Below are 72,089 nucleotides of genomic sequence, written 5' to 3'. Positions count from 1 at the left end.
AATCTTGACCTGGCAGGAGTGGAAATTATCCAGGCTGTTTTGTGTGGGTAGTGAATACAGCCTGGTCATTACCTGGCAGCCAGATTCTCTGCTGTCAAACAGATGCCTCTCCTGAGAGTGAGAATGTGTGCTCGACACAGAGGCTATTTGGCCTCTCTTAGCAAGTGCTATTGAAGGTCTTCCCTTGAATAGTAGAACTCAAAGGCTCTTCCAGCACCTCTAGAAAAAACCTTTGTCCTTGATTGGCCACTATTTGAAACTCATTGCCTAAACTGTGTGTATGGCTTTCTTCTGGCTCAGACTTGCTATTTCCCAGTGTGTATACATGAGTGAATGATTAATTTTAAGTGCCTGTAGAACGTACAATGGTGAGTACATAAATTCAAGGCTGAATGAGTTTGCAAAGAGTGTTTTAAACATTATCCTAGTTATTTCAAATCTGTAGTTGATTCGTGATGTGAGTACAGAATACAAAATGATGATTCACAGATGGATCCACTGAGCACTCTTAACTGCATATTCAGGTGCATGTGAATGATGCTACAAGGAGAATCAGGATTCAAGATGAGAGCTAGCATAAAAGGAGAGAGCAGGATGTGAAAAATTGTGCCAGATTTGCTCATTAGAAACTACCAAGAACTTGCAGTTGCACAAGGATGGGACAGAGCTCACCTGCTATATTTGATGAGGGTGCCAAGATTTTTCACCACTGGTACCGTAATGTCTCCTAAATTAAAAACAAAAATAAAAACCTTTACATGGGAAAGGGGATTATGCAGATGTATAGCTTGTTCATTCATTAATTCAGCAAGTATACAATGATAACCTACTCTGGTCAAGATGATTAATTAGATAAAATATTACTCTTCAGGTAATGAAATTATTCCATGTAAATGAGCTAGTTACAAAGAACAGCCTTAGAAGCTTTAGAGCAAATTCCTTGTGCTTAAGAATCGCTATATGACAGTGGGTCCCAGTCAAACGGGCTTTAGATACCTAGAACTTTTTAAAAGGTATCATATGATTAAGTTAGTTCCACTAGGGTAATCTCCTTAATGTAAGGTCAACTGATTAGTAACCTTATGATTACATAGTCAGATAGAGTTTCTTCTTCTCGGGAGGATCAGCATTTTTCTTCTATTCAGGCCTTTAACTGAATGGGAGAAGCACACCCATATTAGAGCAATCTGTATTATTCAGTCTATATTCTGATGTTATTCTCATCCAAAAACACCATCATGTACACATCCAAAATAATGTTTGATCAAGTATCTGAGTACCTTATGGGCCAGTCAAGTTGACACATAAAATCAACTATTATAGTTGGGTCATTTTTTTTAATCCACCCTGACAATCTCTGTCTTTTATTTGGGGTGTGTAAACCATAATACATTGATGGTAGTTATATGTGTGGGTTCAGGTTACCATTTTTTTTTTCTGTTCCTTCTTTTTCATTTTATCTGTTTCCTTCCCCTTCCCTGTTTCTTTGGACTATTAGATCTCTTCCCCCTCATCTAGTATTCCATTTTAACATATCTATTGTTTTTGGACTATATGTCTTTCATGAGTTTTTTAGTAATTGTTCTAGGGGTTATAATACACATTCTTAACTTTAACAGTCTACTTAGAAATAACTTTTTACTACTCCAAGTGGAAGGCAGAAAACTTACCAACTCAGATGTCCCTTTACCTTCCCTTCTTTATATTACATTGGTTTATGTATTACATCTACATACATTAAAAACACCTTCAGAAAATGTTATAATTTTTTCTTTCAAGTGTGAAAAATATTTAAAGAACTGAAGAGATAGTTAACATTTCCACTTCTTTTACTTTATTTCGAATGTTTTAAGACTACTTCCAAAAATTTCCCCTTCTTTGTGAATATTTTCTTCTCAATTATTTTAGAGCTGGTCTTCAGACAATGAATTCCCCTAGTTTCCTCCATATTAGAATGTGTTTATTTCAGCTTTATTCTTGTAAGGTATTTTCATTGGATAAGATTGCTAGGTTGACAACTCTTTTTTTTTTTTTTTAAAGATTTTATTTATTTATTTGACAGAGAAAGACGTAGTGAGAGCAGGAACACAAGCAGGGGGAGTGAGAGAGGGAGAAGCAGGCTTCTCACAGAGCAGGGAGCCCGATGTGGGACTCAATCCCAGGATCCTGGGATCATGACCTGAGCCGAAGGCAGACGCTTAACGACTGAGCCACCCAGGCGCCCAAGGTTGACAGTTCTTTTTAGCATTTTTTAAATGTTGCATTTTGTTCTGACCACCATTGTTTTAGAGGGATACCCACAATCATTCAAATTATTGTTCTGTTATATATAATACATCTTTTTTCTCTAGTTAATTTCAAGAAATTTTTTGTGGTTTTCAACAGTTTGATTATGATATGTCTGGACCTAAATTTCTTTATGTTTATCATATTTGGGGTTAATGAGCTTATTAAAACCATAGGTTTACATTTTTTACCAAACTTGAGAAGTTTAAGCCATTATTTTTTTTTTATTTTATTTTTCTTACCTGACTTTTTTTTCTTCTTCTGGGACTCCAAAATCTTTGCGTATCATTTCACAAGTCCCTGGGATTATTTCCATTTACTTTTCAGTATATTTCCTCTTTATATTTGGAATGGATAATTTCTAATCATCTATCTTCCAATTTAGTGATCCATTCTTTTTTCATCTCTATTCTGCTATTGAACCCATCCAATGAGTTTTGTTATTTTCAATACTTTAATTTTTAGTTCCAACATTTCTATTTGGTCCTTGTTTTTATTTTCCTTTGCTTTGCTGATAACATCTATCTTTATATTCATTTCAAGAGTGTTTGCCCTTACTTCTTGTATCATTTTTCATAATAGCTGCTTTAAAGTTCTTGTCAGATAATCTGGCTTCTATACCAACTGGGTATTGGTGTCTCCTATTAAGATTTTCCTGGTTCTTGCTATGCTGACAAATTTTGGATCGTGTTCTGAACACTTTGCTATGTTATGATAGTCTGAGTCTTGGTTAAATCCTTAGGAGAATGTTGGTATTTGGTTTAGAAGGCAATTGACTCACTTGGATTCAGGCCAAATTCTAACTAGGCTTTTGAGGGTTGTGGTTTTAGTGTCAGTTCCATTTTCAAAGCTTTTGAAATGCTATTTATATCTGGCCTGTGTTTGCTACACCCAGTTGCCAGTCTAAGATTGGTGGTAGTCTGTGTCTTATTTCAGTTCCCAGATCTTTTAGTATAACGTTTAGGATCAGATCCATGTATATAAAGCTCAGGAGTAAGCCCAGAGTTTATAAACAACTTTAGTGGACATCTCTCCAAATTTCTCTCTTTTCATTGATATCCCCAGTACTTTCTGGCCAGAAAGCTGGAGATTTGGTTGTCCTTCTCTCTTGTGTACCTTACATTACCACACCCTCATCCTGGGTCAAGGAACAGGAGGACAAAGGAAAAGGAAATGGGTTTGTCCAACCCACATGGGACCACAGATTCTGACATAGGAAGGTTTCATCCCTCAGAGTTGTAGAGTTGTAGGTCTCCCGCTATGACACTACTGCTGATAGGATACCCCTAAACTAGAGGGTTTCCTTTTGAGCTTCCTCTATCCATGTTAATGCCCACTTCCAAATTTCAGGATGAGTTGAGTCTAGGCCTGGGGTTACTAGAGAAAACAAAAAGGTAAACTCACTGCCAATTTGGTTATACTTCAAATTCTTATCTTCTCCAATTGCTTTGCTGTTTGCTCTTCATAGTTCTCAGATAGCTGCTCAATGCATTCTCTCCAGGATTTATAGCTGCATTCAGTGACAAAGAATAAAGTGTGCTTACTGTGTCTTATACAGCATAAAAAAACCCATGGTTAATTTCTGAACAAACTTCATGAGCATGTCATAAATAATAAAATAATAAATATAGTAATGAAGTGTGCCATACCGCAATTCTGTTTAAGCCATGGCATTTTGTTCTGAATTTTAATATAAGATCCTTGCTTAATATAAGATCCTTTAATATAAATATGACATTTATATAAATATAAATTACATCCAGTTGCAACTCATTCATTCAATATAAGACATTTATAGAACAGCTACTTCAAGCAAGGCAATTTACTAGTCACTACAGGTATAATACTATTTCACCTGGTGTTGGAGGCAAACCTGTTGTGTGGCATTGTATAAACAAAGGTACAATAGATATTCTATTGTTATTATGATGATTGCTTTACTTGAAAGATCCAGCCATATTCCTCATCTAATTTTAGCCTTGTATTCTTAACTCAGCAGGCAGTCATGTTTACAATATTTAGGAAAAATTACTATTTTGACAGATTAATCAGCTATTTCTTCAAAACCCTAGGTAAGGCCTATTTTTTCATCCAACTGTTGAAAAGTATCCACATTGTGCCTCTCTGATCTATGGCTCTATTTTGGTATCCAATTATATAATTCATCTGCTTTCTTAAGGAGTAGCTAAATCACTCTTTTGCCCTATCACTAAAGATTATTTTCCTGAACTTTTGTGAATATTATTAACTGATTTATTTCCTATTTTTTGGTGAGAAACATTAGCAAATTCTACATGTGAGCAGGCCTTAATAACCAAGCCTACAATACCCAGAACTGTAGATAAACAGAAACCTTAAGAAGACTTCTTATTGGAAGCAACAGATTTTATTTCTTAGCATGATTAAGGATTAGGATTACTTTTTGGTTTACTGAGTGGAAAGGGTTCATTTTATCAGAAAATCAATGAATAGAAAGTAACTGATGAACTGGTGAACTATAGTAATATTCAATAACCTGGAGTCATTGCTAGGTTTGACATCATTAAAGAAAAGTTCTGCCTAGAGGAGGTGCATTAGAGTATTTTTTTTAAGATTTATTTATTTATTTGATTTTTTTATTATGTTCAATTAGCCAACATATAATACCTCATTAGTTTTTGATGTAGTGTTCAACGATTCATTAGTTGCGTATAACACCCAGTGCTCATCACCACATGTGCCCCCTTAATGCCCATCACCCTGTTTCTCCATCCCCCCGCCCCCTCCCTTCTGTAACCTTCAGTTTGTTTCCCGGAGTCCAGAGTCTTTCATGGTTTGTCTCCCTCTCTGATTTCTTCCCATTCAGTTTTCGCTCCCTTTCCCTGTGGTCCTCCGCACTATTCCCTATGTTCCACGTATGAATGAAATCATATTTATTTGAGAGAGAGAGAGAGCATGCAGGGGGAAGGGCAGAGGGAGAGGGAGAGAGAAACCCAAGTAGAGTCCATGCTGCCAAGTGTGGAGCCCAACACAGGGCCCGATCTCAGGACCCTGAGATCACGACCCTGAGATCACGACTCTTAAGATCGCAACCTGACCCGAAACCAAGAGTCCGACACCCAACTGACTGTACCACCCAGGTGAACCATATCAGAGTATATTAAAACAAAAGCCTGTTTGTGCTTTAGAAATCAAATATACATGTCTGTAACTAAGAAGTTCATTAAAGCAGCAAACGTTACTCACTGTAAAATGAGAAGGTAAAACGTCCCTCACCTCTGCTCCTCAGGAGAAAAAAAAAATGACTAGAATAAGAGGGATTCAGAATAAAATTCTGGTTCTAACTCATTCTGTTTTGGAATCCTGAGCAAGTCACTTAGCTTCTCTAAATCTTGGTGTATTCATCTTTAAAATGGAATTACAATGTAACTTCATATAGTTGTGACAAGGATAAAATAATATAAGGAGACTTAATGCCTGGCACACAGTATGCATAAATGACTGCTATTATTATCACTAAAGGAGTTATTTAGTAGAGTTCAGCATTTTATCAGAAAGGGAAAATAGATCTTTAAGTAGCAAAGACATCTCTGGTGATTATATCTAAGCTACTTAACCTGGCAATGTGATTTTTTTTTCTCTCATCCTTGTGGAGTATGTGTGGGTTTGAGGCTTCCATAATATTCTCAATTATAAGTAATACCAATACAGTGAAATTTGTTTCTATCCATTCCTACTGTTCCCTCCAATGCCTGTTTATTCACTTTCCCCCACTCATGTATTTGACATTAATTGAGCCTACCAAATGCCAGGCACCATGCTAGACACAGTGAATAAAAAGATAATTAAGACTCAGTCCATTTCTGAAGGGCACCCAATCTTTAGCAGAAAGATAAACATTGACATCAAAATTTCAGTGGTGTTTTGGAGACATACCTCTTCATAACAGCCAACTGCTGAAATTTCAGGAATTTTTCAATTTGTTAAAAACACTGTCATTACTAAAAAAATTATATAAATGTATAATTATATTAAAATACAGATAATATTAAAAACTCATCACTATCATTTTGCTACATTTTACTATTATCTATGCATTTGAGTTTACTTACATCTATTATTTCTATATTTCCTGCTGGAAATCTTACATAATGTTATGTTACTATACATCTTTTCCCAATTCCATGCTTCGTGATTACCATGCTGGCCATTTGAAATCAGGCCTGGTAGAGTATTTACACCATGGGAATTGACAAACATTACAAATTAGGACTCTTTACCCTAGAACTACTTTTGCTTAACAGTGCCAGCATAACAATTCTTTTTTTTTTCAATTCTTCTAATTATAACACACTGTGATATGTATCATCAGAGAGATGTATAAGATGCTATAGGAATACAAATGAAGTGATCAGTGAACTACTGACTGAAGAAATTAAAGAAAGCTTTGTGGAGAAGGAATATTTGCACTGATGATATTTAGAAGAATTTGGCTTTTTAACAACCCCAGGGACTGGAGAAGGTCTTTTGAAAACTGTGACAGACTGTATTATTGCTCCCTACTATTCACTCCATCTTCCTGTTCTGCATCACTACTCGGTGCTTTTGAACTTGGCCTTGTGAACCAATTTAGTAAGTGGCATGTTGGTGGACACAAAGCCGTGGTTGATCAGAAGCCTTAAGAATGCTTGCATGTGCTTGCCAGTTCTCTTGCTCTTAACCTTTGCCTGGAGAATGTAATGATTCATATAAATGCAGTTCCTTCATCCTGGGTGCTAGAATGAGAAGACATATAAAGCAGAGATGCAGACAACTCTCACTAATTTCAGCTGACTATAAATAGCATCAGCTGGCATGTTAACATGAATAAGAAATTAAATCATTGTTGTTGTAAGTTGTTGATATTAGAGAGTCATTTATTACCACAGCATAATATATTGAAAGCTGACTCTTACTTATAAGGTGGGATTTAACATTAGCACTTTCCTGCTTACTTATCATTGCCAGGGAAACTTTCTCGTAAGCAAAATGAATCTGTGATACACCCGCAATGCTTTCAGAACATGTTTAGATCTTCTTCCACAGAACTTCTGCTGATGGCACAAAGTACCAGGCAGACTTTGGTATAGTCACTTCTGAGAGCAGGACACTACAGAAAATAGATGGGGAGGATTCTAAAATCACACTACCTATATTACAGTTTTTGCTCAAAGCCAACACTGCATAAAACTCAAGCATGCATATATCATCAGAGTTAAAACAAGAAGGAACCTACATTATCACATCATGCAGCTCCTTTGTTTCACAGTTAGTGAAGCAAGACTCAAGGAAGTTGAATGGTTTTTGTAAAAAGTGAGCTAAGAAGCTGCCCTACAGTTCATGTTCCTTAATTTCCAATGTAGTTTTCTATCTTCTACATCATCATCATCAATAGCTAAAACTTATTACGTATTTGCTATGAACAATACTCTGATTTAATTGCTTTATACATATAAATTCATTTAACCCATTTAACTTGTTTAATAAAAATGAAAAAACCAAGAGGTAAGCATTATTAATATTTAATTTTAACTAATAGAAATCTTAAAGAACTCACCCATGATCACACAACTTTAAAGTATCATTAAGATTCATAGCCTCACATTTTATCACTGGGGCCAATTTGCCTCACTCATACTACTCCATGAAGTACTAAGAGATCTGAACTATAAACAGGACATTCTTTTCTTTCTGAGAGCCAACATGTCATTTTTTTCTTACAAAGGTCACAGTGTTGCTTTAATCTGAATAAAGTATTTTATTTTGAGAGATGCATCACTTCTCAAATTACTATCTGCTCTAATCAAAACTACCTCCTCAGAAGACAGCTTTTTTTTTTTTTTTTGGTAGGGAGGGGTATTTTCTTTTTGGTTTGTGGCTTTGACTTAATTAATTAATTTTTATTTATTTATTTTTTTAAAGATTTCATATATTTATTTGACAGAGAGATCACAAGTAGGCAGACAGGCAGGCAGACGGAGAGGGAGAAGCAGGCTCCCTGCTGAGCAGAGAGCCCGATGCAGGGCTTGATCCCAGGACCCTGAGACCATGACCTGAGCTGAAGGCAGGCGCTTAACTGACTGAGCCACCCAGGCACCCCTGTGGCTTTGACTTAAAATGTTCTCTTCAACCATACTAGAAAGTAATGACTGATAACTTGGTAAAAGTCCATTATAGAATTATAATATGTGTTAGAGAAGGTATCAATGTTTTTTAGAGTTACCACCTTTGAGTCCATCTCAGCAAAGAAATGTATAAATGTGCCCAATAGATAAAAATGTTTATTTTCTCATTTTATTGGTTAAGTCAACCAAAATCTCTCTCCTTTCACATTCAGAATTTTTAAAAACTGTGAGGATCAGTTTACAATAACTTTTGACATTAACCAGATACGAGTTGAGAATATTTTGACATTGGAGAATACTCATGAAATTAGCCTAAGGCTTATTGGGTTTTTCTTTTGCTTTCAGAGGAAGCTCCCTGGGAGCAGAGGGAAAATGGTCTCATTCTTTAGGTTTCTTGATTGCTTTATTTTTCCAATTCACTTTGCATCTGAAGACATGATTTTATGAAAGAATTCCACAATTTAGAAGTTAATCCTTAGGGTTACTAAATTACCTGATGGAATTATTCTCCTATTCTCCATGTTTCCTCTATTCCCCCAGTCCTTCCCCAAAGCTTCCCACCTTTGGAACAAACAGCCAAGGGTGTGCAGCAGTCTAGGAACTTGGTAGAAAGGCGTCCTGGTGCATCCCATCTATTTTAAAGCACTGTTAAGTAGATCAATCCATACTGTCATCAAAATTACAGATATTTCTCTAAGCAAAAATCGAAGCCACTGTTGTTTTTTATTTGTCTTTGGAAACACTGGAGCACAGAGAATGTAGGGAAATTGCTCCAAGACATTGAGAAAAGTATGACTGATTATTGGAGTATTAATAGTGTACACTAGGTACACTAGGTATTAGAACCTAGTGTACATTTTTTATCAAGAGACTAAAGCCTCTCGTTAACTAATCTTTTCACTTTAGCTCTTCTTAGCATTTCCTTTGCTTCCTCACCCATGAAACATTCTGATCCCCCATATCACCGACATTTATATAGGGTAAAATCTCATGATTATTTGGTGTTCAGTGAAGTGAAGAAAGAATAAGAACAGAGCTTCACTGAGTTTTCCTGAACTGCTTTTACTTTTAGATGAAAGTCCTTTTTAAATAGGATTTATCTCTATCTGAGATTGGCCACCTGATGAATAGAAGTTAGTTGAGAGTTTACTTATATTAGTACTAGAATTCATTCACTGAGCTTTCTTTAATACAAAAAAGGCACAGAATCAGGAATTATGCTAAAGAAAGAGGATGTCATAAATGGTGGAGCAACTTGTTTTGATGATTAAATTTAATTCTAGGCCTTTGGTTTAGCAAACTGCTTTTAATATCTCTGCTTTAGAATTTGGTCTAGTAGAATATGCTAGTTTCTTTTATCTCTTTATAAGCTTACATTTTTCTCAATCATTCATATATGTGTGTGTGTGTATGTGTGTGTGTGTGTATATATATATATACACTTTATTTTTTATTCAATTGTTACTTTAGCAGTGTCTGCAATTAAGAACCAGCTCACTAAATGAACTGTAATTATTGCAAATTGTGGTAAGCACCAGTAATTAAAATGTTGCAGTAATGCTAGCCAGCTTTGCTAGATGCCCTTTGAGAGTAGCATAAAATGATATTATGTCTTTAACTGGTATTTGTATTACAGATGAGAAAACCTGGAAATTCAGGCCTTCACAATCCTTTGGCTGTCTTTAGGGCATAATGTAAAGTGGGGATTAGCAGTTATCTAGTGAATTCAAACTGGGAAGATAGTCAATTTGGTTAATTCCACAGCGAAAGTGGCTTTTTCTTTAAAATGTGCAATCTTTAGGGCATAAACATACATGGCTTCCCCATGAGGGGAAAATGAACAATAAACTCTAATCTCTTCTTTGTGTTTGCAAGATGCTAATAGTGAGCCTTCTGGGTACAAAAGCAAGACGGAACTCCTTCAATACTCACCCATCTTTTGAGGATCCTCACCCAGCTGCTACCCCCAGTGAACTCTCCAGCTGTGCAGTCATTTGGCAGAGTGCACTGTTATGCATAACTTAAGCTATTTGTGTGTGACTCCAATACAACTGGTGAAGATAGGCTGTCCACAAGGAAACCCCTTAACTTACTGCAAGTGAAAAACAATGGATTCAGTGGTTGTATAGTCATGAAAATGACCCAGATTTCAGTTTTAGCATTGACTGAATCCATTCATTAACATATTTGGTTATTTGCCGCTTTTCCACCTTTGCTCAAGGTGATCCCAGAAAATGCCATCTGATTAGCCAAAGGTTGTGAATTAGAGAAAGACAAGGTAATACGTTTGTGAAAACAGTGCTAATGAATAAGTACTGCATTTCATAAGATTTAAGTACAATAAATCTCCATAAGGTCCTCAGAGGATGTAGAGATTTGGAGTTGGGGATAATGTCACGTTACAAAGTGAAAGACATTTGCCACCTAGTGATCCTGAAAATCATCCAGTATCTGAAAATATTCCAATTACCAAATCCAATGCACAGGTCTTCTCATCCTGGTCATGATAGGGTATTGGATATTGGAATAATTCTCCTACCATAAACAACTGTGAATCTAGGGAAAAAATAAAAATCAGCTGATTTTAGGCTTTGTACAACAGACACAACAGCAGTTTGATCTTTGAGGAAAGGTACACAGACAGAGTCAGTTTTACACTCACCCCAGCGTTGTGCCTGGGGGCATTTCTCAAATTGCAGCATAGGAAACTAGGGTCCAAACGGAGAACACTGGTTTCTCCAGGCGGAGAAAAGAGAAACCAGATTTATGGCTGCTGAGGTGACCAGAATTTGAAAAACTGGGATATTAGACAACAGGGAGCAGCATCAAGAGGAAGCCCCTGACATCTGCATAAGGGTACCTTTCCATCTTTGGCCAAATAATAAGCTGGGCATACATAGGGTAAAACTCCATGGGACCTGGACAATCACAGTTACTGAGGGACTATGAGAGGACCAAGACTGTAGAGGGTATTCAGTGCTGGAAGACTTTGGAATTCCAACCAGCCACATCTCTCTGAAAAACCCAGTCATTCAGCTGAAACCACAGAAAGGCCATACCATAAGCGTAGGACAAGCCTAGCCCTAAAGGAAGGGTTACTCTAGAACCATTTTAACAAAGCATAAAACTAAGCCTCAACAAAATCAAATTGAGCTACCAGCAAATTAACTGCCGGCTAGAACAAATCTCGGCACTTTTTAAAGGCAGCATAATTTAGACAAATACACTATTCATAATGCCCAAAATTCGATAAAAAATTACTGGATATACAAGAAGACTTTCAAAATGTGACACAGAACCAGGAGAATTACAGTGGACAGAAACAAACCCAGGTGTGACAGGGGTGTTGGAGTTAGCACACAGGGACTTTAAAATAGTTGTTATAAATATATTGATGGGTTCAAATAAAAAGATAATGTGCAGAAAGATAGAAATATATTTTCAACAGGGAAACATAAACAATGAAAAAAATGGAAATTTTAAAACTGAAAATAATATAATTGAATTAAACATTCCAATGCATAAGCTTAATAGAAGATTGGACACTTAAGTTAATAAAAACTGTCCACATTGAAGCACAGAGAGAAAATCATTGACTTGTGGCGCAATATCAAATGGCCTTATATGCATGTGATAATACAGGAGACAGGAAATGGCAAAAGAAATCTATGGAGAAAAAATGTCTCAACAGTGGTCTCCACTTTGTGGGAGGAATTTACTGGGAAAGGACACGAGGAAGCTTTTGGGGAAGATGAAAATGTCCCTTATTTTGAAAAGGGTGTGAGTCACAGAGTTGTATTTGTCAAATCTCATTGAGCTATATTCTATTCACTGTTTATAAATTGTACTTAAGTAAAAAGGGGGAAAATCCACTGGACAAATGGCTGGTTAGTATCAACCAGATCCAAGCACCAAAATACTGGCAATCACCTTATCATCACTGAAATCTTGTTTACCTTTTACTCTCAGTGTGACAAATTGTTAGTGTCATCTCTTCTCTCTCTACTTTTTTTTATAGACTCTTTCAGTGTTCCTTTTCTTAACCCCCCTGTTAAATATTCACATTTCTAAGTTTCTGTCCTTGGCCTTCTTTTATTTACGTTTCATACATTCTTTTGGTACCCAATATATGATTAGTACAGTACAGGTGTTCAGTGCTTGATAGGTAGATGGATGGATGCATAGTCGGATGGATGGATCAATGAATAAATGGATAACTAGACAAGTAATGAGTCCTCTCCTATTTACTTTCATTCAGTTCATGTGTCAAGCACTATTCCAGGTGATGAGGGTACAGTTATGAACAAAGCAGAAAAACAAAATTCTGTTTTCTAGTGTTCACATTTTATTTATAGTGAAGTCTTGGTTCAACTTCCAATTCAGGTTCACATCATTTCCCAGATAGGAGCACACCTACCTCTGATTTGTACCTTGTAAGTCAATGGCCAGAGTAAAATTATTAAGATCTGTATCTGATTTGTTACTCCTATATATTTTTTAATATTTAATGTACATAAATTTATATGCACCTTTGTCATGTTCAACCATATCTGTACCTTAATACACTATGCTCTAGTCATATAAAATTATTTTTTATTTATCTCTTTCACTGTGTATCTTTGCATAAGGGATTCCTTCAGCCTAGAATATCCTTCCTCTTCTCAACTACACCTTTAGTGTCTCCTTGCAGAATTCTTATTCATTCTTCAAAGACCTCTTAACATTTTCTTGACTTCCTAGACAGAGGTAAAATTTTCTTTTCAAGGTTTCTTTTTAATACTCCCCTTAATTATTGTGTATAGATTTGTCTGTGAGCTAGGTGTCGGTACAGGTTACTCAGCCATAAACAGACTATACTGTGGACATAATAAAAGGATACAGTAGAAGAATTAGAGGTATAATACCAAATAAAGCACGGGTGGTCCAAAAGATTCTACTCAGGAGGGAGCAGAGGGAAAAGTAGGATGTTCAAATACAAAAGTGGAACCCAGTGTTCAGGAGTAAAAATTGCCGTAGACATTAGCCAGCTACCAAGTACAACAGACTGGACTCCCATCTATACCCAAATCCCAGGGGCACACGTATCTTCTAGGGGCTTCATATAAAAAGGGCTGTAAGCCAACAGCTGGCTGATTAAAATTTATGCAAGGATAGTTAATGGCCAGGAGCACTGGACATGGGGAACACTTTTGCCCTCAAACACAAAAGAAACAAATTTTAATCCACAGTAGACTAGAATAATACTGTTGCCACTCTATTGGCTATGTGATACGGGCAGCTGCTATGGGCGAGATACCTTCTCCAAAAAGGAGTTTGTTATACTAGTTGTTAGATTGTTTCCCTTTTGAGGCAGTAAGGCCCTGGGGGTTATATTAAGTTCTTCTCTATATCTACTATCATGTGCGGCCCATTGTAGGCACTGAAAGTTCTCTTTTAATAATAAATTAACAGTTTTCAGTGAGTGGAGCAGTATTCACACAAAGCTTTCTTTAGTCCTTAGACATTCATTCTTTGTTTGGGATTGTGATGGGTTTTGTTGCCATGAGAACATTTTGCCATGAGAACATTGTCAAGACAGTAATCTAAAGATGTCACATCCAAATATCAAGCAAATAGATCAGTTCAAAATCAATTAATACTCTTTATATTATATAGATAAATGATACTTCTTTATTCTTTATTTTTCATTTCATAACTGATTATCTCAAGATCATTTATAACTATCCTGGTATATGAAGCTGTTCTCTGCCCTTGATAAGAATGGATTTCCTAGATATTTCACGGCATTTTGCCCATGTTGTTTTGTGGAACACTGCTTCAAGAAGATGTTAACAGATGCACTATGTGAGGATATAGATTTTAGAAGTGCAGCCATCCTGATCTCTGTCTAGAAGATTCACAATGCACATTAATATGCTAAAGACTCCAAGAAGTCCAGGGGGCAGAAGGTGATTTTTTTTTATTCTATTATGTTATGTTAATCACCATACATTACATCATTAGTTTTTGATGTAGTGTTCCATGATTCATTGTTTGCGTATAACACCCAGTGCTCCATGCAATACGTGCCCTCTTTAATACCCATCACCAGGCTAACCCATCCCCCCACCCCCTCCCCTCTAGAACCCTCAGTTTGTTTTTCAGAGTCCATAGTCTCTCATGGTTCGTCTACCCCTCCAATTTCCCCGCCTTCATTTTTCCCTTCCTACTATCTTCTTTTTTTTTTTTTAACATATAATGTATTATTTATTTCAGAGGTACAGGTCTGTAATTCAACAGTCTTACACAATTCACAGCGCTCACCATAGCACATACCCTCCTCAATGTCTATCACCCAGCCACCCCATCCCTCCCAACCCCCACCACTCCAGCAACCCTCAGTTTGTTTCCTGAGATTAAGAATTCCTCCTATCAGTGACATCATATGACACATGTCTTTCTCTGATTGACTTATTTCGCTCAGCATAACACCCTCCAGTTCCATCCACATCATTGCAAATGGCAAGATTTCATTCCTTTTGATGGCTGCATAATATTCCATTGTATATATATACCACATCTTCTTTATCCATTCATGTCTCAATAGACATCTTGGCTCTTTCCATAATTTGGCTATTGTGGACATTGCTGCTATAAACATATGGGTGCACGTACCCCTTCAGATCACGACATTTGTATCTTTGGGGTAAATACCCAGTAGTGCAATTGCTGGGTCATACGGTAACTCTATTTCCCCCAATTTTTTGTGCCCCAGTGTGATCCAGATTTCATTCTCTCTCCTCCACTGGCACACACAGATACCCAAAGAGGTTATGACAAAACACTTTCTTCATGACAAATAAGGAACATTTGGAGCAGTGCTTCCTGAGAGTAACAGTTTAAGAGATTTCTTCTGAAGAATAATAATTATCTTCTTTAGAAAGACACGGAACCAAATATAATGAAATTGTGACAGCATTTGGAGTCAGAAGTCATAGGTTTCAGTCACCTAAACCAGTTATGACTTTGTCATCTGGGAAAGTTCTTGAACCTCTTTGAAGATTACAAAGACTATCCTTCAGGTATAAGATGCTCAACAAATACTGGTTTTATTTTTCTTATTTTATAATCCCCTCCCACGTTCTGATCATGGACCAAGTACCAGACTGTGGGCCCAGCTGGAGTTGACCATCCCTTAAACAAGGGATGGGCCTCCCTGGTAGCACCTGTGCTTCTGGAGAGCCAGGTGGGGTACAGTGATATTGAGACTAGGCAGGAGATAGGTGGGGAAGTGGTTAGTCCACCCACACATTCTCACATGTTGTAAAATGCAGCTGGTGATTATTCTCTCAAGAGAAGTCTACTAGCATGCGTACCAATGAAAATAAGTCCTCAGGTCTAGTTTGGCACGTGTGCCTTAATTACTAACCCCTACTTTAGGGAGGTCAACAAGGAAGTTCTCTTTTTTTGTGTGAAACAATCATAAAATCAACCAGAAGAATTAAGGTTAATACTTTTCAAATATAGTACCTGGAAATTTCTTTAGGCTATAACTACAACATCATCTGTAAGCTTTTTCTGTATTAAATTATCCAGTGCTAGTTACAAATCAAAATTTTGAGCGAGTACTAAAACTTTAAATATGGTTTTTCACAAATTTTAAACAGATGCAGCTTTAACCTAAGAGCCTTTTGTATCCATTTCCTCATTCTGTCTATCCTAAGAAATAACTAGCGTCGACATTTTGATGAAAGGGGTGTCCTGACTAAAATGGAGCTTCATCTCTCTGAGACTACCAACGCACTGTACCCTCTCTCCCCAAACCATCCCACCTCCCATGCCTCATCCTCAACCCATGACAAAATGTGAGCAAAAGTACATGCCATGTAGGCTGTGTCTTTTTTAGAAAAAAGGCCCTTTTGTCAATTTTCCTCACACATCAAATATACCTTCACAAGGATGACAGCAAATTGAGCAATATAGGCTAAAAGGTGCAAAAGACTGAAAATTAAATGTTTAAAAAATAAAACTCTGTTTTTCTCTTGGAAATCGAGAATAATGACATGGGATCCAGAACTTAGATATTTCTAGGGAATAATTCTATGGTCAAACCCAGTGTCAGATAAATTGTGACTCCAGATGGAAAGGATGCCTGGGTAGGGCACACAGCAAGTTTTGTAAAAGAAAAGACAACCCGGAACAAATACTGTTACTCATCCTTCCTTTCTTTCTTCCTTCCTTCCTTCCTCTCTCTCCTTTTTCTCTTTCTTTCTTTCTTTCTTTCTTTCTTTCTTTCTTTCTTTCTTTCTTTCTTTCTTTCTTTCTCTTTTCTTTTCTTTTCTTTTCTTTTCTTTTCTTTCTTTTCTTTCTTTTCTTTCTTTCTTTCTTTCTTTCTTTCTTTCTTTCTTTCTTTCTTTTCTTTTTCTGTCTTTCTGTCTTTCTGTCTTTCTCTCTCTCTCTCTCTCTCTCTCTCTTTTGTAATGAGCATATGAAGTAGTTCCAGATGGTGAGCAAGTGGCCAGACTCAAACAAGTTGCTAAGCTTGCTGGCATAAGAGAACCTGCTTAGTGGTGACACAGAAGTACTGAATCCCCACAGTCCTGCTTCTTGGTGAAAACTGGAGAGAACAAACTAACAATAGAGAAATGAGTACTGTAATTTATCTTGGAGGCCATTTAGGTTGTTTATCCCAAACTACATTTTGATTCCAGTTACAGTTTAATTATGAGTATTTGTTCTCTAACAGAGACTAAACAAAGGGTAACTATTTTCTTTTATCTTTTTCTTTGTTATGAAAATTTCAGTTTCATGTTTGCCTCTCCTCTCTCCTTAAATAGTGTCTCATGCTATGTAAACGTATTCAGCTCAATTTCTTCCCATTCGGATGAAGTATCTAAAATTAACAATAAGAGCAGGAGTTTTTACATATAAGAAATGTGTGACCTAATAATGCCTGATACATTTCTTTGAGCTTTTATTGCACATATCTGATGAGTCGCTTCAGTTGTAAAGGAGACACCATCAAGACTCTGGGCATCAAATAACTGACATAAATTTTTACAGTGGAAGAAAACTACTGAGTTTAAATACCCCTCTCCACCTGTAACTGGCAAGGTGTTTTTGTTTCTGATCATGAAATGGGAAGTTACAAATATATAGAAGGAATATGGGTTATACTCATTCTCTTTTGTGTATCTTCCACCATTTCTGTCTCAGGCCAGCAGTTATGGATTTACTTTGTTTCAGAGCCCATAAGCCACTTGAAAAACACGTTCTGTATCTGGTTTTGCAGCTGTTCAAAGGTTAGTTTCAGCACATAATTTTTGTCAAATATTCTGCTGAGGAGATTTTTCTTCCATCTAAAACACCCTACACAATGCTTGCTGCTATTTTCTGTGATGGGAAATCACATTTTCCCCTCTATATGCTATAGATGGGCCCCCTGAGACTTGCTCAGCCATCTCTGGATTCCACCTAAATTGTAGTGATGAAGAATATTTGATAATCAGTCCTTTTTTGGTAGAAAAGACACTTCTAGTTTGGGTTGACACTGAAATAAAATTCTATATTGCTTTAAAAATTAATTAATAATTAAAATTTGAAAAATATATAAAACATTGTATGCAATAGTTTAAAAAGAACTTCTTTACTATAGGGATCCCATAATTTTAATATTTAATTCACTTTTCCTACCACAAGAGTAATACATTTTAATTGTTTTCATCTATCACTTGCATTATTGATCAGGTTTTTTTTCTTTAATAAACCTTCATTTATCTATTTTTGGGTTAATTCTTTTTTTTGTGACTGTTCTCCTAAAAAAACTATTTCCACTGCCATCTGTGTTTTGCATTGTCTTGCTTTTTATTTTGTCATGAAAGCTTTTCATACTTCAGTTCACATTGACTTAGGATCCTCATGTGGTTTCAGCATAGTTGATACACATTTATTGAACAAGAAAGAAATGGACACAGTTTGTTTATCAGTGATAATCTTCATTCTATATGTAACAGTAAAGGTATACATTGTATTAAGTTGGTTTTATTTTCAAAATTTCATCTATGTTCTTTGAACAATGAAAGGTATTTTGAATGTACATACTCCATGCTCAGCTCCTACTGATACAAACTCAAACTCCTCTGTCCATAGCTCACACATTTCACATGACACCACAGGCTATCAGGTAGGGGATTGAGGGCATTCACTTTGGATTTGCAAATCTCAATTTATTCATGTACTTACTACCTGCCAGATGTTCAAGTCACTTAAATTTCTGAGTCTCACTTTTCCAGCCCTAAAATAGACATAATATTTACCTCATAGGTTTGTCATGAGGATTATAAAATATAAATGTGTAAATATATATAATTTGTAAATTAGATATATCAGAAAACGATGCATAATTATGATTATTAATACTGTTATTTCCATGCAATAATTTGACACAGAAATTAAAACATCCAATTAATTTGAATATTTGAAAAATCATTTCTACTGAATTGGACTTGTAATTTACTGAAAGGTGTTATTCTACCAAGAAAGTGAATATCATATTTTAGGCAATAATTTCTTGAAAACTATTTTTAAAGACAGGTTTTTGGGACAGCTATAAAATTTTAATACAATCATTAAAAGAAAGAGCTTTCTGGGATGCCTGGGTGGCTCAGTCAGTTGAGGGTCCAACTCTTGATTTTGGCTCAGGTCATGATCTCAGGGTTGTGAGAGTGAGCCACAGGTCCCAGCGTGGGTCCTGCTTAAGATTCTCTCTCTCCCTCTGACCCTCTCCCCCACTACCCTCCCCCACTTGCATGTAAGCTCACTCTCTCTAGGAAGAAAGGGAGGGAGGGAGGGAGGAAGGGTTTTCTTTTGATTTCTCAACTTGAAAAATTTAAAGCACCATAGGACAAACCTTTAAAAGGGAGTGACTTTTATAGATATCTGAGGGCTCTTGTATGCATATTTCAGATTTCATTGATCACATGAAAACAAGTTGATTCCTTCTGTAAGGTAACGTAACTTTTAATTTGAAATCTAACTATATTTTCTCTCAAGAAATTTCAGGACAAAAACAAGATTAAGAGTGCACTTAGACAATATAAGGAAAGTAAACAATAGATAAAGAATAACTTACTGAAAGTTTATTTTTTAATAAATTACTCTGTATTTACTTGGTATAGATGCATGCCACCCACACGATCATGAGCTCTTATACTACATTCAGAACTCTGCCATTTGGCTTGCAGTGAGGGACTCAGGGGCACCTTCACTGATGCAGCAGCAAGGTTCCCACTCTTATAGTCAGTAAGTTAATACAGAAGGTCAATATGCAGGTACAGCATTGGAGAGACAATCTTAAAATATGATTATAATACAGCTTACTTAGACTATAGGTATTTGCTGGAAATACATTTTTGGAGGAAAGAGTTCATCATCTGGACTATATGGTTCTAAAACTATGAGTATTTGGTGACTCCAGTTGCAACAAACATTTCTCAAGTGCCAACCAGGAACTAGGAAAGGCACTGGGGAAGCAACAATGAGTAGAATACAGATTCCTTTCCTTAGGATATCACTGTGTCTGGAAGCAGGTGCCTAACAAATATTTGGAACATGCTAATTGTTACTAGAGAAAATGTGAATGGCCCATGGAGACACAGTGAAGAGTGTAGGCATCCCAGACCCTCCTAAACCAGTCTGAGGGAAAATTCTTAGAGGAGGTGATACAGTCAGAAGGGAGACATGGATGGTGAAGAGACGAGGCCACAGCTTGATAACTGAAGGATAATATGCTTCAGTCATGAGCTTCTCTTTAGTTTCTATGAGACAGGAATTAATATCTAAGCAACACTGACTTGAACACAGTAGGTAATCAAAAGAACCTATTAGAGTTTGGATAAAATGGAAAGGAAAATCTCAAGTGGAAACTAGCTTACCTTTTGTTTTCCAGATAGTGCTTTTGCTGCTGTTCTACAACTGGTTTAAAACAGATTTTTTTTTTTTTTTGAGATAGAACACATATGTGCAATTTGGGAGGGGGTAGGGGAGAGGAAAAGGGAGAGAGAGAATCTTAAGCAGTCTCCACGCCCAGCACGGATCCTGCTGTGGGGCTCAATGTCAGGACCCTGAGATCATGACCCAAATGTCAGGACCCTGGGCCAAAATAAAGAGTCTGACACTTAACCGGCTGAGCCACCCAGGCGCCCCCTGAAAATAGATTTTTAATGCATTGTCTCTGTTCATTTTCTCTTGGTTTATTCTTCACTTTGAGTTACTGTGAAGAGTTCATATGTTTCTGCTACTTCTAATTTCTTATCTCAGTTTAATATATGTAGAAACTTTTTTTCTTTCTTTTTAAATGTAATGAATGAATTATATTTCTCATTTATAAATGAAACTATTCCTGATAGACTTTATTTTAAAATCTATTTCAGTGGGGAGGCATTTGAAAGATATTCTTACCCTCCCAAAGCACTATAATGGTAGTAATTTGGCTACATGCAGGATTCATTTTATATTGCTGAGCCCCTGAGGCCTCCTCAAATTGTCAACAGGAAGTGGGAGTTCCTTGACCACAAAACCTTTGGAATTATTAGTATTTTGAGAATACAGTGAATGGGATTTCCTAATGTCTTTTCTCAGATTTTGGCAACTAGGGTGGTGACCAGAGAATTCTTGATGCTGAGCCCTCAGATCTGGATCATGTTTCCTGTTCATTATACTGTGGTCTGATGTTGGTAGTTTTTAATTTCCAAAACAAGAAACATCTGTTTAAAACTTTTTTTTAACAATTGATAGGAATTTCTCATTGACTATTGGGGTGAGCTTTGTTGATGAGATGACATTAATTTCTGTCATTCTTTGGATCATACTGATTTCTTCTTAATATTTGCTTAAGGTACTCAGAGTTGTGTTTGAATGCACAATAACAAATGCAATGTATGAAATAGCATTGATCATATATCTCAACAAATAAGACTATTGTAATTTTTTTTAATTTTATTTTGTTAGTCACCATACATTACATCATTAGTTTTTGATGTAGTGTTCCATGATTCATTGTTTGCGTATAACACCCAGTTCTCCATGTGATACATGTCCTCCTTAATACCCATCACCGGGCTAACGCAACCCCCCACCCCCCTCCCCTCTAAAACCTTCAGTTTGTTTCTCAGAGTCCATAGTCTCTCAGGGTTTGTCTCCCCCTCCAAATTCCCCCCTTCATTTTTCGCTTCCTACTATCTTTTCTTTTTTCCTAACATATAATGTATTATTTGTTTCAGAGGTACAGGTCTATGATTCGTCAGTCTTACATAATTCACAGTGCTCACCATAGTCCATACCCTCCCCAGCGTCCATCACCAAGCCACCCCATCCCTCCCACCTCCCCCACCACTCCAGCAACCCTCAGTTTGTTTCCTGAGATTAAGAGTCTCTTATGGTTGGTCTCCCTCTCTGTTTTTTTCTTGTTTCACTTTTTCCTCCCTTCCCCTATGCTCCTCTGTCTTGTTTCTCAAATTCTTCATATCAGTGAGATCATATGATACTTGTCTTTCTCTCATTGACTTCTTTCGCTTAGCGTAATACCCTCTAGTTCCATCCACGTCATTGCAAATGGCAAGATTTCATTTTTTTGATGGCTGCATAATATTCCATTGTGTGTGTGCGTGTGTGTGTGTGTGTGTGTGTGTGTGTGTGTGTACAACATCTTCTTTATCCATTCATTTGTTGATGGACATCTTGGCTCTTTCCATAGTTTGGCTATTGTGGACATTGCTGCTATAAACATTGGGGTGCACGTACCCCTTCAGATCAATGCATTTGTATCTTTGGGGTAAATACCCAGTAGTGCAATTGCTGGGTCATAGGGTAGCTCTATTTTCAACTTTTTCAGGAACTTCCATACTCTTTTCCAGAGTGGCTGCACCAGCTTGCATTCCCACCAACAGTGTAGGAGGGTTCCCCTTTCTCCACATCCTTGCCAACATCTGTCATTTCCTGATTTGTTAATTTTAGCTATTCTGACGGGTGTGAGGTGCTATCTCATTGAGGTTTTGATTTGGATTTCCCTGATGCTGAGTGATGTTGTGCACTTTTTCATGTGTCTGTTGGCCATTTGGATGTCTTCTTTGGAAGAATGTCTGTTCATGTCTTCTGCCCATTTCTTGATTGGATTATTTGTTCTTTGGGTGTTGAGTTTGATAAGTTCTTTATAGATTTTGGATACTAGCCCTTTATCTGATATGTCATTTGCAAATATCTTCTCCCATTCTGTCGGTTGTCTTTTGGTTTTGTTGACTGTTTCTTTGCTGTGCAAAAGCTTTTTATCTTGATGAAGTCCCAACAGTTCATTTTTGCCCTTGCTTCCCTTGCCTTTGGTGATGTTTCTAGGAAGAAATTGCTACGGCTGAGGTCGAAGAGGTTGCTGCCTGTGTCCTCCTCTAGGATTTTGATAGATTCCTGTCTCACATTTAGGTCTTTCAACCATTTGGAGTCTATTTTTCTGTGTGGTGTAAGGGAATGGTCCAGTTTCATTCTTCTGCGTGTGGCTGTCCAATTTCCCCAACACCATTTGTTGAAGAGACTGTTTTTTTTCATTGGACGTTCTTTCCTGCTTTGTCAAAGATGAGTTGACCATAGAGTTGAGGGTCCATTTCTGAGCTCTCTGTTCTGTTCCATGGATCTATGTGTCTGTTTTTGTGCCAGTACCTTACTGTCTTGATGATGACAGATTTGTAATAGAGCTTGAAGTCCAGAATTGTGATGCCACCAGCTTTGCTTTTCTTTTTCAACATTCCTCTGGCTATTCGGTGTCTTTTCTGGTTCCATACAAATTTAGGATTATTTGTCCCATTTCTTTGAAAAAAGTTGATGGTATTTTGATAGGGATTGTATTAAATGTGTAGATTGCTCTAGGTAGCATTGACATCTTCACAGTATTTGTTCTTTCAATCCGTGAGCATGGAACTTTTTTCCATTTCTTTGTGTCTTCCTCAGTTTCTTTCATGAGTATTTTATACTTTTCTGAGTACAGATCCTTTGTCTCTTTGGTTAGATTTATTCCAAGGTATCTTATGGTTTTGGGTGCAATTGTAAATGGGATGGACTCCTTAATTTCTCTTTCTTCTGTCTTGTTGTTGCTGATTTCTATGGTTTGATTTTATATCCTGCCACTTAAATGAATTCTTTTATGAGTTCTAGCAGTTTTGGGGTGGAGTCTTTTAGGTTTTCTACATAAAGTATCATATCATCTGCAAAGAGTGAGAGTTTGACTTCTTTGCTGATTTGGATGCCTTTGATTTCTTTTTATTGTCTGATTGCTGAGGCTAGGACTTCTAGTACTATGTTGAATAGCAGTGGTGATAGTGGACATCCCTGCCGTGTTCCTGACCTTAGGAGTAAAGCTCTGTTTTTCCCCATTGAGAATGATATTTGCTGTGGGGTTTTTTTTTTTATTTTTTTATTGTTATGTTAATCACCATATATTACATCATTAGTTTTTGATGCAGTGTTCCATGATTCATTTGCTGTGGGTTTTTCATAGATGACTTTTATGGTATTGAGGTACCCCCCATCCCTACACTCTGAAGAGTTTTAATGAAGAAAAAATGCTGTACTTTGTCAGATGCTTTTTCTGCATCTATTGAGTGGATCATATGGTTCTTGTTCTTTCTTTTATTAATATATTGTATCACATTGATTGACTTGCAGATGTTGAAGCAACCTTGCAGCCCAGGGATAAATCCCACTTGGTCGTGGTGAATAATCCTTTTAATGTATTGTTGGATCCTATTGGCTAGTATTTTGGTGAGAATTTTTGCATCCATGTTCATCAGGGATATTGGTCTATAACTCTCCTTTTTGATGGGGTCTTTGTCTGGTTTGGGGATCAAGGTAATGCTGGCCTCATAAAATGAGTTTGGAAATTTTCCTTCCATTTCTATTTTTTGGAGCAGTTTCAGAAGAATAGGTATTAATTCCTCTTTAAATGTTTGGTAGAATTCCCCTGGGAAGCCATCTGGCCCTGGGCTCTTGTTTATTGGGAGATTTTTGATTACTGCTTCAATTTCCTTACTGGTTATGGGTCTCTTCAGGTTTTCTATTTCTTCCTGGTTCAGTTTTGGTACTTTACACATCTTTAGGAATGCATCCATTTCTTCCACATTGTCTAATTTGCTGGCATATAGTTACTTATAAATGTTCTTAAAATTGTATTTCTTCAGTGTTGGTTGTGATCTCTCCTCTTTCATTCATGATTTTATTTATTTTGGTCATTTCTCTTTTCTTTTTGATAAGTCTGGCCAGGGGTTTATCAGTCTTCTTAATTCTTTCAAAGAACTAGTTCCTAGTTTCGTTGATCTATTCTACTGTTCTTTTGGTTTCTATTTTATTGATTTCTGCTCTGGACTTTAATTCTCTTCTCCTGCTGGGTTTAGGCTTTATTTGTTGTTTTTTCTCCAGCTCCTTTAGGTGTAGGGTTAGGTTGTAGAGTTGAGACCTTTCTTGTTTCTTGAGAAAGACTTGTATTGCTGTATACTTTACTCTTAGGACCACCTTTGCTGCATCCCAAAGATTTTGAGGAGTTTTGTTTTCATTTTCATTTGTTTCCAGGAATTTTTTAATTCTTCTTTAATTTCCTGGTTGGCCCATTCATTCTTTAGTAGGATGCTCTTTAGCCTCCATGTATTTGAGTTCTTTCTGACTTTCCTCTTGTGACTGAGTTCTAGTTTCAAAGCATTTGTGGTTCGAAAATATGAAGGGAATGATCCCAAACTTTTGGTACCAGTTGAGACCTGATTTGTGACCTAGGATGTGATCTATTCTGGAGAATGTTCCATGCGCACTAGAGAAGAATGTGTATTCTGTTGCTTTGGGATGGCATGTTCTCAATATGTCTGTGAAGTCCATTTGGTCCAGTGTGTCATTTAAAGCCTTTATTTCTTTGTTGATCTTTTGCTTAGATGATCTGTCCATTTCAGTGAGGGGGGTGTTAAAGTCCCCTACTATTATTGTATTATTGTTGATGTGTTTCTTTGATTTTGTTATTAATTGGCTTATATAATGGGCTGCTCCCATGTTAGGGGCATAGATATTTACAACTGTTAGATCTTCTTATTGCATAGACCCTTTAAGTAGGATATAGTGTCCTTCCTATCTCTTATTATAGTCTTTGGTTTAAATTCTAATTTTTCTGATGTAAGGATTGCTACCCCAGCTTTCTTTTGATGTCCATTAGCATGGTAGATGGTTTTCCACCCCTTCACTTTCAATATGGAGGTGTCTTTGGGTCTAAAATGAGTCTCTTGTAGGCAGCACATCAATGGGTCTTGTTTTTTTATCCAATCTGCTACCCTGTGTCCTTTTATTGGGGCATTTAGCCCATTTACATTACATTAAGGATAAATACAATGAAGGGACAGAATATGACTGTAAAGATGAAAATTATAAAAAATTTTATAAAAGGAATTGATAAGATAAGAAGTTGGTTGAAAAAAGAAAGAAGAAAAATTTAAAAAAAGGGGGAGAGAATGTGATCAGGCAGGAGACTAGAACAAAGCCATACACTAGAGATTAGGGTATATTTTGGTCTGTTAGAAGAAACTGTATCCCAAAATTTTAAAGAGAAAAACATATATTACAGAAAATAAGGTTAACTATAATGAAGGGATAGATTATGACTCTAAAAATGAAAATTAAAAAATATTTTTAAAAAAGGGATTGATAAGATGTTGGTTGAAAAAGGGAAAAGAAAAATTTTTTAAAAAATAGAAAAAGAAAAAAATTTAAAAAATTAACTTTGAAAGACTAAAGAATCATGGGGAAAAAAATCCATGAATTCTATGTACTGTATTCCCCTATTGCTGGAGTTTTGTAGTTCTCATTGATTGGTAGGTAAACTTGGTCTTGGCTGGATGTTCTTGCTGATCTTCTGGGTGGAGGGGCTATTGCAGTGGGTCTCAAATGTCTTTGCCTGAGGCAGAATTGCACCACCCTTGTCAAGGGCCAGGCTAAGTAATCTGCTCAGGTTTGCTCTCGGTAGCATTTGTTCCCTGAAAGCTTTCTGTACAGCTTTGGAGGACAAGAATGAAAATGGCGGCCTCCCAATCTCCACCCCAGAGGAGTTAAGGACTCGGGCCCCACTCCTCAGTGAGCCCCCAGAGGAAAGCAGTCAATCATTCCTGTCTCCCCCTGCATGCTATGCTCACCCGGCCTGTGACCGAGCATTTCTATCTCTGGCACATGAGCCTGTTTGGAGTCTCCAAACCCAGCAGATTCCTGCGGTGTGCTCCCGTGCCACTCCGCCCAGGGGTGTGGGGGGAAGGGGAGTCTCCCCAATCTGCCGCTTGTTGGGTCCCTGCTGGAAGAGCAGTGGCCCAACTGTGCCGCGGATCATGGTTTATGGCAACGCCAAGGTGAAAGAGCCCACTCCTTGGCTCCGTCTTTGCGGCTGGCTTCCCTGCTCCACTACCTGGGAGCTCTGCTGCACTCAGGCACCCCGGTCTTTCTGTGACCCCAAGGATCCTGAGATCACACTGTCCCAGTGAGGGTTCCACCCCCCGCTTAGCCACTAGAGCGACGTCCCTCAGTGGAGCAGACTTCCAAAAGTTCTGATTTTGTGCTCCGCTGCTCTGTCACTTGCTGGTAGCAGCTGACGGAGGATCCTTCCCCCGCCATCTATCTTCCCGAATATCGCCTCGGATTCACTTCTCCACACGTCCTACCTTCCAGAAAGTGGTTGCTTTTCTGTTCATAGGATTGCTGCTATTCTTTTCTTTGATCTCCTGTTGAGTTCGTAGGTGTTCAGAATGGTTTGATCCCTATCTAGCTGAATTCCTGAGACCAGACAAAATTTAGGTCTCCTACTCCTCCACCATCTTGCTCCTCCCTCCCTAGACTATTGTAATTATAAACAACTAAGTAGGTACATAAAAATTGTATCAGTTTCTGTTCCCTAGAAGCAGATAGGAGGACAGAGTAAGAACTGCATGTGATTTATTGGGAGCAAATCCTGTGAAAGATGAAGGAGAGAGTGAGCAGGAAGGCAGGAAAGGCTTTCAGATTGTGACACAAGTTTGATACCTGTGAAAGAAGAGGGGAAAGAAATAAGGGGCTGGAGTAGAAAGAGTTTCAGATACAATGTAGCTCTTGGAAAGTCTTAACAAGGCCAATATGTAGTCCCAGAGCAAAAATGAACCATTAGTGTGGGCTGCATTGAGCAAACAAGGCTGGAATAATTTCCCTACTCAGAGACTGACAGAGGTTCATCTAGAATACACCCTCAGCAATGCTGGGGTAGCAGCTAAATATGTGTTCTCTCTAAGGGTAGATCCTGAACAGTGTACATCCATGGCTGCTACCCTGGTCTTTCTCAATATTTTGCTTCCCATCATGGAAATCTCACGTACCAGAAAAAAATACATCAGATTTCAAAAACCATTACAGTATAATTAATTATGGCAGTATTTTTAGTTATTTTGACAAAATACTTAAAGTTTATTGAAAAAAATGAATTTCAACGTCCTCCTTAATGAAAATCTGCTGTAAGAGTTAATTATTTAAAACTGGTATTTTTCACCTTAAAATGTCTTACAGCCACTTAATTTTTTCAACACTGATAGAAGTTTGCAAAGATCATTAAAGACACATTTTGTTTGAACAAAATTTAGGATTTTTATTTCATCGCTGTATTAGAAAGGAGACCAGTCATGCTACTTGGGACAACATGGATGGACTGTGAAGGCATTATGTTAAGTGAAATAAACCAAAGAGAGGAGACTAATACCATGCCATCTCACATATATACAGAATCTAAAGAAAACAAAAAAATGAACTCACAGATACAGAGAAAAAATTGGTTGTTATCAAAGGTGGGAGGTAGGATATGGGTGAAAAGGGAGAAGATAGTCAAAGGTACAAACTTTCAGTAATAAGTCACGAGGATGTAACTTACAGCATGGTGACTATAGTTAATACAGTATTAATATATTTAAAAGTTGCCAAGAGAGATCTTAGAATTTCTATCATAAGAATAAAAATTATAACTGTGTGGTAATGGATGTCAACTAGATTTATTGTGGTGATTATTTCACAATATATACAAATATTGAATCACTATGTTGTATACCTGAAACTACTATAATGTTTTATATATATATCAGTTATATCTCAATGAAAAAGAAGAATAAGAGTATCATAATTATGAAAAAATAATGAAATAATTTTGAATATGAATAATTTGTGTTAGGTAGTATGGGAATTATATAAAGGTAAACTAAACTTGGAGTTTGTGTAACCTATCCTTGGAGTTTTCAGCTATACCTAGTGGTACCAGAATATCTTGATACAGAGGAAAAAAGAAAAACACATGACCCATTGGATATGTATACAAAGTATATAACAAGCATTTAATGACAGGAGAAAATAGGCAAGACTATTATTAAGAGGAATAAAATAATTAAAAGCAGTTTGAAAAGGTCCTCTTATTGCCAGATTTATATACTATTGTTTTAACAGTACTTATTCCAGGGCGTTAGGATTATATATCTGTCTGCTTAGCTTTTATATTTATAAATGTTCTAAAATAAAAATGTATTACTCTTGTAATTCTGAACAATATCTATACATTTTTAGAGTTAAAAGTAATTACTAGCTAGCAAGTTTACACACACAAATACATGCACGATCACTAATACTTGCAAAACAACATGAACAACAAGTCAACAGGAGGAAGATAATTGACTTGGTTTTTTTTATTAAAGTATAATTAACACACAGTGTTATATTAGTTTCAGATGTACAATGATTCAGTAATTCTATGCATTACTCGGTGCTCATTAAGATAAGTATACTCTTAATACCCTCTATCTATTTTACCTGTCTCCCCATCTACCTCCCTTTTGGCAATAACCACTTTATTCTCTGTCTTCAAGAGTCTGTTTTTTATTTGTCTCTTTTTTACTTTGTTCATTCTTTTTTCTTAAATTTCACATATGAGGGAAATCATATATTTGTCTTTGACTAACTTCATTTACCATCATACCCTCTAGGTCTACTCTTGTTGCAGATGTCAAAATCTCATTCTTTTTTATGGCTGAGTAATATTCTATTGTATGTATCTGTGTGTGTGTGTGTGTGTGTGTGTGTGTATTCTTCTTTATCCATTCATATGTGGATATACAAATGGGTTGCTTCCATATCTTGGCTATTGTAAATAATGCTGCAGTAAACATGGGGGTTCATATATCTTTTCAAATTAGCATTTTCACTTTATTTTGGTAAATACCCAGTAGAGGAATTAATGGATCATATGGTAATTCTATATTTAGTTTTTTGAGGAACCTTCATAATGTTTTCCACAGTGGCTGCATCAAATTTACATTTGCACCAATGGTGCACAAGGGTTCTTTATTCTCCACATCCTCACCAACACTTGTTATTTCTTGTCTTTTTGATTCTAGCCATTCTGACAAGTGTTAGGCAATATTTAACTATGGTTTTGATTTGCATTTCCCTGATGATGAGTGATGTTGAGCATCTTTTCATACATCTGTTAGCTATTTGTATGTCTTCTTTGGAAAAAGAAGGTCCTCTGCCCATTTTTAATCAGCTTATTTGGGGGTTTTTTGGTACTGAGTTGTATATGTTCTTTATATTTTTTGGCTATTAAGCCCTTATTGGATATATCATTTGCAGATACCCTCTTCCATTCAGTAGATTGCCTTTTTGTTTGTTGATCATTTCCTTAGCTGTGCAAAAGCTTTTTATTTTGATGTACTCCCATTAGTTTAATTTTGCTTTTGTTTCCTTTGACTGAGAAGACATTTCTAGAAACATATTGCTTTGGATGATGCCAAAGAAATTACTGCCTATGTTTTCTTTCAGGAGTTTTATGGTTTCAGGTCTTACTTTAGGTCTCTAGTTCATTTTGAGTTTATTTTTGTGTTTGGTGTAAGGAAGTTGTCCAGTTTCAAACAAGAGAAACCCCATACGGCTATCAGCTGATTTTTCAGCAGTAACTTGCAGTCCAGAGAGGAGTGGCATAATATATTCAAAGTGCTGAATGGAAAAAACCTGCAACCATGAATACTCTACCTGGCAAGGTTATCATTCAAAACAGAAGGAAAGATAAAGAGTTTCCCAGACAAACAAAAATTAAAGGAGTTCATCACCGCTAAATCAGCCTTATAAGACTTGTTAAAGGGAATGCTTTGAGTAGAAAGGAAAAGTCATATTCATGAATAAGAAAAATATGAAAGGAAAAACTTTCATAGGTAAATGCAAATAAATAATAAGTAGATAAATCACTTGTAAAACCACTATGGAGGTTAAAGCACAAAAGCAGTAAAATCAATTATATCTATTAAAAAAATCAGTCAAGGGATTCACAAAATAAAAGAATATAAAGTATGATATCATGTACATAAAACATGGTGGGGGGAATAAAAATTTAGTGCTTTTAGAATGTGTTAAAACTTCAACAACCATCAGCTTTAATATAGACTGCTGTATGTATAAGATGTTATATATGAAACTGATTGTAACCACAAAAGAAGAAGGAAGGAACAGAGAACTACAAAACAACCATAAAACAAAATGGCAATAAATACATACCTATCAGTGATTACATATCTATACATATACGTAAATATAAATGGACTAAGCCTCCAACAAAAGACAGAGTGACTGAATGAATAAAAAAGCAAGACCCATCCATATGCTACCTACAAGAGACTCATTTCAGACCTAAAGACACATTCAGATCAAAAGTGAAGGACAGGAAACCATTTACCATGCAAATGGAATCAAAAAGAAAGTTGGGGTAGCAATACTTATATCAGACAAAATACACTTTAAAACAAAGACTAAAAAAGACCAAGGAGGACACTATATAATGATACAGGGGAAATCTGGCAAGAGGATACAACAATTATGTGTCCAACATGTGACACCTAAATACATAAAGCAACTATTAACAGATATAAAGGAAGAAATTGACAATAATAATAGTAGAGGATTTTAACACCTCACATCAATGGATAGATCATCCTCACTGATGGCTGTGAGACACATTAGACTAGATGGACATAAATATATTCAGAACATTCCATTCAAAAATTGCAAATTGCACATTCTTTTCAAGTACACATTGGAATATTCTCCAGAATAGATCATTTTAGGCCACAAATTGAACCTCAATAAATTCAAAAAGACTGAAATCATACCATGCATCTTTTTCAACCATAAAGGTATGAAAGTAGAAATTGATCATAAGAAAAAGTCTGGAAAAAAATATATGTGGAGGCTAAATAATATGCTACTAAACAATGAATGGGTCAACTGTAAATTAAAGAAGAAGTAAAATACATGGCGACAAATGAAACACAATAGTCCAAAATCTTTGGTATGCAACAAAAGCTGTTCTAAGAGAAGTATTTGCAAAACAGGTCTACCTCAGGAAAGAAGAAAAATCTCAAACAACTTTATGCCTAAAGGAGCTATTCCAAAAATAAAAGAAGAAGGAAATCCTCCAGATTTATTCTACAAGGCCAGCATTACCCTGAAACCAAAACCAGAAAAGACACAACAAAAAAGGAAAACTACAAGCCAAATCTCTGATGAACAGAGATGCAAAAATCCTCAACAAAATATAGACAACCCTAAAGCATCTTCCAAAAAACTACTAGAACTGATAAATGAATTCAGTAAAGTCACAGATAAAAAACTCATGTATGGAAATCTGTTGCATTTCTATACACTACTAATGAAGTGTCAGAAATTAAGAGAACAATCCCATTTACAACTGCACCAAAAAAAAAAAAAAAACAAACCTTGGAATAAACTTAACCAAACAGGTAAAAGACCTACACTCTGAAAGCTATAGAACACTAATGAAAGAAATTGAAGATGACACAAACAAATGAAAAGATACTCCATGCTCATGGATTGGGAGAACCAGTATTGCTGAAATGTCCATACTACCCAAAGCAATCTACAGGTTTAATGCAATCCTTTTCCAAAGACCAACATTTTTCACTGACCTAGAATAAAAAAATCCTAAAATTTGTATGGAACCACATATGTCCCCAAATAACCAAAGCAATCTTGAGAAAGAAGAACAAAGAAACAAAGAACAAAGAGGTATCACAATCTCAGATTTCAAGATATACTACAAAGCTGTTGTCATCAAAACAGTATGGTACTGGCACAAAAATAGACACATAGATCACTAGAACAGAAGAGACCCATGCTTCTATGGTCAATTCATCTTTGACAAAGGAGACAAGAATATACAGTGGGGAAAGACAGTCTCTTCAACAAATTGTGCTGGGAAAACTGAACAGCTACAGGCAAAAGGAGAAAGATATTTGACATACACTTTCCTTGCACCATCTAATTGCATTATATAGTCAAAACTAACAGGTTAAAATATGTCTGTGTATCCAGTTTCACTTTGGTGAATCTTCTAACTAAAATTATAAAAATCCTCAAACTTACAAACTATGACCCAGAACAAAAATACCAAACTCCACCCAATTCCAATAAATGGCATTGGCTTTTGTGTGGGGTCACATAGTCTTTTCCATCACTTTTTCTTAAATCTACATTGTATTTTCTTTGTGCTTATTTTTGACTTGAAATTTATCCCACATGTTCAATATATATAAAGAAATAAGGTAGAAAATGCTAGCAGAGGACATACAGGGTCTATGATTACAATGACAAAAAAATGTAGGAATCATTTTAACAGATAGTGGATAGAAGATTACAAATCTGTATAGGATATATTGTTCAAGAGAAGATATGAAATGTAAACAGAGAAGAAAAAGTGATCTATGACACAATATTTAAGAGTTTGGATAAAATATTCAACATTTCTTTTGGACACTTAATATTAGCTCAGGAAATTACTAGGAGTTAGTTAAAGAATATATAAAGGTCAGGGCTGATGAATACATCTGCTGATAACATTTTGAATGCAACTAGAATGTGTAGGTGCTTTAGAATCTGAGAATCATATTAAGTGTCTAGGTGTGAAGTAAGGGACCCATGTGATGTTTGTGTTGAGATCATCCAGGAATGGGAGTACGTGCCTCAACAGATTTTCAAAGTAGGTGAAAGAGATAGATACATTCTGGAAAATGATATTCAACAAAATTCATGTCACCAATGAGAAAAGGAATATACCTAGTGGAAAATTCATCCACAGAGACCTAGCTTGTACCCCTGTCAGTCACCATTGACTTAAAAACAAGTGAAGTCATGGATAGACTCTTCTCTTCAGCAGAAAAAGTTCTCTGTATAAGACATAATATTTTCCCCACATTTGATTAAACATAAACTCCTTAAGAGCCAAAAGTAACAGAAAGCTGAGAAATGTAATAGTATTGGTAAGTTCTATTTGCCTTATCTCTTGCTACAAGACAGATCTCTGTTATTAATGCAAATGTACCCAAAACAGTATATGAACAGCAACTGAAGTATTCTACATGGATAACCATCTCGAAGTAGATCATTAAAGTGATTTTTCCTTAAAGTGAGCTCACCTAAATCAAACAGTAACATTAAAATATGCATTTCATGGGGCGCCTGTGTGGCTCAGTTGGTTAAGCATCTGACTCGATTTTGGCTCCGGTCATGATCTCAGGATTGTGAGATCAAGCCCCACAGTGGGCTTTGCACTGGGCATGGAGCCAGTTTTAAGATTCTCTCTCTCCCTCTCCCTCTGCCCCTACCCATCCCTCTAAAAAAAATAATAAAAAATATGCATTTCATAAAAATACAAAAAATACAAATTCTGTGAAATGTGAAACATCTTGAATTCTTTATTCCAACAGAAACTTTCTAACTAACGGTAGCTGCTTTAATCATACCAGTTTTAAAACTAAATTAGAGACACAGAAAATATCAGGAATAGTTAGTAGGTGCTTCAGTTTGTCCCATTTAAAGCTTTCATTGTGTAGTATCACAAAATGTTAGATTTTGGATTAGAAAATCTTGATAAAAAGTGTCTCGTCTAAGGAATCTTTTACACAAAAGTCCTAGATCAGTGGATAGGTCAAAATGTTTCAGTCCTCTCTGTGCTACCTGAGGCTATCAGTCCTTCATCTACTGGAGAGACTCTGAACCTTACACACTCGTATCAGAGTTGTATCACCTTTTCCTCCCTCAACGTTTTGTCTAGGATTTTTCCAACTTCTCAAATTTCATGTGTTGAATAGCTCAACCTCTCTATTTCTCCATTTGTCTTTATCTCAACTCCTGTCATTATCAGGGTAATTTCTGGATTCATCTGGACATGGAAACCAATGCACCAGTTCTTCTTTTTCGTTAACCTCTGCAAGTTCAGTTCCCTTCATCATCTGGCAGTTCAACCATCCATTACCACAGCCACACCTTTGACATAATCATCTTCACAACTGCTATAGTACTTTTAAAATATTCAATTTTTATCTGTCACTTTCTCAGGATGGTCTTCAGGATTCAGAAATAAAGAAGGCTTATGGAGAAATCAGATTCATATATGTCTTAACAATCTTAAAAGCTATGAGAAAGAATAGATAAATTACTTACAAAGAAATGACAATTAAACTGACAGCATCAATAGACACCAGAAACAAATGGAATAGTGTTTTCAAAGTGCTAAGGGAAAATGATTGTCAAATTAAACTTCCATGTGCAGAATTAATGAGTGAAGGTGAAATAATGATACTTTTAGACACGCAAAGTCTGAGTTATTCTGTTCATAGATGCCTATTAAATGAACTACCATATTTCACTGGATTTAAGATGTCATCATTTATATGATATATCAGCAAAAGAAAAAAACGCTGTTAATTAAACTATGATATGGTCTCAATTGTAAAGTGCATTCTAATTACAGAGATGTTGAAAGTAGGAAAAACTCGTATTTTAGAATAAATTAAATAAAAACAAATAAAGGAAATACTTCATCAAGACGGAATGAATCCAAAAGGTAGTAATAAGATGTAAGAGACAATATTGAGCAAAGAAATTGTAAACATATTTGCAAATGCAAACAAGACCTGACAATAGCTAGTAATAATTACTGTGTGACTGAAAAACAAGATTGAGCTAAAATTCCAGTCAACAATAACATGGAAGAGAGGGAAGAGATCATGTTAATGATAGTCTATGGTCCTTATATTATTTGGAAGAAAGGTTAGCAATACTCTTGGGCATTGTTAAATATTTTAATGGTCACCTGTAAAAGAGGAAAAGAAGTTCTGTTTTCAAACAGGTAAAATTAAAATATAGAAATTTTTATTCATATAACGAATTCAATAGAGCAATGAGAATGAATGACTTAGATCTATTTCTGTAAATACATGTAAATCTCAAAAACAGTGATGAATGAAAAAAACCAAGCTATGGTATAAGACTGAGAACATAAATCCCTCAATTATGGTAACTAGCCAAACAGCTACTATTTACTGATTGCTGAATATTACCTAGATCCTTATTTAATCTACCCAAAAACTGTCAGAAAAAAACTAACTTTCCCCACTACATAAATACTCAAAGGTTAGGTATATACTAAGAATGTTACTCCACTCTCTTTGCATAACATAGTTACTAAGTAATTGAGCTCAGTTTCAATTCCAGGTGTTCTAACTCAAGAAGAATAGTTATCCTTAATCACCACCTCCTACTATTCCCAATCCTTGTGCAACAGCACCTCATCTATAGAAGGCACTCAATGTTGAACTTATTTTTAAAGGAAAGAAATAAAGGAGACAGAGATAAAGGCTGAGGAAGACCGAGAAGAGTACTGGGAGGCAGGGGGAGAAGGAAAGAAAGTTGAGTTTTGATGCCAACTCAGGACACTAGTACCAAACTACCTTTACAATCAGTATTGCAATTGCAACAGGCTGAGAGCTTTTATGGATGCATTTTCTTAATGAAGTAAAATAGAGCAAATTCTGATGAAAGTCAGTCTATATGTGTGTAAAGAGTTGGGAATGTATCATCCTTGCATTCTTGGAAAGAATATACTGAGAAGGTATTTGCCATCTGTATTCAGTTTGATGAATGTAGTTTGTATAATTCTGGCATGAAGATATCTGGATAGATATTCTGCATTTTCACCTGCCAGGAATGCTGAGGTTTCCTAAGAGGTTTCATTCTAATAAGAATGAACAAAGTAGATGAGTAAGAAGGGAACAGAGTAGGCTGATCACTTATGTAAGAATTTGAAGATCCAGATATAAATTTATAGTGGTTTCCCATTGTGGAAATAACAATTCCACTGACATAGGGGTCAACGAATTTGCCTAGAACAATATATATAACTTTGACTGCTGTGATTCTTCTTTTATGTGGGTTCTGACTATTTGCTGAGTCAGGTGAGAAAACAGATTTTTTTTAAGTATTTTTAAGATTGGATTATCATTGACAAACTAAAAATCCACAGTAGCTTTTTTGTTCAGTGGAATATCTGATATTGGCATTTGACTTCTAAAGAACAATAAATGGTTCTCTCTCTCTTTGAGAACACTCTAACAACTTGGGAATGGAGAAGAGAAGAGCTCTCATCCTAACTCTCCACTTTCATATCCTCAGCATAGCAAGGATTTCTCTTTCCTTGAGCTGGGCTTTTCAATGTGGATGGCAAGACATCTAGACAAAAGAATAAGTAGGGAAAGCTTTAGAAGGAAATTAGAAATAATTAATACTGAGATTTTCTTACCTCTATTAACTACATGGGAGGCATGATATTTCTGAGTGGTGATAAGAACTCAAATTTGGATGTTTTCCATTTATATGCCACTGACTACTTGTGGACTTCCTTTTGAGAGGAGGAGCTGATAAAATGAAAATATGGTCTAAATATGTATCAGTTCAGTAACTGCAAATGCCAACACACAAATTTTCATATTTTACCCTATATATGGGTATTATTTAAAAATGACTAAATTCATTATTTTCATATGCAAAATATGTACCAGTTAGTAAGTAGAGTAAGAATTCTGTTTTAATGCCAGTCTGATGAAATAAGTTCTACCATGCTGCTTCACAGGGATAACACCTAAATTGTATTTCTTTTATACATCAGTAAATGAAACATATATCTTATTTGGGGTCCAGGAGTAGTTTCATACAGATAAACTCTTGAGTGTTTCCTAAATTGTGGATATTTACCATTGGTGATCCAGGGAGTGATTTGTTGTGGTGCAAGGACATGAAAAAATATGAATCGCATTATTAAAAATTTAATCTTTTTGAATTATCTTTCAATTATTTTTTTCTTTTTGAACAAGAAGAGAGAATACTTAAGGCCCAGAGCCTTTAGCAGACAATAGAACCTTGCTAGAATCAAATAATCTTATTTTGTATTAAGAGTATTTACTTTTATTTTCCTTTTTATATCAGTGATTCTAAATTTTAATGTAGATCTAATTTAATGTTACAAATATTTTCTTATAAATAAATGCACTTAAGTGAAAAAGGCAAGTCAATTTAAGGAAAAATATTGGATAGCTGTACAAATTCTATTTTGGATAAGGCAAAACTTACAAGTTTGATAGAAGAATGTCTGGGGCGCCTGGGTGGCTCAGTTGGTTAAGCGACTGCCTTCGGCTCAGGTCATGATCCTGGAGTCCCGGGATCGAGTCCCACATCGGACTCCCTGCTCAGCGGGGAGTCTGCTTCTCCCTCTGACCCTGCTCTCTCTCTCTCTCTCTCTCAAGTAAATAAATAAAATCTTAAAAAAAAAAAAAAGAAGAATGTCTGAAATCTGGTACAATATTGTAGTGAGTGTTAAGTGACATAGCATTGATTGACAGAGCAAATTCTTTCTTTCTATATTAGCAAATGGAAGTAAAGAATTGAGAATTATCCTCCAAACAATACCCTGAAAAAGTGAGTCTCAATAGCCTATGTAATTTTGTACAGATGTGTGTGTGTGTGTGTGTGTGTGTGTGTGTGTGTGTGTGTGTTAGCTGCTGGCACTGGGCACTTTCCTCAGTTCTCTGGTTCTTTTGTAACCTACAGTACTTTCAGCCTTCTAGTCAGTGAGAAGTAGAAAGTGTATGCTAAGACATTTTACTGGTAAGATGACTATAAACACCTTCAAAGTATACATGTGCAAAACCCATGGGCAGATTCATAGTATAAATAAAATACATAAAGGGAAAATATGTAATGGCGGTAAGAGTCCTCTCTTTTCCTATTTGAAAAAGGATTCTGGTACATAGTTTGTTCTTTCATTGCTGGCTAATTCCATTTAAATAGTCCATATGTTTTTGTAACTTAGAATAAGGCCAAATGACATGCTGTAGTTAGGGTGCTGGTCTTTAGGAATGCAAAAGGATTTGTGTAAGTTTTGAAAAGCATTATGAATGATGAAGGAACCACAAGCCCATTAAGTTGATTGTTACTATAACCTTTGGACTGAACAATTCATAACAGCCCCAGTTCATAACCATAGCAAAATTCAGAATTATTCAAGCTTTCTGCATAACAGGAACTTAGCTTGTTCCAATGATAAACAGACACACATGAAGGAAAATTCCACTGACCTTCTCTTCACCTCCTCCTCAGAGGCCTAATTGCCTTAAGAAGTAGTGTCAAAACAACACATACCTTCAGTCTCTGCAGTTTGGATGAGCAGGGAGGTGAATATTTTGCATTTAAGTAAACCAGAATATGCTTAAATTGTTGCATAATGATAAGCCAAATATTGTAATGGTTTAAAAAGATCAATTAACATCTTTCTAAATGCAGAAAAATTAAACATAACTCTTGGTGGGGTAATAAATATAGTTGTCTCTGACAAAAGTTCAAAGTGAAAACTTATTTTGAATGATGGTCAAGATAATTGTTTCAATAGTAGTAAGATATATTGATGTGTGTATGTGTGCATAGAGAGATTTTGTTTGTGGGAGTATAGAAAAATAAACTCTTATTTGTTTAGGAAACAAAAAATTTCCTAAACAAAAACCACTTTGTTTAGGAAATTTAGCAATATCTACCAAAATTTAAGTTGTGGATACTAACCTAGTTATCTCACTTCTATTAATTTACTTTACTTATACCTAATCAAATGTAGAATAATATATGTACATGACATAAGTTAGAGCATGTTTATAACAACAGCAATAAAACAAAACTGGGAACAGATATCCATCAACAACAGACTGGATAAACCAGCTCTAGTCTAGATATTCCTTGAATACTATGCAACTGTGTAAAAACTAGCAAACAACACAAAAAAAAAACAGTAAATATATATGTAAGCACATAGAAAAATTTCATGATCTATTGCATCAATAAACAAATTACAAGTGTTTTAAAATAAACAAGGAAACCAAAATATATATATATATATACATACAAACTCATATTCATACATATATGTCTTCTTTTCTATGTACTGGCTTATATTTTATAAATACTAACTCATCTGGAATGTTATTCACCAAGAAGTTAGCATCAGTGAAGAGCTACCATTGTGACTTCATTGGAAGTGTAGTCCATGAGAGTGATAGCAGAGCAGAACAGGACAGAATAGTTTGCAGCTCTTGGTAGATACTTACATGAACTCCTAGATATAATTGGATAAGACTTCAATAGAGGTTGGAAATCCTTTATCAGCAAAGTAGGGAGCAAACACCCATGATTTAGGAGTTGCTTAAATGTGACTACATGCATTGTATAAATCCTAGAAAATGAGAGTTACAGTTCTGTTATTTAAATTTTTCACTTAGTTATTTGATACCAAATAACGTAGGAGTTATATGAAAAGGTCTGCACAAGAATTAAGTTTGAGGAGGTATGTTCACCCACACAGGGCACTCAAACATTAAGACTAATACTAATAACAAGCATTTCTATAGAGCTTGATGATTGACATAATGTGTTCATACAACAATGTCTTGTTCATAGTCAAATGTCATAAAATTAAATAATGCATCTACTTCATTAGTGTTATACCATGTTAGATACATTAACTATGAATGGAAAAATTATGGAAAAGAAAGGAGAGATATATATTTACCATTTTTGATTTTGTAGTAACTTGAAATGAGTTAACCAAATCGTTCTGTATTATGGGTCAAGATCAGGAAGGAAAACTTTAGTCATACATTAAGATTTAAACAGAAACAATAAATGAATGAATGTGAGTTTTGTGACACAAATATGATTCTGAAAAGTACAAAGCATGGTGACATAAAAGTCCTCTGGTAAAAATTACAACACATTTTTTTTCTTTCAAATATCCGTAAGCCACAATCTATACTATTATTTTAAGAATAAAAGCAAGTGCCATTCCAAATGTAAACCAAGATTTTTCTGGATTAGCGATTTTAACTCTACTGTTTTATAGAGAAGTGGCCTTCATTTTGAGAAAATGGTATATGAAGACCCACTAGAGTGTTAGAATTCATTTTCATGTTTGAATCAGATATCTCAAAACAAGACGTGAAAAAGGAGGAAGTAAAAGGAAAGAGGAAGAGGAAAATAGGTGGGAGGTTGTTTTCAAGAATATCAAAGAACCATTTCAATACCTATTGTAAATGTTTATTTCAAAATGAAAGTGGTACAGAGAGGAAGTTTATAAAGAATTCAGGGGAAAGAATTGATTCAACCCAAGAGTTTCCTTAGTCTACCAAATACAATTCTTCTCTTCTTCTTCTTCTTCTTCTTCTTCTTCCTTCTTCCTTCTTCCTTTCTTCTTCTTTCTTCTTTCTTCTTCTTCTTTCTTCTTCTTTCCTCTTTTTTTTGCATGCAATATTATTTTAGGAATTCTATTTCCTTTTTTAAAAAAACAGGAATTAAAAACAATACAATTTAGAAGGTACTGACTTCTTAAGTTTCTCCTAATCCATAGAAATTCTCTTTAGGGGAAAGGACTCTATAACTAGTAGCCGTTCAATATTTGTTTCTTAAGGAAAAGAGCAGTAATAACAACAAAAGTAAAACTGATTGTCAATTTTACTAGAATGCTTCCAGCAAAATGAGCTTTGTCCCTATCTGGGTAACATCAAATCAACTTGACAATTTAAGTAAATTCTAATAACAAAACAAAGTAGTTGTTCTACTAAATAACCAGAGTTGAAGAAAGAAAATAATTAAATTAGTTGAAATTTCACTCAACCCAATTGATTGAATAATTTTATTTAGATGACCTGGTAATCTTGGTTCACCCTAATAAGAACACATTTTACTCTAGGCAGAATTAGAGAGTGAAAAGCTAAAAAAAAAAAAAAAAATCCTCAGAGGCAAAAATAGTTCAAACTGGGCAAATCTTATTATAGTGAATTTCCGGAGGGTGTGTAAGTTCTTTTGTAGCATAGGAGTGAAACCGTATATTAAATATTTTTCCAAATAGGCCTTCAGTATTTAGAAATAGTTTTTCTAAATAGAAAATATGTGATAATTTCCTATAAAAGAACTTTGATCAAGATCTCTAATTTTTATGAATAAATAATGTGTTGCTCATGTGACTTTTTCCAGGTATAAACAGAGAGTGAAGGAAGCCCTTACCGTCACTTGCACTGATACTTAGCTGACTCTCTGACTGACTACATGATCCAAAACCCAGTTATAATGGCATGTAGGAATCTGTACCAAGGGAATAAATTTTGTTCCAGTCTCATTCAACTTCTTCAGCATCTTTCATCTTTCATTTAAATACAATGTAGTAATAGGATATTTTTATTCCTGTCCTTTTTTGTGTTTTTTTTTCTTTTTGCTTTCATATAAAATAAGGAATTATTCAAATAGATAAATATGGTGGCTGGTTCGTAAAGTGAATATACAATGTATCTGGGTTTCCTGGGACTCAAAACCCTCTAGTGTATCTCTGATACACTAGTTGATATCACTAGTTGATAAAGTGTTTAATAGATTTGTCTAAATCTAGGAAAAGTGCTTGCAAAGCTTTAAAATATCACCACACTTTTTTTAATTTAAATTCAATTTAATTAACATATAGTGTATTATTAGTTTCAGAGGTAGAATATAGTGATTCATCAGTTGCATATAACACCCAGTGCTCATTCCATCATATGCCCTCCTTAATGCCCATCACCAATAACCCCATTGCCCCACCCACCTCCCCTCCAGCAACTCTCAATTTGTTTCCTATAGTTAAGAGTCTTTTATGGTTTGTCTCCCTGTTTTGTCTTATTTTTCTTTCCCTTCCCCTATGTTCATATCTTTTATTTCTTAAACTCCACATATGAATGAAATCATATGATATTTATCTTTCTTTGACTTATTTCACTTAACAAAATACCCCCTAGTTCCATCCACGTCATTGCAAATGGCAAGATTTCATTTTTTCTTGATGGCTGAGTAATATTCCATTGTGTGTATGTATGTGTATATTTATGTGTATACATACCACATCTTTTTTTTTTAAGATGTTATTCATTTATTTATCAAAGAGAGGGAGAGAGCACAAGCAGGGGGAGCAGCAGGCAGAGGGAGAAGCAGGCTCCCCACTGAGCAAGGAGCTGATGCAGGCTTGATCCCAGGACCCTGGAGTCATGACCTGAATCGAAGGCAGACGCTTAACCAACTGAGCCACCCAGCCATCCCACCACATCTTCTTTATCCATTCTGGGCTCTTTCCATAGTTTGACTATTGTGGAGTTGCTGCTATAAACATTGGACTGCATGTGCCCCTCTGAATCACTATGTTTGTATCTTTTGGATAAATGCCTAATAGTGCAATTGCTGGGTCGTAGGATATATTTAACTTTTTGAGGAACCGCCATACTGTCTTCCAGAGTAGCTGCACCAGTTTGCATTCCCACCAACAGTGTAAGAGGGTTCCCCTTTCTCCACATCCTTGCCAATATCTGTTGTTTCCTGAGTTGTTAAATGTAGCCATTCTGACCCATGTAAGGTAGTATCGAATTGTGGTTTTGATTTGATACCAAGTGATGTTGAGCACTTTTGCATGTGTCTGTTGGCCATTTGGATGTCTTCTTTGCAGAAAGGTCTGTTCATGTCTTCTGCCCATTTCTTGACTGGATTATTTGTTCTTTGGGTGTTGAGTTTGATAAGTTCTTTATGGATTTTGGATACTAGCCCTGTATCTGATAAGACTTTTGCAAATATCTTCTCCCATTCTGTAGGTTGCCTTTTAGTTTTGTTGACTGTTTCCTTTGCTGTGCAAAAGCTTTTTACTTGATGAAATCCCAATAGTTCATTTTTGCTTTTGTTTCCCTTGCCTCTGGAGATGTGTCTAAGCAAGAAGTTGCTGCAGCCAAGATCATAGAGGTTGCTGCCTGTGTTCTCCTCTAGGATTTTGATGGATTCCTGTCTCACCTTTAGGTCTTTCATCCATTTTGAGTTTATTTTACTGTATGGTGTTAAGAAAGTGGTCCAGTCACATTCTTCTGCATGTGGCTGTCCAATTTTCCCAACACCATTTGTTGAAGAGCCTTTTTTCCATTGGATATTCTTTTCTGCTTTGTCGAAGATAAGTTGACCATAGAGTTGAGAGTCCATTTCTGGTGATCTCTGTGTCTGTTTTTGTGCCAGTACCATACTGTCTTGATGACTACAGCTTTGTAATAGAGCTTGAAGTCCAGCATTGTGATGCCTCCAGCTTTGGTTTTCTTTCACCACACTTTTCTGTCCTCATTATATCAACTAGTTACTTTGAGCAAACCCTCAAACTGTACCTCTTATCTTTTATAAATGTTCTAGATATGAGGAAGATGGAGATAAAAGACAGTCTATGCTCTCAAGGAACACATAGACTAAAGAAGACCATTGTGTATCATGTCATATAATATGGATTGATGCCATAAAATATGTGGTATGATGAAGCTATGAATAGGATATAATTGGCCCTCAGAGGAGGAGTATTTAACCCTCATATTGGATGTAGAAAATTATCCAAAGGAAGTTTGTTAATGAAATCTAAACTGAGTTTGAAGATTAAGTTGAAGAAAGCCAGGTAAACAAGGTGGAGGCACTATTCAAGGCCTACAGATATAAAACTATAGGATACATCCAGGGAACAACAAATAAGTTTATTTTGTTGTAGGGGACACATTTAGAAGCTGCTGCAGGTAAGACTAAAGAGATAACACAAGCCAGATTACGAAGGGCTATCTCTGCTGAGATAAGAACATTTTATGCTGAAGATTATAGAGAGCCTTCAGAGGTCTTTAGGGGGATGTTATGAGCAGACATGCATTTGGGAGAATACTGTATATGGAGAGTGTAGAGCATAGCAGAACTGGAGGGTTGGGTACAGAAGTGTGTGAAAAATTAGGGATCTCTTTGCAATGATTTAGATTTGAAATAGACTGGTGACACTGAGAGAAGAACAGGAGTTAGATCTGAGATATTTAAGCAAGTTGTGTGCCAAGGCTTAATAATGAATTAGAAATTGAGGGAAAGCTAGAGGAAGAGAAAAGGATTACACTCATGTTTCTTGTTTGGGAGACTGGATGTGAGTGCTATTGCTTTGCATTGCTTAAAGTCTTTACTTTTTCTTTTCTTTACATCTGTCCTTCCATCCATTTATTCCTTAATATCACACCTCCCCATGCCCTCATCAGTGAAAAGCTGGAAAGATAAAGTGCCGTGAACTATTCTACTGCATTCCAGTTAGCTGTATATTTTTCACTAACACTTAACTGGTTATTACTCTGAGGGACTTTTGTTTACCTGTCATTCTTAAATATGGTAAAGAGTTTCTACTGATAGAAGAACTAACCAGTGACAAATTGTGTTAAATGGATCCATCATAGTGGAAGAATTTATTAAGACATAATGATTGATATAGAACATTGAAATAGTAAAATATGTTGTGCAAATTTTCTTGAAATTCCAAGTAAACAGACTAAACTTTGCCTTCTTCTTCCAGAAAACCAGAAATTTAGGACACATGTTTATGATAGATTAGAAATATATCTCTGATATACTTTACAAATGTTGACTATTTCACAAATAATTTTAATTCTCTAAGGCTGTGTACCAAGAATAATTATTATGCTTGGTACTAATATGAGAGGACAATATTTTCTCAATAGAACTTCACCTCATTTTTATTAAATTATTTTATCTAATAGCCTCCCATAGTACCTACTATATTATGTGATTATATGTATTACATATTATATTTAGTATATTAGCTCAGTTGGATAGAATATGGTTATTATAGAAGAGGTTGCTAATTTCTCGTATTACCCATTCTACTATTCTTTCCTTTTGTGATAGACCCTCCCTGCATAATCACCCAACTATATTCCCTATTGCTTAGCATCCCTTTCAGCTTCTTATATCTTATAACTAAGTTGTTTCCAGTGGGATGTGAGTAGAAATATGTATAACTTTCAGGTCTTGTCCTTAAAATAATTTGTCTTGGTCACCTTTTTTTACCTTTGTCTTCTCTCATTGGTTGTTCTTGCAAAAGGCAAGAACAGGAAATTTTCTTCAACCTCAGATAGAAGCCACATGATAAAGAAAGCAGTGTCAACCTGTCAGCTTGAGTCCTGGATTACGATGTCAAAGCTTCTCATTAACTATTTTCTCTTGCAGAGTTATATGAGAGAGAAAGACACATCTGCCTTCTTCAAGGCACTATGTTTTCTGTCTCTGTTACAGAAGCTTCTTCTCTATCCAGCTCATACTGGTGATCATGACAAGGTTTGCAGCTCCAATATGACACAGCCAATGGTTTTCACCATTCATCATCAAACACAGGTCATAAAAGGACCAAGTTTTTCAAAGAAACTGGGCAGGGTTGAGGGCAGATAGATGGAGACTGTGCAGATACATAATAGCAAAATGATCACAAGGACTGGAAAAATAATGATGAATCACATGAATTGTTTTTGTTCCCACTTTTCCTCCACCTCCCACTCCCAAACTTTCCTTAACTCCAAGCTCAACATTTAGAAATTGAGTATGTGGAAGATGGGCCATCAAAACAATATTCTATCTGGAATTTGAGACTGGTTCATAACTCTTAGCTACACTGATAATGGCCCATGGGATATAGGGTAACCACCCTATGACTGATGAAACACTTAATGTGCATGTATCAAAAAACACTGAATTGATATGCTTTTCTTGCACTGTGAGTAAAACCTACAAACAGGGGCACAGCTGGTCAGCAACTTGGTCATTTGGACTTTCCATTCTGAAAAAAATCCTTACTCATTTTCACTTCTTGCCTCCTACAAACTACATTTGGATTTTACACTTTAGACTATGACATCTCACTTCTAAAAACTAAAATGTAAAGGTTTGGGCGGTATTATTCATCAGCTTGTTTAAAAATGCATTTGAATGCATATTTATAGCATCATGCAAATATAAATATCATGAAGCAAGAATAAACACTGTGCCTTAAAGTGTTTCATTCCAAGAGTGTGTGGAAACCTTTAGAAGTGGGCAATAGAAAAATCACACTGCCTGATTTTATTTATCATCCACCCCTCGAGGAGTGGGCAGACTAGAAAATTTGTGTGTTTCTTCAGAAGTCAGCTTAATCTGGAAATAGGACAAGGTGTGAAACTGAGAGTAAAGTCTCAAAGTAATGTGGTTGACAGTGGAATATGAATTAGTGTAATGTAGATTATTTTTCCCTTGGTTCACAGAACCTTCAGCACTACCAAAAATCTCATAATAGAATTCCCTCCAAAAAAAAAAAGTTGATCTTCAATTCATGACATTTCAGAGTTGATTACCATGACACCAAGATGGTATATGGGTTACAAATGCCAACATTAGTCTTTCAGTAACAAACTATGGACTCAGTAAAGGTTGAACCGAAAGCCTAAAAATTTAGGCCCTGGTATGTTCAGCATTTCTGCAAAACTTGAATCGAAGTGTATGCTTTGACAGATTAATATTGACTTTAACTAAATCAAAGAAACTGTATTTGAATATTATTGAGTAAAGCATGCAAAATATACTGCTTAAGAAGCAGAATGAGTTCTTAGGTCTGAATAGTTTATCATTGATTTTACGGAGATTTAAAAAAAAGTCTTATAAGGGGTATGACTATTTTCATAGTAAACGAAAGAAGTACCTGTTAGTAACTTTTAAAGAGACTTCTCTATCAATGTCAAAGAAATACACTTAACATCAAAAAGAAAATATCATAATTAAAAAAACTAAGTAAAAGTAAAATAAAAAAATTAAAAAAAGAAAATATTCTTGTAGTACTCAATGAGATTTACCTGAAATAAATTTCTCTCATTTCTCTGTCAGTATATTCATTATTCCATACTCGAATGACTTAAAAAATTGTGAAGCGATTTACTTAAAATTCAGAATTTTACTAAAGTTATAATTTTAAAATTTAGTTTTCTTTTTTTAGTTTTTCTTTTTTTTTTTCCAGTATAAGTGAGTGAGGTGGTGGAATAAGAAAAGAAATACAGAGCGGTACTATATTTAGAAATTATCTTTTGAAGACATTACTTCTTTTTCAGAACAAACATTCTTAAAGGGTCACTGTATAAAACTGTAAGGGAGGAGTTGTAAAGCAAGACATAAAAGTTGTAGTAGGTATAATTTATTGGTCCAAAATGACTGCCTAGTTTTGAGAAACAATTTACTTCCATTTGGTCTGACTAGAGTATCAGGGATGATAAACAAATAAGCCTATTTGACTGGGAGGATGGATAGCAAAATAAATTAATATATCCAGAGATTGAATGATAAATACACTTCTCCCTTGATAGTACATTTTTCCAAAGAATTTGAGAATGTTTATAATGACTATCTTTACTTAGAAATCCCTTTATCAAGGTGGCAGGAACTCAGCCTGAATTAAATATACATCATTTATGTCTCTTAATTTTAGTTAAGTTCTTATTATTTTAACACAGAATCATCCTTCATTGGCATGCAACAAAATACAGGAAAGTAAGATGTAAAATATAATGTATATTTATCATAATCTGAAATAGACAAATGTATTTTTATTGGGATTTTTTTTGGAAACCTACAAACATGTATCAACATCAAATTCAAGAATATAATATTCTTGAAACTTATTGAAAGACATACAAGTCACTTAGTCCAGGAAACTAGGGATGAAAAATATTGGGACAGGCCCGTATTTTTTCCCCTGATAAATAAAAATTTTAACATGGCTCTAGGATCTTTTCTGTCTGATAAATGAGCACAATATATTATGGAAAAGAATTGAGCTCCAGGTATTTCAATAACTACAAATATCTCAAGATTGGAGACATTTAGTATATAGAGTATATTTAACCACATATTCCACTTTTCCATATCACCAACTGATAATGGGCTATTCAACTCATATATTCTGTTAATTTGGCCCACCTAAAACTGAACTCTTCTTTCTTAAAGAGATAGATTCTACTCCTGTCCTCATTTTACCACTATTACTACCTCTTTCCTATTTTTCTGAATTAGAATTATCCTAGTCATATTTGATTCCAAGTTTTTTTCATTCACCTTTCTCATTGACACAGCAAATTTACAACTTTGCATGCTCTGTAGTATTTGTGTTTTCCTTTCTATTTCAACTTCCATTTAGTTTAGAATCCTAAAATCTCACCCTTAAACTCATGCCAACTCTTTACAAACTTCTGTCTTTGCCTCTAGTATCTTTCTCTTTAAAGACACTTTGTACATTGTTGCATAATTAATTTTCCTTAAATATCATTTTCATCATACCACTTATGTGTTTGATAATGTGGAGAATCCGTGGCCCTGAATCTTAGGCTTCCTAACTCTGTGCCAGTGGATGTGTAGTGTCACTCTCTGGCGTCACTTCCAAGTGTGAAAATGAAGGTGTTGGATAAGTCATTCTCAAAGTTTGCTCTACTATGTGTGCTATGTGATTATGTGATCCTATGAGCAACCTGGTCCTCCCACTATCTATAGCAGCAGTTCTCAAACTTGGCTGTATAGAAGAATCACCTGCTATATTGTTATTTTCCATTTGCCCTCTCCCACGTACTCTTCATCCTTCTCTACCCTGTCTCGTGCCCCAGGAGGATAACCCCCACTGAGTGCACCATCTAGGTTCCCTTGCCTACTGGTTTCTCCCAGGATTTGGCCAATGGGAGACACTGACAGAAGACCGGTGGACAGGAGGAGAGTGTCAGAGTATTTTTTTCCTCTAAGGAAAAAAATGCCTTTAAGAAAGGCAGATCTTAGTCTTTTTCTGTTTGGAAATCACATCTTTAGCAGTAGTTTTGTCCCTCTGATGATAACTCCTACCAGGGGGCCAAATGGATTCCAGATGTTACTAATATCTGGCCACTTTCTCCTTAACACTGAGTTTATTGCATTAACCTTGCTCTCACTTTGGCAAGTTGTCCCTTCATTAAAGCCTCTTCATTTAAATCATTTTTCTGGGATCCTGATAAGTAGATGTGAAGAGATTTTTTTTTTTTTTTTTTTTTTTTTACTACCAATACTCAGACCTCACTCCAGATCAGTAGAATCAGAAAACTTGGGTGTGGGGCCCAAGTAGAAGTAATTTACAAAAGCTCCTCCTGATAGATTATAGATAAAGTCCAAACATTTTATATCTTATTCAAGGCCATGTGTAATCTGATACCAACTAATCTTTTTGATCTTTTCCATCTTTTGCAGATACTACAGATAAAACAATCTCTTACAACAAAATTTGACCAGTTAATAATTTTGCCAGTAGGCTAATTTAAAGAAACATCTACAAGTATAGATAAAAATAACATATGCTGGATACACTGCTTACGTGCTCAAAAAAAAAAAAAAAAAAAAAACTTCCCAATTGGGTCAATACCAGAGTCGGTGGGGGGGGGGGGAATTATTGAAACAAAAACTTCTGGAAAAAGTGACTTTAGATTTAATGAAATATATTAAGAAGGGCAGATCTTTCAAGGTATGATATGCTTCTTAGTTATCTCATACCTGTGAAATGCAAAGTCTCAAACCATCATATATACAGTTTTCTAGTAGGTATGTTTCTCTTTTCATTTTGTCAATTTTTTAAAAAGTCTCACATTTGACTTTCATATTTTCTCACTTGCCTTGATTACCACTGATTTACAAGCAAAGAAATGGACAAATAAGTTTGTAGATAGGGTGAAAAACAAAAGAGATACCACTGTTCTTCAATTACACAGGAACTGATGATATTTGGAGTAAACACACGGTGACTAGTGCCTTTAGTTATTTACAGTTCTAGGATTCTAGGATGCTTTCACGTCTTGATTGTCTGACAGATAACTTCTTCCCTTGTGCTTGTCTTATATAGAGGCTTATTTCAACTCCTCTAATCTCAGCTGGATGGCCACTGTTAAACTGCTGTTGGGAAGTGGTTTCAAATCAGTAGGTCAACCCAATCTTTTGGGGATAGAGCCATCTATTCAATAGTTATGGAATACCAACCACAACCAACCAGAACACCATAAATTCGATGTCTGGAGCTGGTCATTAAAAGGCCTTACCGGATGTGGTCTTTAGTTGAGTTAGTAATAACAGTTACTAAAATGAAATTATACAGTTAGTAAAATGAAATTATAAATGTGGCAGTTATATAATTTATTTACTCCAGATCCATATGCAGAATAGCTGCATGAGGATTTAAAGTTTGACTGCAATATGTTCTGGCACCATTATCCCTATCTTTGTTCAGTTTTGGGTGGGACGGAAAATACAATGGTGATGACCACGCTAAGTAATTTACCTGAAGCTCAGCAATTAATATCACTGTTGTTCTTTTATTGTTCACAAATAGAACGGATCTTGGCTAAAGAGCCCTGTTATTTTAATTTTAGTGCCTAAAAGAAGAGGCAAATAGATGTCAGTTTGAGTTAGAATATTCTGCCAGAAGAACTGATTATTCTAGTTAGTGGGATATGTTCTAGGGAGGTCAGCTCTTGCATAAAGGAGAACAAGATGGTAATGTTTGATCAGTTAGGCCTTAAATATTTAACCTTAGCTAGTTTGGTCAAGTGTAAAAATGTGAGACACTTCTCAGGAAAAGAATTACTTTGATTCATAAAGAATCTTTCTTCCAACAAAAACTTTGTAGTTTTTTATTTATTAAGATGTATTGAGTTGCCATTAGTACCCAGTGGTGAACCAGACAGTGACTCTAGGGTCTCTAAAACATTGTTTGATGACTTTGGTTCTTCTGGCTGTAGCCAGATATATCTGGAAAAAATAAAAACTGTATTTTCTCTCCATTCAGTTCCAAGGTCCAAACTTCAGTGTTTAAGTAAGGTTGTACCCTGTGGAAAGATACCTTCATGCTAGACTTACTGTTTAATACACAGGAAGATTGTAAAACCACGTAAAGGAACATTGAGGGGAAAAAAGCCTTTTTTCAGTCAGTCAGAATGTATGTTTATACTACAATCAAGATACTTGAGCTGCCTTAGAATGAAACAAAATCTCAGCAGGTATTGTGGATCTTGGAAGGGACTGTGTGACTATGTCATTAGAAAACCGTTTTTGGTTTTTTTTGTTGTTGTTGTTTTTTCACTCTTTGAATTCTTTAACCAAAAAGAAAAAAAAAAAGACTTTGGCAGAGAGAAGAATAGTATGTCTTCTAAACACTAAAAAATTCTCTCAGAGGCCTTTCCAAGATGTTTTGGATGGCTCTCTGCCTCTCCCTCTCTGGCAGCCCCCTCTTCCATCAGTGTTTGCAGAAGGTCAATAAGCCCTGTACAGGCAGGTGCTGGGGAGCGCATATGTGAGAAAACCTGCTGTTGTTGCGGTAAATGCAGTGTCCACAAATTCATTAGGAATGCATTTGTTCCTGGAAGTGCTAGCTATTCCGGTAACTGGCTGCCGCCAATGTTTTTAACCATATTCTCCACTTCTCTGCAGACGTTACAGGGCAGAAAACCAGGCTTCTGTTCTCACTGCCTGCATCAATTTGTAGTTTGTTACTTGATCGGCTCATTTTACCTTTCGTCTAGTGTAAAAGGGCAGTCTGGGACACTGTAGTTATGTCTGGGGCCTTCTTATTAGACTTTATGATGAAAAGGGGCTCTCTCGGGTAATGAAAACTATGAATCTACTTATTTGGCTCTAAAGAAAATACCAGGCGTAAGGAAGAGCTGAAAAATTGTAAGCAGTGTGAAAATTGGAGGAAAATAACTTCTACCTTCCAGATTTTCTCATACACAATAGAAAAAAATATATATATATAGTGATTCCATTAACATGTTAATAATTATTTTATTAAGGATTCCTTTTCTCTCTGAAAAAATAGAAAATATCTCCATTCTTTCTAAACAACACTCTTGGAAGCTAGCTCTCTGAATGTTAATAATACTAATATTACCTGTATTCTAGAAGGAGAAATTTGAAAAAGGCAAAATGAATTGTGTGCCAAAATGGCCAGAATTGTATGGGCATACACCCCAAATCAAACACTGCTATTTTTGCCAAGATGACAGGAGAAAACACTACATAAAAATGGGACCCTTGCCTTTTTCTCAAACAGCTCTGGTCTGGCTTTCTTGAAGTAATGTCACCTTAAGCGGGTGACAACATTGAACTTTCTGTGATAACGATATCTGACACAACATGGGTTCAGCTTACTTGTAACTGGCACGTTAGAACTCGTGAGAAGTGCGAGGCCCCTCCATCACGAATGAAACACATCTGTCCAGTAAATACACTTCACCGCGCCAAAACGCTTTTAGTGTATCTGCCCCCTGAGTGCCCTCTCAAGCTACAATTCCTTGTCAGCAAGTACCTTGTAATTCCTTTCCTTTTATGTTGATGAAAGTCTTGATCTATTATGCCAATATTGCATACTTTCCAGTCTCCCAGAAACTATTACTCAGTAATATGCACAGGAGATCATGCACTGTTACTTAGACAACCAGTCTCAGCTAAGAGCATCAGGCCTCGCAGAAAAGCAGTAGCGAGGTGGTCAGAATTTTTAATATGGCTCAGGTTCTGCTCTGGAAAAGAGGGAAATGAAAAAGGAAAAGAAAAAAGGCCAATGATGAGATTAGACACTAGAGAAGATGGTCCATTGCTTGAGCCAAGAGAAATGAGTCAAGGAGGGACTTGACTTGCTTTGTTCTCCAACCTAGTGAGTGGTGACTGTATCCAGCGAGTTCAGGTTAGGATGAGTCAGAGCTGGAAGTCCCCTTGAGGTTCCATTTATATCAGCCATAGCAGCAGAGCCTCAGAATGAAGGCTGGGTGACCCTTACCCCCATTCTTGAGAAAATCATAAAAGTCCGGGTTGTCTCTATGTTTTAAGCTACTCAGGCATTCAGAAATACGCCATATTCACAGTTGCTCTCAAGAGCTAACTGAATTCTTAAGTTCAAGAGTTTTAGGGTTAGCACAATTAGATGTGATGTTCACCTAGACCATAGAGTCAGACAGTGTGTAGATTCAAGAGTGTCCTAAGTTGAAAATCATTGAACCTACCACAGGTTCTTAGAAAGAACTGATTTCTTTCGATAGTTTCTAGATGAAGTGGGTACCATTAGCTGTTGAGAATGTATGCTGACCATGAGCCAGCTGCCATGTTTGGTGTTGAGGATACAGAGCAAGTAATAACTAGCACACCTGCTACTGCTGCCTGCCAGGCAAGGGTTGAAGCAGTTTTAAAATAGGACCTCATTCAATCTTCACAATGACCTTCAGAGAAAAGTATTACTATTATGCCAGTTTTACAGGTGAAGAAACTGATGTGGAGAGGTTGAACAACCTGCTCTAGGTTACAGGACTATAAGGTAGCAGAAGAGTACCTCAGGGCAGGCCGCCTGGCTGCGCGTGAAGGCTCCACCGGTCTCTCCCATCCCGTGATCATTAAACACAAACAGAAACCCTGTCAGTTAAATGACCACCACAGTCACAGTACATTGATGATAAAATCAAGAAGACAACCCATCCACTTCTGAGTCCCTGCCTAGATGTCTGTCAGCTATCAGCTCTTCCACAGCCTCAGCTTTGCTGGACAAAATCTAGTCCTTAGAATGTGGCTTTTTTTTTTTTTGGCTTAATTATTTAATCTTTTGTTCTTGAACTATTCAGTGAAAACAAAATGAAGTCTCACATTCTGAATTCAATATGTCAGATCCTATATTTTAATATCCAAAACCCACTCAAAAGGAAGATGGTATCTTTGAAGGCAGCACTGAAGTTTCACCAGCACTTTTTCTTTTCTGATATGATGGCACACTGAAGAAACCTGCTTTATTACAGAAGGCTTCGACAGTTGAAAAGTTTTAAGCTGGGGTCCTTGGTGGATGCTTCTCAATGAATAATACAGGATTTGTAACACATCTTTTAGCCTCCATGTCCCAGGCATTGTGAGAGGAGGATAGTAAGTCCCCTGGCATAGGTATAATTCAGATTTTCAACTCCATATTCATATGATTGTTTAATATTTATTGACAAGCCCTCTTTGTTGGAGGCCCAAGTCGGCCAAACATTTAAAGTAATTTCCCTCAGTAGAAACTCCAGTTTATAAAAATAACTTGGCAAATAATTTGTAAGTGATGTTCTTAAGTGATCAGCATGCCATCTAAGGAAATGTTGAAGTCAGGATGCTATTTTAAAGAAGAAGCACACAAAAGTTTCCAATACAATTTATTATGAGACAAAGTCGTAGGTGGAAAAAATCATTAATATTATTCTTCGGGTGGATATAACAGATCGAAAAGCACGCCATTTAAAACATGTCACTGCAGGAGTGACTTAATTATTCATTTTGCCTTCTGAGTCATGTGTTCAAGCTTTGTAACCTTTTGGTTTAAAAAACCCTGCCATTTACATTGTAGTTTGGGAGATGTTTTTAATAGTTTGCAAAAGGAAGCGAAGTGAAAAATTAAGTCACTACCTCTATCATAAAGTAAGACATGGCCCATTTTCTTTTTGATGCAACTCTAATTCTCTCATCTGTTTAATTCCAATGTATATAAATACCTATATAACTAGATACATAGTTATGTAATCTGTAGCTATACAAGAATTACTCTCCAGGGTACTATTCCCAGCACTGCAGGTTGAATACGTCACAACCCCAGACTTTAAGAAATGTACAACTTAGTAGAGAAAATAAGAGTTGTGTAATTGTCACTCTTTTATGTGTGTGATAATTAGGCTGATAATATCAACTATATATTTGAAGAATTCAAAAGAAGGAGCAATCTATTTGAGACATCGAAATGCTTCACAGAATGCATCTGAGAAGAGCTTCCAGCAATGGGCCTGGACAGAGGTCCCCGGAAAGAGGAAAACAGGCCAGCACCTGAGAAACAACCCAAAAAGCCAAAGATTAAGCATGGCATCAGGAGGAAAAAGAGTGGAGAGATAAATTTAATAGGAGCAGAGTGCCTTAAAAAGGTTAAGGCCAGAAAATCTGGTTAAACATTAGAATGAATCTTCTAACTTGTATCTCCTCTAATATGGTAGAGACCTTTAGAGAGAGGTCACTGTAGTTGCCCTTTATGCAAGTATGTCACCCAGTGATTTGCAAGGTGGACAAAATAAAATAAAGACTAGCGATTGCAAAGGCCAATCGGGAGAGAGGGGAGAGGGAGGGAGGGAATGGGGTAATATGAAGAACTCACAGAATCTAAAAGGGCAAAGAAAGAGTGGGACAGGAGAGAGGATTTGTGATTCGCTGTTGAGGAGGAATTTCAAAACTCCGTCATCTGATTAGATTAAACCTGCGTTAAGAACTTTGAATTTCTACAACCCTTTTTTAAACCTTGATGAACAGGAGAAACATCCCAAAGAGAAGTATTGGTGCAAAAAAGATAAGCCTAATAGTAAGCATCTATTTATCAGAGGCTGCAGGCAGTTTAATATACGTGAGGCTGTTAAGAGACCCTCTCAAAACCACACAGCATATTCACCAAAGTAGATCTGCAGCTTGAAATCACCAGAGCAGATGCATTTTCTATGACCAGGAGCATTACTAAAAATATCCTCCAGGTTTTTTTGTTCCAGATGAAAGTGCTACTTGGGTGAATTTGAGCTTTCAAGTTGAAGGTGCTACTATTGTTACTTAGATGTGTTCTTCTTATTTGAGAGTGTTACTTCCTGTGGCATGAGTGGCCCCATGATAACAGTAGCTCATTCTTTGGCCCCTCGCAGAGACTGGGGAAGAGTATTACAGCCAAGACTGACAAGGCTCGTAGCTTTCTAAGTTAAGGTCATAGAGAGTGCAGAATTTTGTTACACCACTCCTCAGTAGTCTCAATGGAGCAGACCACCCTGGTCACTTAATGCTGTCACTTCTGAGTGACTGACAGCTCAGTTCTATGTTTTGATTCCATTTTAGCACCATGCAAGTGCAGGAGAGTTTTTACCCTACAGATTGTACTCCAATTTCATTTAGTCATGTTGCTTATGAACTCATTTAACCTAAGGTGGAGAAATTTCTACTTTAGAAACCTAGGCTTCATCAGTTCTATCATAGGTCGTTGTTTGGTCGTATAAATTTAAACTGAATTTTTGGCAACTACCAAAATGGACATTCAGAAGTAGAGCTACATACTAATTTCTCTTCTGTCTTGCTATCATACTAATCATTAATAACAGTTCATTTCACATATCACATTGGTAATCGATTTGAGGATTCCAGTGATTCAAAAATGTACTTGGGTACTTGTTGCATAGCAAGCATGTAGCCAGCTCGGAGGACTCACAAGAAATACAAAGAACACTTTTATCCTCAAGTGGTTTATTGTCAAAGCACAGAAATAGAAAAACATACCTTTTCTGAAAATCTCTGTCCACAACTTTGAGAAGATATCTATTAAGTGTTCACTGAAGCCTTAAGACAGTATAGGGTACCTTGTATCATAAACTCATGTATGAACTTTCTAAATATTATTTATTTGAGCCTTTTGGATAGCCTTTCACCAGACTTCTAATGCTTCATTTATTTGCTCTCAGAAACCCCACAAAACTGAAACATCAGTTCCTAGACAGTTGTTTTTGGAGTTTTCATGTTCTCTTTGAAATTATAGGGGGATAAATGGTAATAGAAGGAAGAGGCAAAGCTGATCAGATATGATGTGTCTGAAGAAGATATTCTGCTATGGGCATGAAGTGAATTAATAGAGTGGCTGCGATCTCTTATTATTATAGTATTTTGCAAATATAGAGCTCCTTCTTAAGGAGTAAAAATTGCTATTCACAACTAAAATTGTCATGACAAGAACTCAAGATAACTCAGGCAAAAGAATGGTCATTGTGACCTCTATGAGATCAAAAATGGAATGTAGCTAGACCTCTGTCTTTCTAGACCTTGTTCTTCTGGCATTTTTGTCCACACCTAGGGACTCTAAAGTTATTGCACTCAGAGGTCATATTTTTATGACCTCTTATTTATCTGTAATTGAGTATCTTTTTAATGTACCATGAAAAATCTGCTTTCTGTGCTCCTTGATAATAACTTGGGCAGAACTTAGATTTCCAATCACTTTCAGTTATAAGAACACCCATATGATGATGATGATGATGATGACGGTGACGATGACGACAGAAAGAGAGAGGACAGCTAGCTAGCTATTTAGATAGTTGGATACTGGACTATTGAAAGTCCAGCCTCTACAAAATAAAAGCATCAAACTCGTATGTCATTCATGGCTCTTTTCCTCACTCGCATAAGTACTAGATTTCCTGCAAAGATAATGAAGGTTAAGCTTCGGGACCCTGAACTTTCAGGGCCACCTTACAAACCCTGTACCTAAGGCTATATCTGTAATTCTGAGTTCCACTTTTTAAAAGGGGTTCCCTACTTCTATAAGACCCCTCAAAACCTGCATTCCCCTCTCTTGGAAATTTAGGCCTGAAGGAAATGTGGCCTAAAAGATGGATATGAAGGAGTGAGGGAGTTATCTACACTTTGGTTCCCTTCTTTGCCCTCACTTGTTTCTACCCCTCACTCTTCCAGGGTTCAAGCAAAAGAGAGGGGATTAGAAGAAAGAAGCACTACATAGCAATTGTTGGTGGTTCCCTCTTGGCAATGGACACCCTCTCTGAGCCAAGCATGTAAATGCTGGCCCTCTCTTGGGGCAGACTTAACTGATATGGGCAGCACTCTCTCTAGATGACCACACATGACTTCCTACAAACCACCTTTCCTGGCCTCTGCAGTCCATACCACAGCCTCTTCCTTCTCACACCTGTCAGGCCAGCCTCCTGGGTAGGTGATCTTTAGATAGTTCAAGGTGGATCACCTGTTATGGCATCCCCCTGGCTGGCTCACACGCATTCTTCAGAGCCCTGCATAATAGCAGTGATAAGACTGCTGCCCTCCCTTTCTTTGTCATCTTTCCAATTGTGTTCTCTATCTACTCAGATAATACCAAGGAGAGATTAGCCAGTCTGCTGCATAGGCAGATATCCAGCCAATAAATGAAATGTTTGTCTCTCTGAAAACACCCCCCAAATCTCTTAAGAGTGATTTCTTTGGAGCCCCTTTCACTTGGTTGAGTGAGGAGAGGGTATGCAAATTCTCCCAAGCTAAAGATTTTTCCTCTCACAAATTCTACCACTTCAACCACTCTTTGTGAATTTTTTGTCTTACCTTTATATAAAGCCTGGGTGGAGTAATAGGAATGAATGTGAAAGACATATCTGACTTCTCAGGGAGACTTAGAGATGGCACTTGGTAGCCACTTGTTTCATTTTTTTAGACTACAGTATTATTTATCAATTATCGGTTTTGAAGTCTTAACCAAAATACTGAGAGAATGGAAGAGTCTTACTCAAATGATCATTATAAAAGCTTTTTTTTAAAAATAAAACTTTTATTAGGGGTAGGGGTACCTGGGTGGCTCAGTCAGTTAAGTGTCTGCCTTCGGCTCAGGTCATGATCCCAAGGTCCTGGGATCCAGCCCCACGTCAGGCTCCCTGCTCTCTCCTCCTGACTCCTGCTCTCTCTCACTATCTCTGCCCTTATCTCTGTCTCTGTCTCTCAAATAAATAAAACCTTAAAAATAAGATAAAAGTTTTATGAAAAGGTTCATAAACCTTTAAAAAACATATGGCAGAGTGGGGCTCAGTTTGCAGCAGGCATGGGGACTTACTCAGCCACTCACTGATTAACCCTCCACAGACAACAATGAGTGCCTTCACCATACCAGACACTCTAGCACATTTCCTGTCTACACGGACCATCCCAACTCCTGCCGTGTCTTTCTGGTCTCATCTCCTGCCACCAGACTATAAAGCCCAGAAGGAGGGAGGCTGTTAAATGAAACACTGTGCTTTGCCACCTGAAAGGATGTAAATGATGCCAGTAACTAAAATTAGATGTATAGAAAAAGGAGCGAGTTGTGGGTGCAGGTAGAAAAGTGTCACTTTAGTATTAACAATGATAATGACCAGCGCATTCTTATATAGAAAGATACACAAACAGAATGATTCATTCAGTCATTGAAAAAAATAGTCTATTCAGTACTTTCTCTGCACCAGTTTCTATGCTAGATATTATTCTCAAATTATCCCGCAATAGAATCTAAAACATTATCTGTGGTTAACACACACGCGTACTTCTTTCAACATACAACAAACATCACACTTCATATATCATTGATTATGGACATAAGAGCAGAACTGGACATACAGGATTGTACAAAGTACAGCATTAGAAAATTTGAAAATAGCAAATCCCAAATATTTTAGACAAGTCATTCTCTGTGATGATTGTGTTTTGAGATTCATCTGAAGTTCATCTATTGCCAAAATAATTTTTCAAGAAATTTTGTTGAAAACCTACTCAGCAAATAAGAGATCAGCTCTTGAAGTATTATAATTTTGTTCATTTAACTTTATGGAGTGCCATGTTGCTGACCACTCTCTTTTCAGATTTATACTGTTTGCAGAACACAGTAGGTGCTCAGCAAATATCTGCAGATGGAATGAATGAATGAACGAACAAACGAACAAATGTTATATTCCCCCACCATATTTATCATCCAGAGTAAACGAGGTTTTTTTGGTAAAGCAGGCAGAGGGGGGCCTGACCATAACTTGCCAAGTACACATTTTATTTCTTGGCATGCTTGCTAGTATGCACGGGAATTACATATATATTTCATACAATTCTCAGCTTCCTCTGAGGTTTGTCACTCTACATGGCAACCAAGTTTATCTTCTCTCCAAATGGACTAGTGACACTCATGGAAAAGGTGCCAGAGGCGGGGAGAAAACACTTTCTACTAACTCCTAAGGAATGAGTCCCTTTCAGACATGAAGGAATGTATCTATAATTTCTGTTTTCTGTTCTGTTCCATGGTTTGTTCCAGCACAGGTAAATTAACAATACTTAATTAAAAATCCAAAAATTGGAATAGCTGTAATGTGCTCAGGAAATTAGCTCAAGGCTTGAACTTAGGTTCTGACTTTCACTTAGGAATTAATAATCCCTTGTTTAAAAAACATAAAATTAAGCAATATTTTTAATGGTTTTCTTGGAAAATGTAATCATGCAAGACAAAGAGAAAAATTTCATTAGGTTGAAATCTTAAATACTGAAACATTTCCTAGATATTTTTGTAGCTTGTTCTTTTTTTTTTAACTTGTTATAAGAATCATACTTCTCCTAAATGGAATTTTTCAAAAAGATAACTCTAGATGCTTTATATTTTTAAACAATCTTATGATAATATTATCACCAATATATAAATATAATGGGGAAAAGATAAGACAATGAGTATCTTTCTCTTGAGGACCATGCAGCTTGCCCTTCAGTACTAGAGGTGAAACTCCTTAACCTTTTATTATAAAGGGCTCTTTTTTCCTCATGAATTGGTGAATTTGCCTAAAATTTGTCGCATTATTACCATGGTGCTTCCATGGCAGTGACTTTCCAGAGTCACCATTCAGGCCTTATTGCCTAGATTGATGATATGAAGCCTTATGTTATTTTCTTCCTCCCCATGACAATTTACTTCACCACTCCACAGAGCTGCAGAATAGGACCCCATTCTAAACCCTTGCCATTCACATATATTACATTGTCTTTGATTTCTGAAGTAGCTTGGCTAATGGCAACTTCCTTCAAAATGCTAGTAGCAAGAAATAACAAACCACCCCCCCCCTTTTTTTTGCCCTTTCACTTTACTGGGGCTACAATTAAGCTATTACTCACTTAATTCAAGTAGAAAAACAAAAGCCACTGAATGAGGTAAAATTCTATAGTGTATTTTTAGGATTTTTTTAACCTCAAATTGCTGAATGTATTAATTTTCCATTTCATTTAGTATTTGCTAACCCCTAGGAAAGGGATATCTCGAGGGAGTTTATAGTGATAAGAGCAAGAATATATTGACAAGGAGAGATGTTACATAGGATGAAATCTGCTAACCTCATGAATCAGTGATAACACCATAGGCTTAAAATACTTAAAAAAAATGAGTAATATACTTTTCTGTAAATAGGCAAGAATGATATAAATTGTATTACCAAGGAACATTTTAGATTGTGTTGGTAAAGATTCCCACATTTACACTGACCTAAATAGTTTGTCAGAAAACAATGTCCCTAATCACTCTCTACAGCTAACCAAACACATTAAGCTGACTTTCTAATGTCATAAGCAGAACTTCCCTCATGACAAGTATGGTTTTGAAACCAAGAAACTTTAGTTTGCCCTTCAAGAAAAGTGATTTATAGGAGTTGGTGTGAGGGGGAAAAAAAGGAACCCTACTTTACCCAAAAAGGAGATGAAAACCTTGCCGGAGGCAACATTGTGACATTGGCAATGTGAGAGGGTTGTGAAATCCTGAGTGTATGTTTTTGTGGTAATGTCTGAAAGTACTGGTACTGTACTGATGTCTCGCTATCATGCGTCTCTATTTCCGGATCTACTTCCTTATAATTGCTAATGAAAACAGGGCAATGAGCAGAGCAGTGTATAAGTCTCCGCTTCACTTCTTCTGTTGTTTTCATTGATAGATGGCCTCTTTTGAAAGTTTCCAAAATAATTCTCTTCTACCTTTAGGAAAGAAGGTAAATTCTATCTTTTTCTAATTAAATAAACATACTCTATTTGCTAAGGTTGTTTAGCCTTTTGTCCTATAAGCTATCAATTTCTTTATTCCTCTCACCTTGGCATCCATTAAAACCAGTCCCTATTAATGTGTATTTTGCAAACAATCAAGAGGCTAAATAACAGTAACTGAGGAAAATCAGGACAAGCCTAAGAGTAGCCAAGATCTAAATAGAACTATAAAATAAAAATAGAACATGTGACTCACAATACAGTACTAGTTCTTCATCTTACAGATGTTCCCAGACATCAGAGTCAGTGTGGGCTATGACACTGGTAAGTGTGGGCTAGATGGGTAAAAATTTGGAGAGAATGATAGGCTTTTTTTTTTTTAGACTCTTTTCCTATTACCTCATTTACCTTATGTTTATAGAATGTACAGAAAACTTTGTCTACTCATTTCTTATTTGCCTTAATAACAAGCTTTCAGTGAGCCTCAAATTAGTAACAGAATAGCCTCCCTCTCCTAATGGCATTTTAGGTTTACAAAACACATCTTAGGAAACAAGTGTCTGGCTTTTAGTTACTTTCTGGCTAAATGTCGTCACCTCATGAAACAAAATTCACCAGTGATTCCTGTCATGACACACCATGCACAGGACCAACCACACAGAAAAGACAGCATCTCTGACCATGGTAGGGACACAACAGAAAGGCTGTCATGATATTTATATCCCACCTACTCAGAAGACCAATTGAGAAACTCCATATGGACTCCAGTTTGCCACTAGCCCACAGAATTGAAATTTCTTGACTGGCTTAAATTAAGAATTTGGGGATAAGTATAAAACTTTGCAGATATTTATTTTCATAATTCTAGGCAGTTTATTTTCATATAATTCTTCTCATCCTACCCAATTCTCTTTTAGTTGACACATTAAGCAAAGGAAATGCGTTCTTAGAAAGCTCATAGAATAGAGGGCAAAGTATAATCAGAAAAAAATAAAAGAACACTGTCAAAGAGCTCTAAGGTGCATGAATGAGAGAAAGGGTGTCTATATGCAGTTTAAGACAAGAAAAAGAAGCTAGCCTGCATGGAGGTAGATTGGCTGATTTGAATTAGCCAATCAATGGCTTGGGGGGGGTGAAACCCCTTCCTCTCACTTCTTGACATTGCCCAAATGGCAGGTGGTACAAGTCCAGTTCCCCAGTAAGTTCCTGTAAACAAAACTACTTATTTATAGACAGCTTCTCAGTACTGTTTTCAGGAGCTCAGTCAGACTGCAACTCAGAGTCACCTATCAACTGCAAAGAAAAATAAAGACATAAAATCCTGTCTGCAAAAATTTGCTTTAAACCTGGAACCAGATAATCTGACAGTATATATATATTTGGAGTACCCTCAGAATCATGATTGAGAACTGGTATAAAGAAAGAGAAAGAAGCTCCTGAGTCTCTGCTTTAGAACAAAAAGAAAATTGGGCTGACATCATGGAAATCTGCCAGCAGACCTAAGCAAAAATTGATGTCTCTACTTCTCCTTTCTATTCTTTTTTTCTTTTTGTTGGGCATTCACGGGAACCAGCTTTGATGGAGGGATAACTGAGCCTTGGTGTATAGATAAATCACAAACTGGAGAACTGAGATTATTGAAATATCGAAAGCTTCCCAAAAGTACTTTGCCATATTTATTTATATTAGTCAAATTAAAATACGAATAATTCCAGTGATAATGCCTGCCTTTTAAATATACAGCTCAATGTACTTTCATTTATTCTCATAATTCTCCTTATGATATGTAGAGATAGATAGGTATAGATTAACTCAGCATATATTTCAGAAGGTAAATTCCTCCATTGTTTTAATCTAGTGTTATATATAGAAAATAGTATGAAGAAGTATAACTACTTGGATGGATTAACAACATGGCAGTTTTTAATGTAATGGCTAAATGATATCACTTCATACATCTACCAGTTTTTATTCATCATTTCTCAAACTCAAGGCACCTTGTTTGTTCTAAAGTGGATATAAATGCAAACGTACATAAATATGATCTTACTCTTCAGGAACTAAATTTTACCAAAGAAATAAAATGCAAGCTCTCTTAAAGCAGAAGTATATTTGCTGGCATATAATAGGCACTTACTACGTATTTCCCGAATGAGTGTATAAAACATAAAATCAAATAATTCTAATATAATGCAGAATATAAGTCCCAAACATGATTAAATGCTAGTGGAGTTTCCGATGAAGAAGTAATCACTTTTAGCTGAATGATCAGGAAGAATTCATGCGGTTGTATGAGCTGATAAGGATTTAAATTAGGGAATGGTTCAAAATGGGTAACAGTTTGGTAGGCAAATAGGAAAAGAAGTCCCAGACAGAGAGAACAAAAATACCAAGACTATGGAGATGAGGTAGAACACAGAATGCAAATAACTGGCATCTAGGATATCAATTCAGTTTGAGTAGGTGGGGAAGTAATAGAAGAAAATGGATTGGAGCCGTATTACAAAGGTTGTTGTACTGAAGACTTCAGACTGTTTTCCTGGACCAGCTGACTCTAGGTCTCCCACAGTGCTAAATTTTTTTGAGCACTCACCACACTATGTGTATATTTTATAGATTAGGATTTATAAAGTAAACACATATAAACTACTTAACTATCTAAACAAATATATATAAATATATATATACACACACACATATATATATAAAAACACATATTACAAATAGAAATTTTTAAGTGTCCTATAGCTACTATACTTTTTAACAACACATTACAAATGTAAATTATTATTTCCTATAAATTGCCTTAATATATGCCATCCATGTCCCCTATTGAATTGTAATCTCCATGAGAGCAGAGAACTTGGCATTCTTGTTCTTTCACTATCACTAGAGCCTAGTGCAGTATTTGGCACACAGTAGATGCATATCGATTATTTGACGACAGGTTATAAGCCAAGCAGTCAATTGATTAAATTTATTTTGAAGTGAGACTACTTCAGACTAGAATACTAATCTGGAATCATCAAACATCCTTCACATTTCGCACTAAAGAATGACCATCTATCCATCATTTTCTTATAAACATAAATCTTCAGTCTTGGAATTATCAATGACAGACTCCATTTTTAAAGAAAAGATGGAAGAAACAAGACTGTCTCATCTTGAAGTATAACGCTGAAACTTTATTAATATATTACACTTTTTTATAAACTGAAGAAACAGCCAGTCTAAGCATTTTTCCCCACAGAAGATGGATTAAAAAAGAATATAGAATTCAATTTGTAATTTCTTTATATAAAGCAAAGTTTCACAAAGTGAACTCCTTTGAGACCAGGGGTTCCCAGTATGATCTTCAGTGGCTTTCACAGTATGAAGGTTAGAAGGGGAAGTTGGAGTAGGGGTACTCCACACTGTTACTTCAACCAGCCATCTTTAACATTCTCTGTTAATTTGGGTACTTCCTATAAGATGCCGTTTGAAAGAAGGGATTCAGGCAATTAAAATAATACTTAAAAAAACACTGATTTAAGGTTGTCTACATCCCATATAAATCCAATCAATAACTGTGTAGAACCCTGAGTCCTAATAGTTTTGTGTTATCGGTTTGTTTATATTACAGCACACCTACTCTTTCATCTACAGTATACTGCTGCTGAATCCAGAGCAAAATTAAAAAATAAAACTAACACTTTTCATCAGATTAGTTTTACCCTTACAAATTTTTGGTGGTTTTCCTGTTTGCCTTCCCAAATCCATCTCCTCCCTTCTATTTTCTATCACCCGGACTCCCTTGTTGTTGGCTTCTGGTTGGGAGTCACCCAGTGAGAGACACTGGAGGGAGATCAGGATATGAGAGAAGAAATAGGTCATGGCTTATTGTCCACTCCCTACCTGCAGTGGCCCTGCATCTCTGGCAGTAGCTGTATCCCTTCATGGCTCCCGCGGCCAGACCCTTGTCCCCAGCTCCAGTTCTCACTGAGCTCCAGTAACACTGCTTCCCTCTTTCAGCTGCAGAGGGTAACAGCTTCCCACCTGTGCTATTCTCCGTGTCCTTGCCAGCCTTCATTTATTCCCCTACTCTTCTCACATCTCTAACCAACCCCTTGTCTCTTTATTTGAGCCACCTGGTGAATTATATTACCTACCATGACCCTGGCTGATACAAAGCTTAAGTCTATTAAAATAGCAAGACCTACAATATAGAAAATAAAATATAAAAAATATAAATATTTAAATATAAAAATAAATGTTAAAAAATGTTTCAAAAAAATAAAATATTTCGACATTGACTTTTCCTTGTTTGCTGTGTTTCCTGCCCAAAACAATGACTACCCTACTCTTAGAGACTTTCCTCATAGTGACTATGAGGAAAAGAACTATAGGAAAGTGAATTCAATGCTGTGTCCATGAATGTCCAGAAAAATTCTTTATTGAAAATGAGGGCTCAGAACTTCCCACTTTCCACCTGCATGCAAGCCAAAAGGTGACAAGGCCACATAACTTCCTTCACAAAGCCAGGGAGGACTCAGGAAATGTCCCTGAGAACATTCAAAGGGTAGCATTTATGTATGTGCACATTTGTACATTTTCTGCACAAAAGCAGAATATGTAATTATTAGAGGTCTGAGATATGAGTAAATGACTAATAAAAAAATATTTTTGTCCAGGCATAAGTGTCAGTTACTGTATTATATTTCAGTGAAAAGTATAGTTGGTGTACTTTGATAACCATGGCTAGCATTTAACTCTAAAAAGTGTTGTCTCTAGGAACCTTGAAAAAGATGACATGAACATGAAGAAATTTTAACAAGACTAAATAAATAAAGAGCATTACTGTATGTTTTGAACATATTCTTGAAAAGAAATCATAGAGGGAAAGTTTCCATAGAGCTTTTTGAAAACATTGACTAGTTATTTTTATATAGCTGTAAAAAAAAAAAAATTTAGCATGCCTCTTTACAAAGGAATAAAGAGAAAATTCTTCTGATGAGTTTTTAAGAAAACCTTGTTTTGAGAGGAACATTCAACAATCCACTCTATTACTTTAGGGATCTTTAAGGAATATCTACAAAAAGAAAACAGATATTAAAAACACAGGTAATGCTGGAATATGTAGTGGGAGTTAAATAATTATAGCACCACCATGTCTGAAAATAAGAAGGAGGGCTCATCTAGATCAACCATCCGTGAAAATGCAGGGTATCTTTTCTGGTCAAAGAGTTAAAGACGACTGGATGATTGGCTTCCATCTGCCTTGAATTTACTGAATCTATAGCAAAAAAGACAAAACAAAAGGGACCTGCCAGACAGTTAAGGGCAGTTTTTGTCTTTGTCAAGTAGAATCATAGTACTGAAATAACAGAATGTCGCTGTGGTTTCTTCAGTGATGTACATGAAAGATGGCTATGATCACAAGAAATTTATGAGAAATAGCAGTATCCTGCTGACGGTCCACCCACAACACAGAGACTGAGCTCGGGTCAGAGGTGAACTCGCCTCCCCTGAGTTTGTATGGCAGAATGGCCAAGACCACTGTGACTCTATGGGTGAATGAGATAGGAGACTGCTTATCTCACAGACACTAAACTCAGAGAAGCCGCTGTGGGTGAGCACATTACTTTATAAGTCACATTTGCAATCTTGGGCCCTGAAAAGACTGATTGATCACTGGGAGAAGGAGTGCTCCTTACTTGAAAAAGAAAATGTTCTGAAAAGAGAATTAACATACCGAAACAAATGTCATGAGATATTAAAACCATAGTGCCATTTTTGCAACTCGAAGTGTTCTTCTAATCCTGCAGTAATATTTTTTCTTCATATATATGATAAGTTCATTAAGGTCATCCCTTTATACTACTTTCTAATTATGACATGATCCCTAGGTACTTCCAATCCAACTTGCACTCAGCAATCAATAGAATATCCTCAGAAATGCTCCAAACTTTCTCTGGATTATTCAACATGATTTATCACCACTTCCATCTTATAATTTCTCCTCCATTGGAATTGATAACACAGGATAGCCTTGGTTTTTCTTCTGTCTCCCCAACCACACCTTCTCTGACATCTTTCTTCTTCCTCTCCGCCAGGTGTCAATATGCCTCCATAACAGACTTTTTAATCAGAGAGTCAACTGTATGTTTTGGGTCTTGAGACATAAGAGAAGCAGTTTGTCTTACATAGACAGAACTCTATCATCAACCAATTCCTCAAATTATTATTGAGATGGTTCTTAGGTTTTTCTAAGATCAGGCAAAGTAAAACATTTCCAGTAATATTCTCACTTAAGAGCAGTTTTGTTGTGGAGTGTGTGTGTGTGTGTGTGTGTGTGTGTGTGTGTAGGCACAAAAACAGTCGTGGACAGACTCTTAGGCACACCAAATCAGAGTTTTTGAATTCAGAATACATCTTTAATGCATAAATTCATTGTAGCGCTTCATATATTAAGCACAAACATAGGAATTTGTTAAATATGATAGGTATACTATCTACTGTCTAAGAGTTTTCAATTTCTAACCTAAGAAGTAGTAAAGTAACACGCAAGATTGTGAAAGATTATTAGAAGAAAGTTAACTTAGTACAGCAAATGAGTTACCATCAATAAGAATCCTTTCTCAGCACGTAGGCTTATCTTGCAAGATTTGGCGGTAAGTTTTCTTGGGAAACTCAGCTATTAGTTTGTATAGTTTCCTTGTTTTATACTTATAGGAAACACAAAATATCATCCTAAATTGCTTTTTCTAACAAGTTATAGCTGTCATCAGCTACCAATGTGTTTAAATGCTTTGAAGTTTACCATGAACACTGGTCCAGCTTCCCCTGCTCTTCACCTTTTAAGTTCCTTGGGGGCTTTCCTACTTCCTTGGCCTCCTCTGAGTTCTAATTCCCGAGTGACCCCACTGAGTATGTGCTATTCTGTGAACTGCTCTGTTATTATCAGAAGGAACCAATTGGTCGTAAAGACATGAGTCCTTGAGAGGTTCACAGATCTGCTCAGCTGAAGGAGAGTGAGAGCTGCCTGAAGCATTGCCTCCTCGCTGACATCAGGTGTCAAGCACCTCAGCCTCCTGGAGTATTAAACTAAAAATACCTAGCACTAAAGCTTTATGCTCAATCAGATAAGATTTTTACTTTATTCCTATACAGATAAGTAATAGCAAAATAATACTGTAATAAAAATTATCAAAGAAAGCACTGAACTGGAGAAAATATTTTTTGCCAGTGAACTGGGAAAATATGAACTTTAACAGTAGAACACATTAATCCAGCTCAAGGAAAACTTTCTGGAAAGGAGCTTGCAAACTTCTATGTTGGATCACAGAGTAATAAAGCCATAGACATTAAGAGATGGAACATGGCTTATACATTATTTATTCTTACCCTTTAATTTTTCAGATGTGAGAAATGAGGCTCAGATAATTTGGATGAATTTCCTGGTTATATAACCAGATAGAACTGAACCAGGACTCAAGAGCATGGGTATTCTGATTCCTCATTCAGCACAATTTTCCCTACTCAGCAGTCTCTTCTGCCTTCTGCTTACATGGAATTTTTTTCTTCTGAAAACATCCAAAAAGTATGAAAGAGTTTTTCAGATTCTGTGATAAAAATGTTGAAGTTCTGAATGGTCACTAATAGATACTTGTTTTATTATCTTTTTTTTTTCCTGGCCCTTAGCCAACTATCCCAACAAATTTAATGAAAGAAAACAAAAACCATTGCTCAGTAATGATCTTTAAAAATCAGTGGCTTGAAATACATTAGGATTTTACTAAAAATTACTTAAACAAAATTCTTTTAATAGTTTTGAAAATCAGCATTTGAACAAATAATTCATTGAACTATTATATGACCTACATGCTAACAGGTAAATATTTGGTATTCAAGAGGCAATAATTTAAGTTGGAATTATAAATGTATTTTAGAAAATCTGATTCTTGAGATTTTGGTATCCATTAATTTTCGCCATTTTTTGTGTATTTCAAATACCCCAGAGTTTAATGGTAGTATTCACAAACTTATTTACTTGCAGTTTTGCCTTTCCTTGAGGCATTTCTAAGTGCCCAAAACTATTCATAAGGATGAGTAAATAGACACAAATGAGCTTTTTTTCAGTCATTTACAATTTAGTCTACTATGTGCTAATCCTGTGTCCTCCGTTAATCAGCCCCAAAACACAAGTCTTCCATTGTGCTCAATAGAGATGAGGCATATGTGGTGGAATTCAGTCAAAATATTAACTTAGACATCTGGGAACCATCACCTTCTTGAGAAAACTATCAGGTAAAATACACTCATTTTTCAGCCAAGCTAAATTCCCACGTCCATGAATTGCACAACCCTGTTAAAGTCAGTAAGTGTCAAAGTCTTGAGCTATGGACTAGACAACGTTGCCCAATAACCACAATTAGGGTTTCCAGCATCTGCTGTTCCTCTTTTACAAATCTGAATTCTTCTTCCTATGCTATCTCTTACATACATTATTCATGCTGATGTTGAAATACTGACAATTTACAAGGAGAGTTCAGGACTTTTGTGTAGCAATGGAAATCACTGCCCAAGTAACAGAAGGAAAACTTACCCCAGGAAATTATCTCATAAGCAATCTTAAAACTCCATTTTATTATGGTGTGCTTTTTAAAAAATTATAGAATGGTATTTTGTTAAATCTTTGGTTTGTCCTGAACTCAAAAACTAGATTTTAACCCTCAGTTTCAGTTTCCTTCACTGACTTGCCCTGATTTTATTTTTCTTTTTTCCCTCCACTTCATATCTGTCCTTTAATCAGTTAAGTCTGTCTACATTGTAGTCATCTCTCCTACTCCTGGCCTCCATTCTCTCTTATACCTGAAATATTTTAGCAGCATTCAGAATTATCTTTTCCTCCTAATTCACAGAACTGTCAAGATACAACAGTTTAATGTAATTGATATTTAAATGCAATAATTATTTCCACTAATCCACTGTATATTCCTTAGGAATTTAATTTATTTGCCCCTTTGCTCTTCATAACACCAAGAATAAAAAAGAGAGATGAAAGCTCACACAAAATGTAAATCAGCCACAAAAATAGATAATAGCCCTCAGGCCCTTAGTCTAAAAGAAATAAAAGACCTGGTGAGAATCAAAAAGTGGAACTGAAACAAAAATTATATTTCTCTATTAAAAACATTTGTTTGGTTTTTATGGAAATTCAATGAGTTTTTCTGAAACTGTAAATATTATTGCTTTGTACAAAACTATGTCTTCTCTAATTCAGGCAATTTATCAAATTTTTGGATTACCAAGAAGAAAATTAGATGTGGGAAAGTCCATTTTTGTAGGGCAAATTTAAGTTTAATTTAAACAAAATATATTTTTAAAAACTAAGAAAATGCGATACAATTATTTGTTTATATTATGCATTCAATTAATATTTATAAATATGCAAAACTCTTTATAGAGAAGACAGAAAATCCAGGTACAAATGATCATTTTTTGGTTAAGTACTACATATACCTCTTCCCATTGCTCTTAATAAATGACAAATTGCCCTACGGGTAACCCAAGATCAATGGCTGAACCAAAAGACTCTCTCCATAATGCATTTTCTTGAGACTGGTAATAAATGAACTTTTGTCTTAAGGAAGAAGTTGAGGAAGAAGATTCACCGATTTATTACTAAAGCTAACTCCTAAGGAATCTCTAAAAATATTTTAACATAAAGTTCGCAAAGTTTACAAAGCATTCTAACTCGTTCATCAACTCCTTCCGTGCAGACCACAT

This window comes from Callorhinus ursinus, unplaced genomic scaffold (genome assembly GCF_003265705.2).
Source record: "Callorhinus ursinus isolate GAN/ISIS: 27379988/994484 unplaced genomic scaffold, GSC_fseal_2.0 scaffold3, whole genome shotgun sequence".
In the NCBI taxonomy this organism is placed as follows: Eukaryota; Metazoa; Chordata; class Mammalia; order Carnivora; family Otariidae; genus Callorhinus; species Callorhinus ursinus.
Note: the sequence above shows the minus strand (reverse complement) of the source record.